General features: G+C 39.5%; 1 protein-coding gene across 2 annotated transcripts; it reads right to left on the bottom strand.

Moving 5' to 3' along the window:
• Positions 1-16,984: 16,984 nt before the first annotated feature.
• On the bottom strand, positions 16,985-54,638 carry LOC135624239 (uncharacterized). Of its 2 annotated transcripts, XM_065127658.1 has the most exons (8): positions 54,420-54,638; positions 54,184-54,269; positions 49,704-49,771; positions 48,410-48,550; positions 33,376-33,417; positions 32,982-33,118; positions 17,366-17,437; positions 16,985-17,292 (listed from the first exon to the last, which is right to left on the bottom strand). In XM_065127658.1, the coding sequence occupies exons 1-8, from the start codon at positions 54,465-54,467 to the stop codon at positions 17,140-17,142; spliced, it is 747 nt and encodes a 248-aa protein (XP_064983730.1). In that variant the 5' UTR covers positions 54,468-54,638; the 3' UTR covers positions 16,985-17,139. The 2 variants fall into 2 exon arrangements, with proteins under 2 accessions (XP_064983730.1, XP_064983736.1); XM_065127664.1 differs by lacking the exon at positions 33,376-33,417.
• Between the last annotated feature and the right edge of the window lie 17,451 nt (positions 54,639-72,089).

Genomic DNA, 72,089 nt, shown 5'->3' on the forward strand with positions numbered 1-72,089 from the left:
TTTGGAGCTCAAAACTGTTAATTCCCGGAATTCCGGGATCAGGCGGTTGCACCTCCTGACTGGGGCGGTTGCACAGCCTGGCAAAGCTCAAAGACTGAGCCTCTAGGCGGTGCCACCTCTGTCAGGGGCGGTTGCACCTCTCTGCCAGAGCTCAAAGATCGAGCTCAAGCGGTTGCACCTCCTGACTGGGGCGGTTGCACCACCTACCAGAGCTCGAAGACCGAGCTCAGGCGGTGCTACCTCCTGTCTGGAGAGGTTGCACCGCCCAGTCTCGCTTGGAGACTGAGCCCAGGCGGTTGCACCTCCTGGCTGGGGCGGTTGCACCGCCCAGTCTCCCTGGGAGACTTAGCCCAGGCGGTGCTACCTCCTGGCTTGGGCGGTTGCACCTCCCACAGCAATCAGGGTCCGAATGGGTAGATCCATTCGGCCCAAATTGGGTCTTTCAGGGGCCCAATTGCCCCAAGATTAAGCTAATGGGATCACCTCCCATTTTCAACTTAATCATTATGCTAACTATGATAAATTCTAAGACAATTTCTGCAGCTTGCTCTGGTGCGTCAATCGCTTCTTCCGGTGAGTTTCCGACGAACTTCCGTCGATCATCCGATGAACCCTCGGTGATTCTCCTGCGGACTTCCGGCAAACTCCTGGACTTGCAACGATCCACTTGGCGAGTTCCGACGAGCTTCTTTGGCAAGCTTATGGACTTCTCGGATTTGTTCCCGCAGAACCTCCGACGACTGTCCTAACTTCCGTCGAGCTCTCGAACTCCCAACGTGATCATTGTCATGACTCCGGCGTAACTCCTGTTGCATGTCTTACTTTCATCGTAGTTAATCCTGCACACTTATCTCAATATATAGGTTAGACAACAAATGACAATTGACTTCATCATCAAAATCCGAGATTCAACATTGATAGCCTTTGAGCTATCCTTATTAAACCTTTTTAACAAATCTAAAGTATATTTCGTTTGACTAAGAAAAATACTTATCCATATCATTACTTAGTTGTTTGATTTGTAAGCCTAAAAAGAAGGTTAATTCCTCCATTAGGCTCATTTCAAATTCAAGACTCATACTTTTAGCAAATGATTCATATAGAGATTTATTCGTGGAACCAAAAATAATATTATCAACATAAATTTGAACAATAAGAAAATTATTTTCAAAATTTTTGATAAATAATGTAGTATCGACATTGCCTTTAGAGAAATTATTTAGAATAAGAAAAGAGTTAAGTCTCTCATACCAAGCCCCTAGGGCTTGTTTTAAACCATAAAGAGCTTCAGTCAATTTAAACACATGATTAGGAGGATTATCATTCTCAAATCCAGGAGATTGTTCAACATAAACTTCTTCAAAAATAAAGCCATTATGAAAAGCACTTTTAACATCCATTTGAAACAACTTAAAATTATTACTACTAGCATAGGCAAGGAGCATCCTTATGGCTTCTAATCGTGCTACAAGAGCGAAGGTCTCTTCATAATCGATACCTTCTTCTTGGTTGAAACCTTTGACCACTAATCTAGCCTGGTTTCTAACTACGATACCAAGTTCATCTTGCTTATTTCTAAAGACCCATTTAGTACCGATAACTAAATGGTCATTTGGCCTCGGAACAAGCTTCCACACCTTATTTCTCTCAAATTAATTTAACTCATTTTGCATTGTGATGACCCATGAATCATCTTCCAAGGCCTCATCAATGCATTTAGGTTCAATTTGAGAGAGAAAAGCTATGTTTGCACAAAAATTCTTAAGAGATGAATGAGTTTGAACCCTTTAGATGTGTCTTCTATAATTAGCTCCTTGGGATGAGCATCTATATACTTTCATTTCTTAGGTAAGGATGTTTCGGAAGAAGATACATCCAAGTTGCTAAGTGGAGAAGGGTATTCATTTAAATTCAAAGTATCAAAATTAAGATCATCATCGAAATCATTTTTTTTAACTTCGAAAACTTCATTAAAAACCACATGAATTGATTCTTCTATAATTAAAGTTCTTTTGTTAAAGATACAAAAAGCTTTAGAAATAAAAGAATAACCAAAAAAAATTCCTTCATCGGATTTTACATCAAACTTTTCTAATGTATCTTTTCCATTCAATATAAAGTATTTACATCCAAAAACTTTTAAATATGAAACATTGGGTTTTTTTATTATTCCACAACTCATAAGGAGTTTTGGAAAGTAATGGTCTTACTAGAACCCTACTCATGACATAGCATACCATATTTACGGCTTCGGCCCAAAAATATTTGGGTAGGCTATGTTCATTTATTATAAGTTTCTATTCTTTCTTTCTACTACTCTATTTTGTTAAGGATTTCTTAGAGTAGAGAAGTTGTGGTTGTATCCATTAGATTCATAAAATTCTTGGAAATCATAGTTTTGAAATTCACTACCATGATCACTTCATATTGATGAAAACATAATGCCCTTTTCATTTTGAACTAGTTTACAAAACATAGAGAAATATTTAAAGCAATCACTTTTGTGTGTCAAAAAGTAAGTCCATATGTATCTACTAAAATCATCCACAATGACGAATGTGTATTTGCTATCTCCTAAGCTTGATGTAGCAATTGGTCCGAACAAGTCCATATGGATCAATTGCAAAGGTCTAGAGGTGCTTATTTGGTTCTTAGGTTTGAAGCTACCTTTTATTTGTTTTCCTAGTTGACATGCATCACACACATTATCTTTGACAAACTTGATATGAGAAATTCCTCTTACAAGTTCTTTAGATAAAATTTGAGAGATTAGTTTTATGCTAGTATGACCTAATCTCCTATGCCAAAGCCAAGCATCGTCATTCAAAATCGAAAAGCACATTTCATTACATAGATCATTAATATCGATAGTGTATACATTATTTTATTTTAAGGCAATCATAGATGTGTTTTTGTGTGATTTTTCAATAATACAAGTATTATATTCATATTTAATGATATATTCTTTATCATATAATTGACTAATGCTTAAGAGATTATACTTTAAGCCATCAACCAATAACACATCTTCAATAAAGAAATTGGATTTGTTACCTATGGTTCCTTTGCCAATGATTTTACCCTTGTTATTGTCTCCGAATGTGACATATCCTTCATCTATGCTAGTGAGCTCAGAGAATTGAGATGGATCTCCGGTCATATGCCTTGAGCATCCACTATCAAGGTACCATCTCCTGCTCCTAGCTTATGATGATATATTTTTTGATAAAAAAGAATGATTTTTAGGTACCCATTTGACCTTGGGTGCCTCAAAAATCGATCTACATAGCTTATCATGTTGCATTTGTTACAATCAAGAGCACTAAGAGGGGGGGGGGGGTGAATTAGTACAGCGTAAAACTTTCGACGATTAAAACTACGATCGTACGTTGAAATTCGATTCCGACGTAAAAGTCATTTCGTGTAGATAATAACTTTGAAAGCTTACGGAAACGTATTTGAAGTAAACTAAGGAAGGCAGTTTGCAGTTAAGATAGAAATTAGAATGTAAGCACAAACTGAAATATGATGTTCGTACGATAAAACTGATTTCCGTCTTAACGCCGATTCGAAAAATACTAAACTAAGAAACACGTTCGTAAATGAGCAGAAGGCAGTAAGCTACTGAGGAGGTTTGCAGTAAAGATAAGATGCTCAAAGTAAATGCAAACCGAGATTTAGAGTGATTCGGTCAATCTTGACCTACATCCACTTTTGGCTTCCTCCACCAACGAGATCACTAACGTCCACTAGAGGCCTTCCTTCAATAGGCGAAGGCCAACAACCCTTTTACAGTTTCACTCCTTTTAACGGGCTTAGGAGACAACCCTTACAAACTTTTCTCTCCTCTCTTGAAAGATCAAAACTTGGAAGGAAAGAGGGAGGAGAACTTCTAGACTTTACAACACTTTTGAGCTCTAAAATCATAGAGTAAGATCAAGCTTTCGGTGCCTTTTCATGCAGGCAAGGGTGGGGTATATATAGGCCCCAAACTAGTTTGAATTTGGTGCTCAAAAATATCTTTTCCCGGATTTCCGGGGTCCTGGCGGTACCACCTCCTGATTGGGGCGGTACAATCGCTTGGCAGCTCAGAGACTGAGCCTCTGGACGGTGCCACCGCCTGACAGGGGCGGTTGCACCGCCTATCAGAGCTCGGAGACCGAGCTTAGGCGGTTCCACCGCTTGTCAGGGGTAGTTGCACCGCCTAGTCTCGCTCAGAGACTGAGCCCAAGCGGTGCCACCGCCTGAATGGGGCGGTTGCACCGCCTAGTTTTCCTGGGAGACCCTCTCCTAGGCGGTGCCACCGCCTAGTAGGAATTCTGGTCCGAATGAGTTGATTCATTCGACTCAATTTGGGTCTATCAAGGGCCCAATTGCCCCCAGATTAAGTTAATGGGATCACCTCACATTCCTAACTTAATCTACATGCTAACTATGACATTTCTTAAGACATTTACTACAACTTGCTCCGATGCGTCAATCGCTTCTTCCGGCGAGCTTCCTGCGAACTTCTGGCGAACATCTGAAGAACCTTCGGTGATGCTCCGACGGACTTCCGGCAAACTCTTGGACTTGTGACGATCCACTTGGCGAGTTCCGACGAGCTTCTTTTGGCAAGCTCCTGGACTTCTCGGATTTGTTCCCGCAGAACCTCCGATGACCGTTCGGACTTCCGTTGAACTCTCGAACTCCTAACGTGATCATAGTCTTGACTCCGGCGTAACTCCTGCTGCATGTCTTACTTTCATCGTAGTTAATCCTGCACACTTATCTCAACATATGGATTAGATAACAAATGACAATTGACTTCATCATCAAAATCCGAGATTCAACAATCTCCCCCTTTTTGATGATGACAATCAATTGATAACGGAGTTAACCTTAACTCCCCCTATCTATATGCCATACTTGAGATAAGTCATTCTTGAATTCAAGGCTTTTGAATTCAATAGACTTATTGATAAGTTAAGAACTCTTAACCTTATCAATTACTCCCATCATGATTCCTATCATGATGTATTTTACTGAAAATGATGTCAAGACTTGATATCCATTCTCAAGTTTTACATTTCAAATATAAATAATGGTAGCAGTTCAACATAAGATATCAACATGTAAAATTTCGAAGTAAGATTTTGATATCTTAACCTGATGCACACATTTCAAGTGTTTTAGCAATCATAGTATTTCATCATATGGTAAGATATCAACACGTAAAATTATGATGCAAGTTCTTGATATCTTAACATGATGCAAACATGGCATGATGCAAATATGGCAATCATAGTTATCATCAATTCATATATTTTCGATGATGCAAGTATGGCATAATCATAGCATCAATACTCATAGCATCAATTCATATATCTCTCCCCCTTTGTCATCAACAAAAAGGAGAACGATATAAGCAAATTTTAAGCATAAGTGCGGTAATTATTCATGCCATAACTGGGTTCATGTCATTTTTCAACAGCGAGTGATAGGATACCAATTATGCAAACATCTCAAGGAAAACATGACATGGAAATAGCTTTGAATACTTCTTCCTTTTTGCATGAAGGAGGAAGGCTATTTGTGATACCAGCTATTTGTGAGTTTACTTTGAATGAAGTTAAAATCGATGAGAGATTAAATCATACTTCATTTTTACAAGGATCAAGATATGTATGTGAAACAAATCCTTGCAAGTAAAAGCACTAACATCCATATTTCAAGAGGGAATTTACAAGCAGGAATCATTTTATCAAATCCATTTCTCAAAAAATATTTTTCACATGATAAGTGTATGAGAGATGTATTTGCTAATTGATTTCATATGTCAAAAATCAATGATGAGAATCAAACTCAATATGACATATGCTTATTAAGTTCGGAAGAGAATAATGTATCAAGAAAATTTGATTGTTAGGATACCACTAGTTAAGAGAATCCGAAAATGAAATTAACACTTTCATTCATTTGGACAAGACTATACTATAGATTTTCAAATACAATCATGAAAACAAAACATGCTCATTGTTATGGAAATTTTTGTATCTAAAACACATAATTTCCAACATGTAATTTTAGGCATGTAATGGTAATCAAGTGATTTGATCATTCAATTAATAAAGTCCGAAAAATGATTTTAACAAGTTTATGCATTCGGACACATTAACATTCCTAATTCTCTTCTAATGAAATCAAATTGTTCTTCGCTTAGAGGTTTTATAAAAATATCAGCTAGTTGATGCTTAGTATCAATGAACTCTATGATTACATCATGATTAGTGACATGATCTCATATGAAGTGATGTCTAATACCAATATGTTTTATTCTTGAATGTTGAATGGGATTCTTTGTTAAACATATTGCACTTGTGTTATCACATTTAATAGGAATGTTTTTAAGATTGACTTTATAATCTTCTAAGGTGTTTTTCATCCACACAACTTGTGCACAGCATGCACTAGTTGCAATATACTCAGCTTCAGTTGTTGATAGTGCAACCAAGTTTTGTTTCTTAGATGAGTAGGAAATAAGGGAATATCCCAAAAATTGACATGATCCTGATATGCTTTTTCTATCTAATCTACACCCAGTAAAATCAGCATCAGCATACGCAATTAACTCAAAATTCTCGAATTTTGGATACCATAATCCTAGATTTGTGGTACCTTTAAGATATCTAAGTATTCTTTTAACTGCTTTAAAATGAGATATCTTAGGGTTCGATTGAAACCTAGCACAAAGTCCTACACTGAACATGATATCTAGTCTAGTTGCAGTCAGGTAAAGTAAACTTCCTATCATACCCCTACAAGTTTTTTGATCGAAGAATTCTCCACTTTCATCAACTTCTAACTTAGTGGAGGTGCTCATAGGAGTATTAATAGCTTTTGAGCTATTCATATTAAATCTTTTTAGCAAATCTAAAGCATATTTAGTTTGACTAATAAAGATGTCATTGCTTAGTTGCTTAATTTGTAAACCTAAGAACAAGGTTAATTCTCCCATCAAACTCATTTCAAATTCGAGACTCATGGTTTCAGCAAAAGATTCAAAAAGAGATTCATTCGTAGAACCAAAGATAATATCATCAACATAAATCTGAACAATAAGAAAATTATTTTCAAAATTTTTGATAAACAATGTAGTATCGACCTTGCCTTTTGTAAAATTATTTTCAATAAGAAAAGTACTAAGTCTATCATACCAAGCCTTTGGGGCTTGTTTTAAACCATAGAGAGCTTTAGTTAATTTAAATACATGATTAGGGAGGCTATTATTTTTAAATCCGGGAGGTTTTTCAACATAAACTTCTTTAGAAATAAGGCCATTAAGAAAAGCGCTTTTAACATCCATTTGAAACAACTTAAAATTATTATTACTAGCATAGGCAAGGAGCATCCTTATGGCTTCTAATCTAGTCACAAGAGCGAAGGTTTCTTCGTAATTGATACATTCTTCTTGGTTGAAACCTTTGGCCACTAATCTAGCCTTGTTTCTAACCACGATACCAGATTCATCTTGCTTATTTCTAAAGACCCGTTTAGTACCAATAACTAAATGGTCATTTGGCCTAGGAACAAGCTTCCACACCTCATTTCTCTCAAATTGATTTAACTCATATTGCATTGCGATAATCCATGAATCTTCTTTCATGGCTTCGTCAATACATTTAGGTTCAATTTGAGAGAGAAAGGCGGCGTTGGCACAAAAATTTTTAAGAGAAGAATGTGTTTGAACCCCCTTAGATGTGTCTCCTAGGATTAGCTCCTTAGGATGAGCATCTACATACTTCCAATCCTTGGGTAAGGGTGTTTCGGAAGTGGATGCATCCAAGTTGCTAGTTGGAGAAGGGGTTTCATTTAAATTCAAAGAATCAAAATTAACATCATCATCAAAATCATTTTTCTTGATTTCGAAAATCTCATTGAAAACAATATGAATGGATTCTTCTATAATTAAAGTTCTTTTATTGAAGATACAAAAAACTTTAGAAACCGAAGAATAACCAAGAAAAATTCCTTCATCGTATTTAGCATCAAATTTTCCTAAGGCATCTTTTTCATTCAAGATAAAACACTTACACTCAAAAACTTTAAAATATAAAACATTGGGTTTCTTATTATTCCACAACTCATAGGGAGTATTGGTGAGTAAGGGTCTTACTAGTACTCTATTCAAAATATAGCATGTAGTGTTTACGGCTTCGGCCCAAAAGTATTTGGGTAGGCTATATTCATTCAACATAGTTCTTGCCATTTCTTGTAAATTTCTATTCTTTCTTTCTACTACTCCATTTTGTTGAGGATTTCTCGGAGTAGAGAAGATGTGGTTGTATCCATTAGATTCATAAAATTCTTGGAAATCACGGTTTTGAAATTCACCACCGTGATCACTTCGAATTGATGAAATCATAAAACCCTTTTCATTTTGAACAAGTTTACAAAACTTGGTGAAATATCTAAAGCATTCATTTTTGTGTTTCAAGAAATAAGTCCATGTGTATCTGCTATAGTCATCTACAATAACGAAGGCATATTTGCTACCTCCTAGGCTTGATGTAGAGATTGGTCCGAACAAGTCCATATGGATTAATTGTAAGGGCCTAGAGGTGCTTATTTGATTCTTAGATTTGAAACTACCCTTAATTTGTTTTCCTAATTGACAAGCATCACACACATTATTTTTGATGAACTTGATATGAGGAATTCCTCATACAAGTTCTTTGGATGATATTTGAGTGATTAGTTTCATGCTAGCATGACCTAATCTCCTATGCCAAAGCCAAGCATCCTCATTCAAAACCGAGAAACACATTTCATTGCAAAGATTATTGATGTCAATGGTGTATATGTTATTTTGTTTTAATCCAATCATAGATGTGTTTTTGTGTGGTTTTTCAATCATGCAAGCATTAGATTCGAATTTGACGATATATCCTTTATCACATAATTGACTAATGCTTAAGAGGTTATGTTTTAAACCATCAACTAACAAAACATCTTCAATAAAGAAGTTGGATTTGTTACCTATGGTTCCTTTGCCAATGATTTTACCCTTGTTGTTGTCTCCGAAGGTGACATAGCCTTCGTCTATACTAGTGAGCTTAGAGAATTGAGATGGATCTCCGGTCATATGCCTTGAGCATCCACTATCAAGATACCATCTCTTGCTCCTAGCTTGTGATGGTGTATATCTCTACAAGAAAGGATAATTTTTAGGTACCCATTTGCTTTTGGGTGCCTCAAAAACTGATCTACATTGTTTATCATATTGCATAGAGTTTATCATGGTTCCTTTAGGAACCCAAATTAATTTGTTCGGACTAATTTTCTTAAATGGACACTGATGCGTTTTGTGTCCATATTTGCAACAAAAGTTGCATTTGCTTTGGTGTCGAACATGTAAGATAGGGCTTTTTATGAAGGTGGTTGGATTTTGGTGAGAACTTCTCACAAATTCGATTCCACTTCTTTTAGGAACGTGACTCTTGTTTGCAAGGATCATGTTCAAAGACTTGCTACCAATCTCAAATTTCTTTAATGTGTCCTTAAGTAGCAAGTTTTCCTTTTGGAGAGTTTCTAGATCATGACATTTTTCACATTGAGCTAAACTATCATGATATTCAGTTTTTAATTTATCAAAATTGCTAACAAGACTATCATGCTTATTTTTCAATAATTTATATTTTCTACTAATTATTTTACATTCATCAAATAAGTCATAGAAGGCATTTAATAATTCATCAAATGATAAATCTACATCAATTAAATTTGTTACCTCTTCTCCGATGGCCATTAAGGCGTAATGAGCAACTTGCTCGGTGTTGGACTCCTCTTCTTCGGACGTGCTTGAGTCATCCCACGTTGCTTTGAGCGCCTTCTTCTTTAATATTCTCTTCTTGGCTTGGGGACAATCACTTTTGTAGTGTCCCGGCTTTTTGCACTCATAGCAAATAACTTGGTCCTTTTTGGGTTCAAGTTTATTTTTTGTGTCACTTTTAAACCTGTTTCTCTTAATGAAATTTTTGAATTTCCTTGTTAGAAATGCCAAGTCATCGTCACAGTCCTCATCACTTGAGTTTTCTCTCAAGTGGTCATCTAAAATTTTAAGTGTCATATTCTTCCTGTTCTTTGGAAGGATGTCTTCTTGCTTTTCATGAGCCTTGCAAGTCATTTTATAGGTCATTATTGACCCGATTAGTTCTTCAAGAGGGAAGTTGTTTAAATCTTTAACCTCTTGACTAGCAGTGACTTTAGGGTCCCAACTCTTAGGAAGGGATCTTAGAATCTTATTTACGAGCTCAAAATCCGAAAAACTTTTGCCGAGTCCTTTTAGACCATTGACGACATCGGTGAAATGGGTGTACATGTCGCCAATAGTCTCGCTCGGTTTTATTCGGAAAAGTTCAAAAGAATGTATCAAAAGATTGATTTTTGACTCTTTCACTCTACTTGTGCCTTCGTGAGTCACTTCGAGTGTATGCCAAATATCAAACGCGGTTTCACAAACCGAAACACGATTGAACTCATTTTTATCAAGCGCACAAAATAAGGCATTCATAGCCTTTGTATTAAGAGTGAAAGTCTTCTTCTCCAATTCATTCCAATCGATCATTGGAAGAGAAGACTTTGAAAATCCATTTTCGACAAGATTCCAAAGTTCAAAATCCATTAAAATAAGGAAGATCCTCATTCGGGTCTTCCAATAGGTGTAGTCCGTCCCATTGAACATGGGTGGACGTATAATAGAGTGGCCCTCTTAGTTTCCGGCGTATGCCATCTCTCTTGGGTTTTAATCCGTTTGAGAGTTAACCCCGCTCTGATACCAATTGTTAAGATCAAGAGCACTAAGAGGGGGGGGGGGGGTTTGCATTAGTGTGGCGGAGAACTTTCGATGATTAAAACTGTGTTCGTACGTTGAATTCCGATTCCGACGTAAAAGTTGTTTTGTGTAGATAATAACTTTGAAAGCTTATGGAAACATATTTGAAGTAAAGTAAGGAAGGCAGTTTTAAGTTAAGATAGAAATCAAAATGTAAGCGCAAACTAAAAAATGATGTTTGTACGATAAAACCGATTTTCGTCTTAACGCCGATTTGGAAAATACTTAACTAAGAAACACGTTCGTAAATGAGCAGAAGGCAATAAGCTACTAAGGAGGTTGTAGTAAAGATAAGATGCTCAAAGTAAATGCAAATCGAGATTTAGAGTGGTTCGGTCAATCTTGACCTATATCCACTTTTGGCTTTCTCCACCAATGAGGTCACTGACGTCCACTAGAGGCCTTCCTTCAATAGGCGAAGGCCAACCACCCTTTTACAGTTTCACTCCTTTTGACGGACTTAGGAGACAACCCTTACAAACTTTTCTCTCCTCTCTTGAAAGATCAAAACTTGGAAGGAAAGAGGGAGCAGAACTTCTAGAGTTTACAACACTTTTGAGCTCTAAAATCATAGAGTAAGATCAAGCTTTCGGTGCCCTTTCATGTAGGAAAGGGTGGGGTATATATAGGCCCCAAACTAGTTTGAATTTGGAGCACAAAAATATCTTTTCCCAGATTTCCAGCGTCCTAGCGGTACCACCTCCTAACTGAGTCTTTGGGCGGTGCCATTGCCTGACAGGGGCGATTGCACCGCCTGGTAGAGCTCGGAGACCAAGCTCAGGCGGTTCCACCGCCTGTTAGGGGCGGTTGCACTACCTAGTCTCGCTCGGAGACTGAGCCCAAGCGGTGCCACCGCCTGGCTAGGGCGGTTGCACCGCCCAGCTTTCCTGGGAGACCCTCTCATGGGCGGTGCCACCACCGACCCTGGTGGTGCCACCGCCTAGCAGGAATTCTGGTCCGAATGAGTTGATTCATTCGACCCAATTTGGGTCTATCAAGGGCCCAATTGCCCCCAGATTAAGTTAATGGGATCACCTCCCATTCCTAACTTAATCTACATGCTAACTATGACATTTCTTAAGACATTTACTACAACTTGCTCCGGTGAGTCAATCGCTTCTTCCGGCGAGTTTCCGGCGAACTTCCGGCAAACATCCGATGAACCTTCGGCGATGCTCCGACAGACTTCCGGCAAACTCCTGGACTTGCGACGATCCACTTGGAGAGTTCCGACGAGCTTCTTTGGCAAGCTTATGGACTTCTCGGATTTGTTCCCGTAGAACCTCCGACGACTGTCCTAACTTCCGTCGAGCTCTCGAACTCCCAACGTCATCATTGTCATGACTCCGACGCAACTCCTGCTGCATGTCTTACTTTCATCGTAGTTAATCCTGCACACTTATCTCAACATATGGATTAGATTACAAATGACAATTGACTTCATCATCAAAATCCGAGATTCAACAGCATTGAGCCATTTGAGGTTCTTTTAAGAACCCAAATCAATTTATGTGGACCACATTTCTTGAATGGACAATGATAAGCTACATGCCCAAATTTATAACAAAAGTTACATTTGTTTCAGGATAAAACATACAAAGTAGGGCCTTTAACAAAGGTGGTTGGATTTTGGTGAGAGCTACTCATAAATCTGATTCCACCTTTTCTATGAACGTGACCCTTGTTGGCAAGGATCATGTTCAAGGACTTGCTACCAACCTCAAATTTTTCTAAAGTTTCTTTGAGTAGCAAGTTTTCCTTTCTAAGTATTTCTAGTTCATCACATTTTGTACATGGAGCTAAACTATCATTATGCTCAACTTTTAATCTATTGTAATCACTAACAAAAGAATCATACTCCTTTTCAAATAATTTATATTTTTTACTAATTGATTTGTATTCATCAAATAAATCATGAAAAGCATTTAATAGTTCATCAAAGGATAAATTTGCATCAAATGAATTTGTTACCTCATCTCCAATGGCCATTAGTGCATAGTGAGAAACTTGCTCGATGATGATAGGCTCCTCTTCTTCGGATGCACTTAAGTCATCGCATGTTGCTTTAAGAGCCTTTTTCTTTGATTACTTCTTCTTGGCTATGGGACATTTGCTCTTGTAATGTCCCGGCTTCTTGCATTCGTAGCATATTACTTGATCGGTTCAAATTTATTTTTAGTATCATTTTTAAATTTATTCCTTTTTATGAATTTTTTAAATATTCTTGTTAAGAGTGTCAAGTCTTCATCAAAGCCCTCATCACCTGAGTTTTCTTTCAAGTGATCTTCTTGGGTTTTTACTATCATATCTTTCTTGTTCTTTGGAAGAGTGTCCTTAAGCTCTTCATGAGCTTTACAAGTCATCTTATAGGTCATTAGTGACCTAATTAGTTCTTCGAGAGAAAAATTATTTAGGTCTTTGGCCTCTTGAATGGTCATGACTTTAGGGTCTCAACTCTTTAGAAGGGATCTTAAAATTTTATTAATAAGTTTAAAATCCGAGAAACCTTTACCAAGTCCTTTTAGACCATTGACGACATCCGTAAATCAAGTGTATATGTCTCCAATGGTCTCACTCGGTTTCATTTGAAACAACACATAAGTATGCACTAAAAGATTAATTTTTGACTCCTTCACTCTACTAGTGCCTTCATGAGTCACTTCGAGTATGTACCAAATATCAAAAGCAGTTTCACAAATGGACACACGATTAAACTTATTTTTATCGAATGCACAAAACAAGGCATTCATAGCCTTTACGTTTAAAACGAAAGTCTTCTTCTCCAACTCATTCCAATCATTCATCGGAAGAGAAGACTTTTGAAAGTTATTTTCTATAAATTTCATAATTTAAAATCTATTGAAATTAGGAAGATCCTTATTCTAGTCTTTTAATATGTGAAATATGTCCCATTGAACATGGATGAACATGTACTTGAATGACCCTCTAGGTTGCCGACAAATGCCATCTCTCTTGTGTAACCAAATGAGAGTGAACTTTGCTCTAATACCAATTGTTAGGATCAAGAGCGGCACTAAGAGGGGGGGTGAATTAGTGCAGTAGAAAAATTTTTCGATTTCAAAAAAATGTTCGTTTCGATTAAAACCGATTCCGACAAAAATGGTTTCGATTCAATCCATTTCATGGTTTCGATTCAATCCGTTTCGATGAGAATATGAACTTGAAAGCTTTCATAAAAGTACAAGAGAGGATTAAGGTGATTTACAGTAATGTAAATTGCATAAATAAAAAGAAAACTAAAATTTAGAGTGGTTTGGTCAATATGACCTACATCCACTTTCGGATTCCTCCTCCGACGTCCACTAAAGGCCTTCCTTCAATAAGCCAAGGCTAACCACCTTTTATAGCTCTTTCTCCTTTTGTCGGGTTTAGGAGACAACCATTACAAGTCTTACTCCTCTTTCTTGGATGAAGGCTAAAAGATGAAGGAGGAGAACTCTTCAATTTTATAATACTTTAAGACTCAAGAACTCAAGATTATGCTAATAGCTTTTGTGTCCTTTCATGCAGAAAAGGGTGGGGTTTTTATAAGCTCCAATGATTTCAAAATTGGAGCCAAAAAGTGTCTCATCCTGTATTTCTGGGGTACTGGCGGTACCACCACCATTACTGGGCAGTACCACCGCTTGACACCTGACATTGGGCGGTATTATCGCTCAGTCTGAGCGGTATCACCGCTTAACAGAGCTTGAAGACTGAGCTCTAGCAGTACCACCACCTAACAGGAGCGCTACCACTACTCAGTTTGGGTGGTACCACCGCCCAGAAATCCTGGGGCACTACTTTCCAAGCGGTGCCACCGCCGGCCATGTTTTCAAGGGCTGAATTGGCTGCTCAATTTAGCCCAATTCAGCCCTATTAAGGGCCAAGTTGGCTCCTAATTAAGTTAGTGGTATTACCTCCCAATCGTAACTTAATTTATGCTCTAACTACAATAATTAAGATATAATTACATCACTTCTTGTTCCGGTGCGTCAATTACTCTTCCAGCGAGCTTCCGACGTACTTCCGGCGAACATCCGACGAATTCTCAGTAATGTTCCAACGGACTCCCAACAAGCTCTTGGACTTTACGACGGTCTTCTTAGCGAGTTTCGATGAGCTTTTTTGGTAAGCTCCTGGACTTCTCGGTTGGTTCCGACAGAACTTCCGACAAACCTCCAGACTTCCGATGAACACTCGAACTCCCAATGAGATCTCGATCTTGACCTTGATGCAATACCTGCTTTATGTCTTACTGTTATCGTAATTAATCCTAGACACTTTTATCAACATATAGATTAGATCAAACAAATTACAATTGACTTTATTATCAAAATCCGAGATTCAACAAGATCGACTAATAATATAAAAAATGTTTCATCACCATAAAAGAATTCATCCATAAGGTGATGTGTAAGCTGATCCTGCTTGACATATGTCAAGTCATCGTTAGGAGCCTCTACTTACAGAATTAAGATGTTTACTTTTGTCAATCCTAAAAATATCAAATCCAAAAGGATGAAAGGAAGTTTCTATCACTCAAGATCCAATTGGTTCTATAAAAGACTTGACATTAGCCGACCAAACAAAAAGGATAGTGAAGGCTTGCTGAAAGCTCGTGACTCTTACTTTGGCATGCAAAGAACTAAAATATACCTTTTAACACTAGAGAAGAGATAGAGAAATAAAAAAGGAACAATAGCAAGTTTGAAGTAACAAAAGTCCAACAAAGCCCACAAGTTAATAGGTTAACAGCAAAAGAGAACCCTCATCAAAACAGCATGATAATACCGATCACATTGACAAACCAAAGCAAAACCTGGAAAGAAAAGAAGTCTCAAAGCAAGATTTAATGGGATGTGAACCTCCCTAACTTGGAGAATCATGATTAGGGATGATCTAGAAGAGTTTGAGCCAAATTCTAATTTGGCCAAATTAGAGTTTCACTAGGACTCCACTTCTATCCTAATCAAACTAAATTAGAATCAAACTAGAATCTCGAGCTCAAAGATCATATTCAAGTCAACTTTAAACATTAAATATATTAGGACTCTCCAAATTCTAAAGACATTAAGACTCTCTAAGTCTTAACGCAGCTATGACCTCACCTCATTCCTCAACTATAAAAAGAGGAAAGCCTCATCTAAAACACTGCAAAGTAATCAAAGTCGTAACCCCCTCTTAGCCAATCTTAAGCTGAGAGGAGAAGAAAGAAGAGAGGAGAGTCCTATCTAAGGTATTGGGTCAATATATCGTTGAACCCGAATCTCGAAGTGGATCATTCACCTTTATATACTATGATACAAAAGACGATTTTTAGGTAGATTGAACTGCGCTGTCACATATTCTAACGTCATCTATGTTTACACCCTTGAATGCAATGTATCATTTGATTATACACTTGATGTGATGAATCATTTGAACCTTTTTGATTTCCTTATCAAGGAATAAAAGGATCCTTGAGAAAGGCAATGGACCTTACTATAACACCACCTCCTATATGGTGGAATGCGGTGTGTTGTTAGCTGGCGTCCAAAAAATTGAATCAAACTTCTTTCGTGAATATCTTGGATGCCCAAAGAAAAGAATTGAATTGCACAAAGCAAAGAATGGATTTCCTGAATATCTTTGATGCCAAGGCATAACATCTATAATTTCTTAGTTTTTACTTTCTCTCGTCTCGGACACCTTACTGGTCAGAGAATTAATGCAAAATTAATGTGGTAGATTTCAAACACATACATAGGGAGCTTAACTTTGTGTTCGGCTTGCTCCTCCCTAGGTTCTTCTTCCTTATTTTTATTTTTCGCATGTCAAATAATTTTTTTAATCTAACACTTAATTAAATAGACTTTCCCTTTCAGTTTAAAGAAAAATCTAAATATTTGGAGTGACATACATGATATGCTAAAATTTATACAGAAATCTTCAAATTTTGAAAGTACATAAATATGTCAAACCCTATTTTCAATTAGACAATATTATGAGATATTTTAGTCCAATTAGCCTTCCACATTGAGCTAGAGAGGTTTTATAGGACAGTAGAGTAATCATGTTAGCCAATCTATCTTATCGGAGAGTGATGATTGATTATTATGCCAAAGAAAGTTGCAAGTACCTTACAAATTTATATTATTATCAATGACATAAAATGACAAAAGAGAGTTCCTTGTCTGTAATAAAGAAAAAAAATAAAACAATAATTAACAAAATATCTTGAAAGACCAAATTCCTTCTCTTTGACTGACCAACGTCACCATTAACTAGTGGCAGAATCTTTGATCTTGAGGTGGTACAAGTCTCCATGCGAGATGCATGACATCATCATTTATGTAAGGGTGCAGATCCCACATCAGACAGTAGCTTTCTAGTTCTGGTGCGGATGTTTTAAGGTTGAGAGCCCGAACAATGTTTTTCTGCAACAATTCCAGCTGTCAGATAAGAATGTCTTAAGTATAACAAATATTACAAACATGTGGATCCATTTACCTGCATATCACAGTCAAGCTTCAGCATGTGACTGATGACCCTCATTATAATGACCTGTGATATTGTTTCCTCCTAGTAAAGTAACAAAGCACAAAACATAATTTTTCTGGCCAAGTATATGGAAGCAAATGCACAAAGCAAAAAATGTTAATTTCATGGGAATATAATAAAAATTATTAATTTGAACACTTGATTACCTTTTTTTTACATCTCTCCTTGGGTTACATGTGATGTCCCACATCACTAGTATAAGGACTTTATTTTCCCTTCATTTTATGATTATATAATTTAAAGACCTCAACAGTGAAAATGATTTCGTTCTCCTTGAAAATATTGAAAATATCTTTTCTAAGCACTAGGAGGAAGGAACTCAAAGTTTTGGCAAAGTTTACTCAGTTTTTTTCTCAAGAATTCTTGCTCCTTTCTTATTGCCCAAGTGGGGTATTCATAGGCCTCAAATGGTTTAAAAAATGGAGTCAAAAATTCAAATTTCCGGCTATTCCATGTACGGGCGGTACCACCGCCTACAACCTGACACTGTGTCACGGACTTAGCTAGTTTTGCCTAAGTCGTGCAACACCTTTGTGTGTCCGTCCGCAAAGGTCAACCTCCCCGAAACCTCCTATGGTCCACAAGCAATCATTTCAGGAAACACTTCATAACCAATGCAAATTACAAAAAAACTTCAAAGGATCCAAAATGGTCCACTACAGACCAAAATCTTCCATAAGTGTCCACATGACACAACCTTTATTTACAAGCCTAAAATGGCCACCAAACTCAACTAAATTGGGATTGTTAAGCATTCGATCGTCCCTCTACATGTTATGTAAAGCATGAACAAACCAAAAGACATGGACATACATGAGCATTACATGAAACACCCTGTTTACAGTTTTGTTTGTGACATTCTCCCCCACTTATTCCTTCGACGTCCTCATCGAAGCCTTTGTCGACTCTACAACTCCCTGCCTTTGTTGAGTCTTCAATCTTCTGCTCCAATTGCAATGCGCCTCTTGGGTCCCAGTTGCTCTCCGCTGCTGTTGTTGAATAGTCGAACTTTTGATCCGCCATGCTATTTCAACTCTCCATTGACTCTGAATCTAATGTGGGGTTGGTTGAGTTGTGTTGATCCCTATTAGTTCCTGCGGATCCTTCAGATGAAGGAAAAGACCATCTTACTATGCGTTAGTCTCTCAAATGTCTCATGCTGCTTGAATTGGGTGGATGCTTGTTGGAGTTTTAACGAGCATCGCCTCGCAAACTTTTGAAGTTTTGGGTTCTTCCTTCACAAAATTTACCCATCGACTCTTCTTTTACTTAATTGTCACTTCTAAGTAGATTTGCATCACTTCCGCTTTCGATTGACATTCTGTTAGGAAATGAAGCGGATAATCTACTCTCAGTAGCACTGATCTCCATTGGTGACGATTTGACAACTATTGTCTTCCATTTGGTTTCTTTAAATATGTGTAGAGCTCCTCTGTTGGATAGATCAGAGAATTTGGGTACTCAGTTTCGCCCATTCTCTTAAGAGTTGAGAAGGCAAAGTTTACTTGACTTCGCCCACCTCCTCGAGTGTTGTACTTCATTCATCGAGCTGGTTACTAGCTTTCGCTTGCTTTTTGCTCATACTTCTGAAGCACTTGAAGTGTTTGCACTCCTTGCGTTGGATTAGTTACTGTGATTCACCTTCCCAATGCCATCGAACTTCTAGAATGCAAGAAGTTCTCATCCCAACTTGGAGTAAGTCTCTAATAGTTTTGATCGTCTCTGGAATTGTACTGTCTTCTTCATCAACCCCACTGCCTACTCCACTGAGTAGCAAAGGTACAGCACCGCGTACGACCTACTTCGTTCCTTGGTCGTGCACTCTTGCATCGACCTGAAGTCCTTCACTTTCGGCTATCTTGATGAGAAGCTCATTGACACCAATCTTACGAAGTTCCCTGGCCTCTGTCCTTCAACCTTATCTCGGTACTTAGAGTTTGCCTCTGTATTCTCCACCTCCTTGGCCCCTTTCACGACCAAGTGCTCTCCCCCCCATGAGAGTAAGGGATCGATGACTTCACGGAAGTCCCGCCTCTGCGGTACTAATCGTCGCTTTCTCGCCCCTTTCGACCCCCTACTTCAATACCTCTATGTCCTCCATGCAGTTCCCCCTTGGTCGATGGAAAGACAGACTACAACTCTCATGCATGGCCTCTGCCATCATATTGTAGGGTTCGCACTGATTCTGTTCTCCTTAGCTTCCTTGATAGCAACATTCGCTTACTCGACCATGTCCTTTAACTTGTCGGGCTCCCTTAAGCGAATATGGGCTTTAGAGCAGTCCAACTCTCCAATCGCTCTGATCATACCTTTGCATGATCAAGTCCCTCCCATGGGACTCACTGGTACTTGCATTCGAACTTTTCTCTCGGTGGTACACAACCCCCATAAGCTGATGACCAAGGCTTTCATTCGATGCACGCATGGAAGACCCGCTTTTGCGATACCATGGCTTTCACTTCTTGAATCCATAGCCTTTCTTGTCGTCGTGTTGTTCACCGAAGTGGAGCTCCCGATCATATACCTCCGTATGATATAGTCCCTCACGGGACTAGATTCGTGTGTAATGCATTGCCACGATCTATTCCACCACAATCTGCTGCACTATGTCGTCTCTTAGTGACGTCTACATTGCATTCTGATCCTTGTGGAATGAACTCGGATTATGAACCCTCTATATGCGATCTCTGCCAACACATCGCAGGGCCTCTTCCACCTTCAATTGTGTTCGCTCCTTTGGCAATCGACCTTCGTCCAACCGCTCTCGGGTTACACCCAGACGAAGCACCACTCTAGGACAGTCTGTTGCCTAGTAGCTCTCAAAGTACACCGACTTCGTTGAAATTGGTGCACCATTGTTTGGATCCTGGGCCTCTACCCCTACCAGCATAATCTCCGCTATGCACCACTCCCTTCATGGCAACTTGAATGGCAGCACTATCGCATATTCTTCAATAGTACCCGCCTTCGCATCCTCTTGCCCCGTGCCAAGGTCTTCTAAACCAAACTTCGTCTCCGTAAGTTGAGTCGTCTCAGTTCCTCTATCAAATGCTTCTTTGAGGTAAGATGCATGTGCCTCGAAGCTACCATCGTCTTTTGCACCATGCAGGATGAGCCCGCTCCATCAGAATGAGGGACCCATGGAACGACATGATCCCGCTCTTTCCGTTGCAAGAGTTTATGTTCTTTATCTCTATCCAAGGAAAACTCTGTGCCTCCACTCCATATTTCATCTTCTATGTCGACTACCTTTATGCAGCTTGGGTACTTCGCCAAGTTACACCCAAGTTGCTCTACTCCTCGATTTGTATTAAGTTGATGATGGTCCTCACGCCCACCATTCCACGGGTCAGCCCTCCATTAAGTCTGATCTTCATATCGACTCTACATGTACCTTTATCTTGTGTTACCTTGGGTCACTCCCCCACTTGATCTCGTAATGCATTATCTCAAGCAAGATCATACGACGACTCTTCATCGCTCGCTCGGTCCGTTGAACTTTGTGAAGTTGTTTTGAGGTACTCCTCAACATGTGCAGTCCGTCGCACATGGTTCTCCCTCTGGAGAGCCAGGACTTATCCCTCCTGGATATCTATCCCGTTGGAGCAACTTCTCTCTTTGCTTCCATCTCTATGAAAGTTTCGAAGACCACCATCCCCTTTGATTACTCCTCCTTGCTGAACAAACTGTGCATTGTTCTGCCTCCCACAAACGCACTTGCTAGATTGTAACTTCACGTCAATACAGTACCCACTACGCCCCTCAAGGCCTAGTAACATGTTGAACTTGCTGCACACTTCAACCTCCTACGAACGTATCCTTCTCATGCTAAAGAGAAAGTTTCAATGCTCCATGGCGTCGAGTTTCAGTCGCCTTGGGATGGCTACGAACATTCCATCATTCGCATACAAGCCCTTGCATGAGTACCGAATTCTTCGAGTTAACAATTCCCCTCACCTCTATGAGCTTTGCATAACTCTTTCGGTCGCTAAACAACCCATTCCACCTTATATGGTCTCATCCTTTACCAAGTGTCTCGCTTGCCTTGAGCACCATCAAGTATGGTTGCCAACGTTGAGCTGTAGCTCAAACTCAGCCATCCCAACCTTTGTGCGTTATGCATTCTTCCCAACTTGCCTGTCCTCATGGTGCCTTTTGCGCGAAGGGTTGGCCATTCCTCTGAATGCTAATCTCAGATGCTTGCTCCTCTATGTTGAATCTCGGATTTTGATGATGAAGTCAATTGTCATTTGTTGTCTAATGTATGTGTTGAGATAAGTGTGCAGGATTAACTACGATGAAAGTAAGACATGCAGCAGGAGTTGCGCCGGAGTCATGACAATGATCACGTTGGGAGTTCGAGAGCTCGACGGAAGTTCGGACAATCGTCGGAGGTTCTACGGGAACAAATCCGAGAAGTCCAGAAGCTTGCCAAAGGAGCTCGTCCGAACTTGCTAAGTGGATCGTCGCAGTCCAGGAGTTTGCCGGAAGTCCGCAGGAGCATCACTGAGGGTTCATCGGATGATTGACGGAAGTATGCCGGAAACTCGCTGGAAGAAGTGAGTGACGTACCGAAGCAAGCTGCAGAATATGTCTTAGGAAATAATCGTAGTTAGCACTTTGATTAAGTTAGAAATGGGAGGTGATCCCATTAGCTTAATCCTAGGGCAATTGGGCCCCTGAAGAACTCAAATTGGGTCGAATGGTTCAGCCCATTCGGACCCAGGTTGCTGTGGGAGGTGCAACCGCCTAGGCAGGGAGGTAGCACCGCCCAGGCTATGTCTCCCAGCGAGACTGGGCGGTGCAACCGCCCCAGCCAAGAGGTGCAACCGCCCAGGGCTCAGTCTCCGAGCGAGACTGGGCGATGCAACCTCCTCTGTCAGGAGGTAGCACCGCTAGAGCTCAAGTTTCGAGCTCTGCCAGGCGGTGCAACCTCTCCAGTCAAGCGGTGCAACCGCCTGAGCTTGGTCTTCGAGCTCTAGCAGAGAGGTGCAACCGCCCCTGACAGAGGTAGCACCGCCCAGAGGCTCAGTCTTCGAGCTCTGCCAGGCGGTGCAACCTCTCCAGTCAGGAGGTGCAACCACCTGATCCCGGAATTCCGGGATTTGATCGTTTTGAGCTCCAAAATTGAACTGGGTTGAGGCCTATAAATACCCCACCCATTCAGCACTGAAAAGATACAGACCTACACCGAATTCTTGATCTTTTCTGTGATTCTAAGAGCTCAAATTTGTGTTAAGTCCAAAAGTTCTCTTTCTGTTCTTCAAGTCTTGAGTTGTAAAGAGAGGAGAGAAAGGTTCTGTAAGGGTTGTCTCCTGAGCCCGTCAAAAGGAGTGAAACTGTAAAAGGGCAGTTGGGCTTCGCCTATTGAAGGAAGGCCTCTAGTTGACGTCGGTAACCTCGTCGGCGGAGGAAGCCAAAAGTGGAGTAGGTCAAGACTGACCGAACCACTCTAAATCTCTAGTTTGCGTTTATTTTGAGCACTTTATCATTACTGCAAACCTCCTACATAGCTACTGCTCTCTGCGCTTTTACGAACAAGTTTCTAAGTTCTGATCTTTCCGAATCTGCATTCAGACGTAAATCGGTATTTTCGTACGATCTTTACATTGCAGTTTACATTTACGTTTTGATTCTATATATAACTGCAAACTGTCTTCTGCGCTTTTACGAACGAGTTTCTTTGCAGTTTACGTTTACGTTTTGATTCCATTTATAACTGCAAACTGCGCTTATACGCAATCTGCGCTTAGACGCAAACTGCGCTTAGACGTAAACTGCGCTTAAACGCAATCTGAGCTTAGACGCAAACTGCGCTTAGATGCAAACTGCGCTTAGACGCAATCTGCATTTAGACGCAAACTGCATTTAGACGCAAACTGCGTAAACTACGCTTAGACGCAAACTGTGTTTAGACGTAAACTGCACTTAATCATAAGTAATCTTAGAATCGGCTTTTGCATCAAAATAGTTTTTATCGAACGAACGCAGCTCTCGTTTTTAATTGCTGAAAGATTTCCGCTGCACTAATTCACCCCCCCCTCTTAGTGCTCTCGATCCTAACAATTGGTATCAGAGCACGGTTAACTCTCAAACGGATTAAAACCCAAGAGAGATGGCTTACGCCGGAAACCAAGAGGGCCATTCCATTACACGTCCACCCATGTTTAATGGGACGGACTACACCTATTGGAAGACCCGAATGAGGATATTTCTTATCTCTATGGACGTTGAACTCTGGAATCTTGTCGAGAATGGTTTTTCAAAGTCTTCTCTTCCAATGATCGATTGGAACGATTCGGAGAAGAAGGCTTTCGCTCTTAATGCAAAGGCTATGAATGCCTTATTTTGCGCACTTGATAAAAACGAGTTTAATCGTGTTTCGATTTGTGAAACTGCATTTGATATTTGGCACACACTCGAAGTGACTCATGAAGGCACAAGTAGAGTGAAAGAGTCAAAAATCAATCTTTTGTTACACTCTTTCGAACTTTTTCGGATGAAACCGAGTGAGACTATTGGCGACATGTTTACCCGTTTCACGGATGTTGTCAACAGTCTAAAAGGACTCGGAAAAAGTTTTTCGGATTTTGAGCTCGTAAATAAGATTCTAAGATCCCTTCCTAAGAGTTGGGATCATAAAGTCACTACTATTCAAGAGGCAAAAGATCTAAACAACTTCCCTCTTGAAGAACTAATTGGGTCATTAATGACCTACGAGATGACTTGCAAAGCTCATGAAGAGCAAGAAGACATCCTTCCAAAGAACAGGAAGGATATGGCACTTAGAACTTTGGAAGATCACTTGAAAGAAAACTCTAAGTGATGAGGACTGTGATGATGACTTGGCACTTCTAACAAGAAAATTTAAAAAATTCATTAAAAGAAACAAGTTTAAGAATGACACTAAAAGTAAACTTGAACCCAAGAAAGACCAAGTTATTTGCTATGAGTGCAAAAAGCCGGGACACTACAAGAGTGATTGTCCCCAAGCCAAAAAGAGAACAACAAAAAGGAAAGCGCTCAAAGCAACATGGGATGATTCGAGCGCGTCTGAAGAAGAGGAGTCCAACACCGAGCAAGTTGCTCATTACGCCTTAATGGCCATCGGAGAGGAGGTAACGAATTTATTAGATGCTGATTTATCTTTTGATGAATTATTAAATGTCTTCCATGACTTATTTGATGAATGCAAGATTATCAATAGAAAATACAAATTGCTGAAAAAGGAGCATGATAGTCTTACTTGTGATTTTGATAAGTTAAAAATTGAATATCATGATAGTTTAAATTCATGTATCAAATGTCATGATCTAGAAACTCTCCAAAAAGAAAACCTGCTACTTAAGGACACCTTGAAGAAATTCGAGGTTGGTAGCAAGTCATTGAACATGATCCTTGCAAACAAGGGTCCCGTTCCAAAAAGAAGTGGAATTAGATTTGCGAGAAGTCCTCACCTAAATCCAACCACCTTTATAAAAGGCCCCATCTTACATGTTCAACACCAAGCAAAATGTAACTTTTGTTGCAAAATTGGACACAAGACGCATTATTGTCCATTCAAGAAAATTAGTCCAAACAAATTGATTTGGGTTCCTAAAGGAACCATGATAAACTCTATGCAACATGATAAACAATGTAGATCTATCTTTGAGGCACCCAAAAGCAAATGGGTACCTAAAAATCATCCTTTCTTGTAGAAACCCACACCATCGCAAGCTAGGAGCAAGAGATGGTACCTTGATAGTGGATGCTCAAGGCATATGACCGGAGATCCATCTCAATTCTCTAAGCTCACTAGCATAGACGAAGGCTATGTCACCTTCGGAGACAACAACAAGGGTAAAATCATTAGCAAAGGAACCATAGGTAACAAATCCAACTTCTTTATTGAAGATGTTTTGTTAGTTGATGGTTTAAAACATAACCTCTTGAGCATTAGTCAATTACGTGATAAAGGATACACTGTCAAATTCGAATCTAATGCTTGCATCGTTGAAAAACCACATAAGAACATGTCTATGATTGCATTAAAACAAAATAACGTATACACTATTGACATCAATGATTTATGTGATGAAATATGTTTTGCGGTTATGAATGAGGATGCTTGGCTATGGCATAGAAGATTAGGTCATGCTAGCATGAAACTAATCACTCAAATATCATCTAGAGAACTTGTAAGAGGAATTCCTCATATCAAGTTCATCAAAGATAATATATGTGATGCTTGCCAATTAGGTAAACAAATTAAGGGTAGTTTCAAAGCTAAGAATCAAATAAGCACCTCTAGGCCCTTACAATTGATCCATATGGACTTATTCGGACCAATCTCTACATCGAGTCTTGGAGGTAGCAAGTACGCCTTTGTCATTGTTGATGACTATAGCAGATATACATGGACCTACTTCTTAAAACAAAAAAATGAATGCTTTAAATATTTTACCAAGTTTTGTAAACTTGTTCAAAATCAGAAGGGTTCTATGATTTCGTCAATTAGAAGTGATCATGGTGGAGAATTTCGAAACCATGACTTCCAAGAATTCTGTGAAATCAATGGATACAACCATAACTTCTCTACTCCAAGAAATCCTCAACAAAATGGGGTAGTAGAAAGAAAAAATCGAAATCTACAAGAAATGGTAAGAACCATGTTGAATGAACATAGCCTACCCAAATATTTTTGGGCCGAAGCCGTAAACACTACATGCTATATTTTGAATAGAGTTATAGTAAGACCCTTACTCACCAAAACTCCTTATGAGTTATGGAATAACAAAAAACCCAATGTCTCATATTTTAAAGTCTTTGGGTGTAAATGTTTTATCTTAAATGAAAAGGATAACTTAGAAAAATTCGATGCTAAATCTGATGAAGGAATCTTTCTTGGTTATTCTTCGGTTTCTAAAGCTTTTCGTATTTTCAATAAAAGAACTTTAATTATTGAAGAATCCATCCATGTTGTTTTCAATGAGATTTCCGAAATTAGGAAAAATGATCTTGACGATGATGTTAATTTTGATTCCTTGAATTTAAACGCAACCCCGTCTCCAACTAGCAACTTGGATGCATCCACTTCCTAGATTTCCTTACCCAAGGATTGGAAGTATGTAGATGCTCATCCTAAGGAGCTAATCTTAGGAGACACATCAAAGGGGGTTCAAACACGATCTTCTTTTAAAAATTTTTGTGCCAACGCCGCCTTTCTCTCCCAAATTGAACCCAAATGTGTTGATGAAGCCATGAAAGATGATTCATGGATTATCGCAATGCAAGATGAATTGAATCAATTTGAGAGAAATGAGGTGTGGACGCTTGTTCCTAGGCCAAATGACCATTTAGTTATTGGTACTAAATGGGTCTTTAGAAACAAGTAAGATGAAAATGGTATCGTGGTTAGAAACAAGGCTAGATTAGTGGCCAAAGGTTTCAACCAAGAAGAAGGTATCAATTATGAAGAAACCTTCGCTCCTGTGGCTCGATTGGAAGCCATAAGAATGCTCCTTGCCTACGCTAGTAGTAATAATTTTAAATTATTTCAAATGGATGTTAAAAGCGCTTTTCTTAATGGTTTTATTTCCGAAGAAGTCTATGTTGAACAACCTCCTGGATTTGAAAATAATAGTCTCCCTAATCATGTGTTTAGATTAACTAAAGCTCTCTATGGTTTAAAACAAGCTCCAAGGGCTTGGTATGAGAGACTTAGTTCTTTTCTTATTGAAAATAATTTCATAAAAGGCAAGGTTGATACTACGAATGAATCTCTTTGTGAATCCTTTGCTAAAACTATGAGTCTTGAATTCGAAATGAGTCTAATGGGAGAGTTAACATTCTTCTTAGGTCTACAAATCAAACAACTAAGCAATGGCATCTTTATTAGTCAAACTAAATATGCTATGAGTTTACTAAAGAAGTTTAATATGAATAACTCAAAAGCTATTAACACTCCTATGAGCACTTCCACTAAGTTAGAAATTGATGAATGTGGAGAAAGCTTCGATCAAAAAACCTATAGGGGTATGATAGGAAGTTTACTTTACCTCACTGCAACTAGACCAGACATAATGTTCAGTGTAGGACTTTGTGCTAGATTTCAATCAAACCCTAAGATATCTCATCTCAAAGCAGTTAAAAGAATACTCAGATATCTTAATGGTACCACAAATCTAGGATTATGGTACCCAAAATCAGAGAAGATTGAGTTAATTGCTTATGCTGATGCGGACTTCGCTGGCTGTAGATTAGATAGAAAAAGCACATCAGGAACATGTCAATTCTTAGGACATGCCCTTGTTTCCTGGTCATCTAAGAAACAAAACTCGGTTGCACTATCAACAACCGAAGCTGAATATATTGCAGCAAGTGCATGCTGTGCACAAGTTGTTTGGATGAAAAATACCTTAGAAGATTATAAAGTTCATCTTAAAAATATTCCCATTAAATGTGATAACACAAGTGCAATATGCCTAACAAAAAACCCTATACAACACTCAAGAACAAAACATATTGACATCAGACATCACTTTATACGAGATCATGTTACGAATCATGATGTAATCATAGAATTTATTGATACGAAACATCAACTAGCTGATATCTTTACAAAACCTCTAAGTGAAGAACAATTTGATTTCATAAGAAGAGAATTAGGAATGTTGATGTGTCTGAATACTTAAACTAGTTAAAATTATTTTTCGGACGTTATTGATTACTATTACATGCCTTGGTATCACTTGATCAAATAACATGTTGGAAATTATGTGACAAATGTTTTTGAAAATCAGTAGCTTACTCATATCCGAATGCATGTAAGAAGTTCATCTTATTTTCGGTTTGAATGCTAAAAATAGGATTTTCCTGTACACTCTTATGAAAACTTTTTGAAAAATGGGTTTCCTCCTTCGAGCAACGAACTATAACATAACAAGGAGAAGAGATATTCAAAGTATTATATGTGTCATGCCTTCCTTTATGTGCTTGATAACCTACTGGAATCACATCTACCATGCTTTTTGATAATGCTACCATGCTTTTTGTTGATGACAAAGGGGGAGAAAAATATGAATTGATATGGTTGCTATTACTGATGTTATGATTAGGCCATACCTGCTATCACTGATAATGATTGCTATTACTGATGTTGATATGGTTGCTATCACTGATGCTATGATTAGGCCATACCTGCTATCACTGATAATGATATGGTTGCTATTACTGATGTTGATATGGCTGCTATCACTGATGCTATGATTAGGCCATACTTGCATCACCAAGAAATATATGATTGCCATATGCCCTGTATCAAGAATTTGCATCGTACGAACTGATATCTTACCATGTGATGCAATGCTACACTTGCTAAAATATTCGAAATGTGTACATCATATAATGATATCAAAATCTTGCTTCACAGCTTTACATGTCGATATCTTACAATTTGATGAATTGCTACAATAACCATCATTCAAACTTGTTATATTTGAAAATGTATGTCAAGCCTTGACATCATCTTCAAAGAGATATATTATGATAGGAATCATGATGGGAATATGTCTCTTGAATTTATAAAGTTTTTAAATTCAAGAAGTATGGCATAAAGACAGGGGGAGTTAAGGTTAACTCCATTATCAATTGATTGTCATCATCAAAAAGGGGGAGATTGTTGAATCTCGGATTTTGATGATGAAGTCAATTGTCATTTGTTGTCTAATGTATGTGTTGAGATAAGTGTGCAGGATTAACTACGATGAAAGTAAGACATGCACCAGGAGTTGCGCCGGAGTCATGACAATGATCACGTTGGGAGTTCGAGAGCTCGATGGAAGTTCGGACAGTCGTCGGAGGTTCTGCGGGAACAAATCCGAGAAGTCCAGAAGCTTGCCAAAGGAGCTCGTCCGAACTTGCCAAGTGGATCGTCGCAGTCCAGGAGTTTGCCGGAAGTCCGCAGGAGCATCACCGAGGGTTCATCGGATGATCGACGGAAGTTCGCCGGAAACTCGCCGGAAGAAGCGAGTGACGTACCGAAGCAAGCTGCAGAATATGTCTTAGGAAATAATCGTAGTTAGCACTTTGATTAAGTTAGAAATGGGAGGTAATCACATTAGCTTAATCCTGGGGCAATTGGGCCCCTGAAGAACTCAAATTGGGTCGAATGGTTCAGCCCATTCGGACCCAGGTTGCTGTGGGAGGTGCAACCGCCCAGGCAGGGAGGTAGCACCGCCCAGGCTATGTCTCCCAGCGAGACTGGGCGGTGCAACCGCCCAGGGCTCAGTCTCCGAGCGAGACTGGGCGGTGCAACCTCCTCTGTCAGGAGGTAGCACCGCCAGAGCTCAAGTTTCGAGCTCTGCAAGGCGGTGCAACCTCTCCAGTCAGGCGGTGCAACCGCCTGAGCTCGGTCTTCGAGCTCTGGCAGAGAGGTGCAACCGCCCCTGACAGAGGTAGCACCGCCCAAAGGCTCAGTCTTCGAGCTCTGCCAGGCGGTGCAACCTCTCCAGTCAGGAGGTGCAACCGCCTGATCCCGGAATTCCGGGATTTGATCGTTTTGAGCTCCAAATTTGAACTGGATTGGGGCCTATAAATACCCCACCCATTCAGCACTGAAAAGATACAGACCTACACCGAATTCTTGATCTTTTCTGTGATTCTAAGAGCTCAAATTTGTGTTAAGTCCAAAAGTTCTCCTCTTTCTGTTCTTCAAGTCTTGAGTTGTAAAGAGAGGAGAGAAAGGTTCTGTAAGGGTTGTCTCCTAAGCCCGTCAAAAGGAGTGAAACTGTAAAAGGGCAGTTGGCCTTCGCCTATTGAAGGAAGGCCTCTAGTTGACGTTGGTAACCTCATCGGTGGAGGAAGCCAAAAGTGGAGTAGGTCAAGACTGACCGAACCACTCTAAATCTCTGGTTTGTGTTTATTTTGAGCACTTTATCATTACTGCAAACCTCCTACATAGCTACTGCTCTCTGCGCTTTTACGAACAAGTTTCTAAGTTATGATCTTTCCGAATCTGCATTCAGACGTAAATCGGTGTTTTCGTACGATCTTTACATTGCAGTTTACATTTACGTTTTGATTCTATTTATAACTGCAAACTGTCTTCTGCGCTTTTACGAACGAGTTTCTTTGCAGTTTACGTTTACGTTTTGATTCCATTTATAACTGCAAACTGCGCTTAGACGCAATCTGCGCTTAGACGCAAACTGCGCTTAGACGTAAACTGTGCTTAGACGCAATCTGAGCTTAGACGCAAACTGCGCTTAGATGCAAACTGCGCTTAGACGCAATCTGCATTTAGACGCAAACTGCATTTAGACGCAAACTGCGTAAACTACGCTTAGACGCAAACTGTGTTTAGACGTAAACTGCACTTAATCATAAGTAATCTTAGAATCGGCTTTTGCATCAAAATAGTTTTTATCGAACGAACACAGCTCTCGTTTTTAATTGCTGAAAGATTTCCGCTGCACTAATTCACCCCCCCACCCCCCTCTTAGTGCTCTCGATCCTAACACTCTAAGCGACTTTTTCCCTACATTTTCATGCTCGTTTTCCCCCCCAAACGGTCGCACGTGCCTGGCTGCCCTCAACGCAACCCTGTTAGGTCCCCACATTTGCATGCCAAGTGTTTCTATGAGTGCTTGTCCCGCTCTGATACCATCTGTCATTAACTTAGCTGGTTTTGCTTAAGTCTTGCAACACCCTTACATGTCCGTCTAGAAAGGTCAACCTCCCCGAAACCTCCTATGGTCCCTTAGGACCTACAAAAGAGAAAATTGGTTAGAGAAAGCGCCTCACTTGGGATCCACAAGCAATTATTTCAAGAAACACTTCATAACCAATGCAAATTACAAAAAGACTTCACAAACTCTGAACGGTCGCACAATAAAGGATCTAAAATGGTCCACTACACACCGAGATCTCCCACAAGTGTCCATATGACAACCTTTATTTACAAGCCTAAAATGGCCACCAAACCCAACTAACTTGGGGCTGTTAAGCCTTCAACCGTCCCTCTACATGTTGTGTAAAACATGAACAAACCAAAAAACACGGACATATATGAGCATTACATTAAACACCTTATTTATAGTTTTGTCCGTGACAACTAGGTGATACCACCACCTAGTCTAGTGGTACCACCGCCTTACAGTCTCGAAGATCGAGTTTTTTGAGTTTTCCAACTCATAAGCGGTTCCACCGCTTGTTTTGGCGATGCCATCGCCTGTTCTGACTGTTCTAACGGTGCCACTGCTTGACCCAACTTTTGGGTCATTGAATGAGCCTCCCAATGAGCTCAAATCGATCCCAATTAAGGCTCAATTGGCCCCCTAATTGAGTTAGCATAATTATACCAAAAGCTAACTCAATTAACCCCCTAAATTACTTCGATCTTAGACAAATGATTATAAAGCATGAATCCTTTGTTCGGCATGTCATTGGTTCATTTGGCACTTCGTCCGATCCTTCGACGCATTGTCCTCTCCTTCAGCGTATTACCCAATCGGCATATTGACTCCCATAACTTCCGATCTTCTTGGTGCAATGTCCGATCCTTTGGTCTGATACCCAAATTCACGACACGAAACCTACTGCTGACAAATCGACCGATCCTTTGGCCCGACGTCCAATCTTCTGATATGTTCACTTTGGCCCAACATTTGATTCCTCTTGCTTGAATCAATTTGCCACTCCTTGATCGAAACTGGTCCTACATCACTCAAAATCCAAATTAGATCATAAACTTATTAATTGATTTCATCATCAAAATCCGAGATTCAACATGATATTTCGAGTACAAATACCAAGCATTGAAGCTTATACATATGTACCAACAAAAGTTAAAACAAATAATAAATGTACAAAATTTTGTTACCTAATAACCTTATAATCAGAGAATCCAATTTTGCCCGATTCAATTCATACCAACCGGTCTACAAGTGCGAGCCCAAAGTAAGACGTGGACTGCCACCATTTCAGGCAATTCCATCCCGTTTTTCTTCTTTTTTTTTTTTTTTTCTTCCTAACATGCGGCCGAGTTTCTTTATTTTAACATGATTAAACCAAACCTGACCAGCCCTTTTCAGGGCTTGCGAAGAGTCATGAACCCTAGATGTCATGCAGTGTTCTCCCTCTCTGCACTATCACATGGTCCACTGTCCACAGTTTACCTCCCATTGTCCGTGGCTACTGCCTCATCTAGGTATTTCCATCTCTCCTTCTCTTCTTTCTTCGCCCTTGTTCCTCTTCCTTCTCCCTTCTTCATTCTTCTCCATTCTTCTTCCTTCCTCGTCCTTGCCTCCTTCCTGTTTTCTCCCCCCCTCCCCGGGCAGAAACAGTACCTTGGTACATGCCAGCATACCATGTGTTGGTATGTTGGCATTAACGGGACCCATACCGGTTTGGCCATTGATCAATAAGTGACCTGGGTACAAAATTACAAACTTCGTTTCTAATCATTATTAGTCCAAAAGAAAAGTAGACAATAGTCATCATCTTCATAATCTTCATCCAAGGTAACCTTCTAAAAATTAATTAAGAGAAAACTGCTTAGCAAGATATCAAGTAACCAGTCTACCTCGAAAGAAAGAACCAGACACAGCATTTCTTCACTAGGAGTGTCATCCAAAAGAGCTGAAATATTTTGATTTGCAGCTTGTGTGACACCATTGGCGTCTTCCATTAGGCAAACAAGTTCATGGAGCAAAGTTTCTACTGCAACAGTGAGTGTTTAAGAAAAAATGAGTCTAAAAATATCCATCATTGTTAAATTAATAGAAAAATAACTCAAAAATATGCTAAAAAATAGATAAACTAAAATAGATCAAATAGATAAAGTTGAGATCCTGGTTCAGTAGCAAATCTAGAAAATTTTAGTATGAAAATAAGATTATGCTTTAAAATGTTATGTTATAGGGATCATATTTGTGGTACATACACAGATTTTATATAATAACGGGACAAGGAATCACCTTTCTTCAAATGGTCTCGAAGCCCCTGTACGCAAATATGCACTGTTGTGAAAATTTTCATGGAAAAATAAGAAGAGAAGAAATTGCAATTAATAAAGAACTTCATAAAATCTAGATAAAAAGAAAACAGCATCAATTTTCAAACTAAATGCAAATTTATTTTTACAGAAACTCCACCATGTCTTCCATAGCCTTGTTATAAATCAATCCCTGACAATCAAGAGGCCCTTCAGTTTCAAAGGTCTCCATAGCAATGGAGAACAAGACCCTTGCACTCACGCTAGGATGTTAATCATCCAATGGAGTTATTAGTCATACATGCAGCACTCCTTGTGCAACACATTCATCAATACATAACCTTGTGAACCCATTCAAAGTTACAGCGAGTCTTTGCAGTTTAAGTAGGTTAGATACAGCAAAAAAATTGGTCAGTCCTGGGATTTACCCCTCTAAGACAACTAAGAGATTCTTATATTACACCAGAACACATAAGTTCTTAACACAAGCAGATTCAATAAAACAAGTTATGGTCTTGAGTCTCTTGACAACATCATAATGACACAGTATTAGAAATCTCAAAGCCCTGAATCCATTCACACCTAAAATCACTCAAAAAAATATCTGATATACAAATTTCAAAATTTATAAATGCACTGCAAGGGATGTGAAATTATGAGCACAAGTAGAAAAGAAAAAAAGATCAAACAAGGGCAATTAAACATTTACTATAAAAGAAGTATGACAAGAGACCATCCATACCCTAGGAAGTCATGTCAGAAGACATCCAGCAAGCAACAAAAGAACTCAGGTACCTTGACAGCAGGATCGAAGGAGAGAGAGGTGCCGAATGCCAAAAGTTCAAGAATGCTAACTATATCTTAATTACTTGAAGATAACTTTAACAAAAGTGATTCATTTTAAATGTTAGAGAGAACAGTGAGATTATACTTATTTCAGATTCCCAAAAGATTGCATAAAGATGGTGAAAGTTTGCATAATGCCTTGACCATAGCATAAAGACTATAGTCAAGACACTTGACCAGAGGCATAAAGGTGGACAGAAACACGCAAGAAACTAAACTACATGTTAAGGTCATAGTAATGCCTTGATTCTCAAGATGGTGAAAGATTATCTTTCAAAGGTAGATTTCAGCTATTAAGGTATCAGATAAAAGGGAAACGAAATCAAATGTGGCCATGTACTCAACTTGTATTTGAGGTTCAACTTGAACACTTGCACAAGCATGGATAACAAGAAGATTAAAATGATCTACTAAAGATATACTACATATGATCTTTCACCAAGGGTTTATCAAAGAAAATAACTTTTTGGTGACCTACGACAACTTATACGGATAAGGTTCAAGATTAGATATAGAAAGAAAATAAAAGAACGAATGGGAGGAATCACCGAAAACCAGTTTGACTTATAGGAAAATAATTTAGAAAAAAATACAATTAAAGTATGTTCAATAAGTATCAGATCCCCTTGTCACCAATGGTTCTGTCGCTCTGGTAACACCATATACTTAGCAATTTGAGTCTCAATGATTTGTGAAGGCAAAAAGAAAGTTATAAGGAAGCAAATTTATTGTATGGTCTAGTCCCTAGGGCTTTATGACCTGTTATAATGGTGAAAGAGAAACGATACGATGGTCGAAGTGGAGAAGCTAGGAATCAAATAATATATTGGATCTACTCAAAATCCATCAAATTTGCCTCAGAGAAAAAAAAAAAAAAGACACGGTCACACATTACTCACACATATTGCGAGAACAAAGAGTTTAAATCATTCAATCTACAATAACCCAGATTACAACCCTCGTCTCTTTTTTACAGGCATCCTAGAAATAAGAAAAATACATAATAATAATGAAAATTACAATAAAAAATTATATCCCTTATATCAAGATTCATCCATCTAATTTCTTTTTTTTAGAGAAGATTACTTTCAATTTTGTTTTGGTAAATAATCTTCTTATTTTACAGAATATTCAATTGATATATAGACTTTATTTTTGCAAATTCATTAATGATTATGGGACAATTCTTTCAATTAAACCCCAAAAAATTCAATTGTCCAAAATTTTTCTTTTCTTTTTTTGGCTTCCTCTTCTCTTTATCCCTGAAAATCTAGATAAATAAAGTAAGGACATAGAAGATGTTGCTCTATAGCAAACTATATAATTAGCAAAATCAGCTATTAAAATTTATGAAAAAGGTAAAGATTGAAAAAAAGGTTCAACCAACCTAAATAAAAGTTCAATTCAAAGGAATCTAATTGCCTTGATTTTTATCATTTTTTCCTCTATGGTGATCAGTATGAGGTTTGGGTTAGACGAACCGTCGACTCGATATCACCTTTTAAATGAAAGTTTTGACAAATGAGAGAACTATCACTAAGAAACAAACATAAAACCAAAAGAAAACAACATCTATTGCTTATAAAGCTAAAGTGCCAACTACAATACTTAATGTAATGAAATAAAAGCGTGATAAAAGACTTATAAATGTGTAAGAACGTAGGTTGTCTTTGGACAGCACCTGGGCACTCTCGATAGTTTGTGTATTGCTATCGGTTTCCGCTATTGGAACCTCCTCCTAAGGTTTGGACAGCAGGCAACAGGCTTTGAGGCTTCTCATAGCAGCTGGGCGGAGCTTGATGCAAAGCCTTGACTATTGAAATGCGAAGAAAAAGGCTACGGTTGGAAGGACTGGCTATACCTTGCCAAATTCCTCCTCTCTCTCTTCTCCTCTCTTCTCTTCTCTCTTCTAAGACTGGAAAAACTAGGGCCAACTAGGCACTTGCTAGAGGATTCTTGGTTTCCCTTGGGATGCCTTAGATGGGTCTCTCCTCCTCCTTCTATAGCTGAGGAAGAGGTGGAGTCCTAACTAGGTTAGGACTTAAGAGAATCCTAAAACAATTAGGACTTAGAGAGTCTTAATGCCATATGTCTTGGAAAGTCCTAGTGCCTTTAGGACTTGTTTTAGGGCTCATGCATGGGATTCCTACTCCTATTAGGAGTTGGCACCAACCTCTCCTTGTGGATGCCCCTATTTGGGTGTGGGCAGTCCTAATCCTAGTCCTAGTAGTATTTGGATTGGGGTAAGTGGACTGCTGTGAAAAGGGCTTTGCTTGGCTAGATAGGGTTTTGAGGCTTCAAAAAGCCCTTCAATAAAGGTTAAACAATTCTGTTGTGTGTTGTTGAGATTGTCCCTGATCATATGGAAAGCATTTATTCTCAATGAGTGGATACTAAAGAAGTGTTCAAAGAGTTCGGGCTGATTCACTATAATTCCTTCTTGGTAGTCCAAGTGCAGTTTGAATATGGTCACACTTTCAACTTGATAAGAATTTTGTTATACCCAACAATCTATTGTCTATCTTCTCCTTGAAAGGTTTCGTAAAGATGGGGAAGCAATAGGTTACAGAGGTGAAGGGGCAAAATAAGGTACCAGGGAAGTAAGTTGAAACATTATCTTACAGTTTTGATTACATGTTAAGTTCTCTGTGTTGATAACATGACCAATGCCAAAATTTGGCAGAATATTAAGTTCATGCATTATATTTGTTTCTTTCTTGTGGACCTATAAGAACCAAAACTTTTGCCATGGGACTCCTCACGAAGATTTCTTGGGTTGAATTTATATCACTTTAACTGAAAATGAACATCTACAAGAAACTTTAATTTCCTTGATGAAATTTTGTTATGAATTTTAGTGTGCAGCACAATCTCCGCTGCGCACTACTCCCTACATGGCAAGTTGAATGGCAACACTGTGGCATATTCTTCAAAAGTACCCGCCTCTACGTCCTCTTGCCCCGTGTCAAGGCTTTCTGAACCCAACTTCGCCTCCGCAAGTTGAGTCGCCTCAGTTCCTCCGTCAAATGCTTCTCTGAGGTAAGGTGCATGCGCCTCGAGGCTCCCTTCGACTTTGGCACCATGCAGGATGAGCTCGCTCCATCAGAATGAGGGACCCATGGAACGACATGAACCCGCTCTTGCCTCTGCAAGAGTTCATGTCCTTAATCTCTGTCCAAGGAAAACTCCGTGCCTCCGCTCCATATTCCATCTTCTATGTCAGCTACCTTTATGCGGCTTGAGTACTTCGCCAAGTTACACCTAAGTTGCTCCGCTCCTCGTTTTGCATTGAGTTAATGGTGGCCCTCGCGCCCACCATTCCACGGGTCAGCCCTTCGTTGAGCATGATCTCCATATCGACTCTATGTGTGTCTTCATTTGTGTTGCCTTGGATCGCTCCCCCACTTGATCTCTCAATGCATTCCTCAATGCATTATCTAAAGTGAGATCATGCGACGACTCCTCGCCGCTCGCTCGATCCGTTGAGCTTTGTGAAGTTATTTTTGAGCTACTCCTCAACATGTGCGGTCCGTTGCACATGGTTCTCCCTCTGGAGAGTCGGGACTTATCCCTCCTGGATATCTATCCCGTTGGAGCAACTTCTCTCTTCGCTTCCATCTCTCTAAAAGTTTCGGAGACCACCATCCCCTTGGACTACTCCGCACTGTTGAACAAACTGTGTATTGTTCTGCCTCCCACAAACACACTTGCTAGATTGCGACTCCACGTCAATACAGTACCCACTGCGCCCCTCAAGGCCTAGTAACATGTTGAACTCGCTGCACACTTCAACCTCCTACAGACGTATCCTTCTCATGCTGAAGAGAAAGTTTCAATGCTCCATAGCACCGAGTTTCGATCGCCTTGGGATGGCCACGAACACTCCATCGTTCGCATACAAGCCTTTGCATGAGTACCGAATTCTTCGAGTTAGCAATTTCCCTCACTTCTATGAGCTTTGCACAACTCTTTCGGTCGCTGAACAACTCATTCCACCTTACATGGGCTCATCCTTTATCAAGTGCCTCACTTGCCTTGAGCACCATCAAGTATGGTTGCCAACATTGAGCCGTAGCTCAAACTCAGCCATCCCAACCTTTGTGCACTAGGTATTCTTCCCAGCTTGCTTGTCCTCGTAATGCCTCTTGCGCGAAGGGTTGGCCATTCCTCTAAATGTCAATCTCAGATGTCTGCTCCTCTAAGCGACTCATTTTCCCTACATCTTCATGCTCGTTTTTCCCTCAAACGGTCGCACGTGCTAGCTGCCCTCAACACAGCCCCGCTAGGTCCCCCACGTTTACATGCCAAGTGTTTCTATAAGTGCTTGTCTCGCTCTAATACCATCTGTCACGGACTTAGTTGGTTTTGCCTAGTCGTGCGGCACCCTTGTATGTCCGTCCGCAAAGGTCAGCCTCCTCGAAACTTCTCATGATCCCTTAGGACCTACAAAAGATAAAACGGGTTAGAGAAAGTGCCTCACTCGGGATCCACAAGCAAACATTTCAGAAAACACTTCATAACCAATGCAAATTACAAACAGACTTCACAAGCTCTGAGCGGTCGCACAGCAAAGGATCCAAAATGTCCACTACAGACTGAGATCTCCCACAAGTGTCAACATGACACAACCTTTATTTACAAGCCTAAAATGGCCACCAAACCCAACTAAATTGGGGTTGTTAAGCCTTTGACCATCTCTCTATATGTTGTGCAAAGCATGAACAAACCAAAAGACATAGACATACATGAGCATTACACTAAACACCTTGTTTACAGTTTTGTCCGTGATAGTGTGATGGTGGACACAAGTGCCACCCACAATTTCATTATCGATAGAGAACCAAGGCAACTTGGGCTAAACTTGGAGAAAAACCTAAGGCAGTGAACTCGGAGGCTAAGCGAATCTCTGAGTTGGCAAAAGCAATGCCCATCAAGATTGGGACATAGAGCGGAAGCACAAACATGATGGCGGTGCCACTGGACAACTTCCAAGTGATTCTCGGAATGGAATTCATGCATGCGGCAAAGTTTGTGCCAATGTCGTTCCTAAACTCCCTATGTTTAATGAGAGGCAATAACCCTTGCGTGGTTCCTGTTTCTCAAGGAGGGACCAAGGACCCACAATATCTATCAGTATTACAACTGAAGAAGCGGGTACGAAAAGGTGAATTTAACTTTCGTGGCCATTGTTAAGCTGGCGACATTTGATGAGAATGTCATTCATGAACCTACTGTGGTGGCAAAAACTCTACCACCACGCAGAGGCGTGGATCATCGTATCGAGCTAGAGCAGGAACTGAAGCATCTAGTGAAACCACCATACTACATGGCCCCTCCAAAGTTGGCAGAGCTCAGGAAGCAATTAGATGAACTGCTAAGCAGTGGTCTCATCCGTAGTTCCAAAGCACCATTTGGAGCTCTAATTCTCTTCCAAAAGAAACAAGATGGGAGCCTCCAATTATGAGTCGACTACTGAGCCCTCAACAAGGTAACGGTAAAGAACAAGTACCCCATCGCGCTCATCGTAACTTGTTCGACCAACGGGGTAAAACAAAGTATTTCTCAAAACTCGACCTTCGGTCAGGGTATTAGCAAATACGCATTGTTTAAGGCAATGAAGTGAAGACTACCTACGTGACCAGGTATGGAGCATTCAAGTTCTTAATTATGCCTTTCAGCTTAACCAACGCTCCAACCACATTCTGCACTCTCATGAACTAACTATTCAAGGAGTATTTGGACGAGTTTGTGGTTGTCTACTTGGACGACATCGTCGTTTACAGTAAAACGCTCGAGGAGCATATTGAGCACCTTCAAACAATTTTCAAGGTTCTCAGGAAGAACACTTTGTTCGTGAAAAGGAAGAAGTGCTACTTTACTCAGACGGAGATTTTGTTCTTGGGGCACCGAATTGGCGATGGTTCTATTTAGATGGATAAATCAAAGGTGCAAGCTATGGCGAAATGGCAAACACCAAAGAAGTTGCCGGAGCTGAGATCCTTCCTTGGTTTCGTTAACTATTATCGACGCTTTATCAGCTGGATATTCGAAGCGCACAGCTCCACTGACGAAATTGCTAAAGGAGCAGCCTTGGCGATGGTCCGACAAATGCAAAGTAGCATTCCAAGATCTACAAACTGTTATGTTGGAATAATTGATACTCAAATTGCCGAACTATAGGAAGCCTTTTGAAGTCCCTACAAATGCTTCAGACTTCGCTATTGGGGGAGTACTCATGCATGAGGGTCACCTGGTGGCCTACGAGAGCTGCAAGCTCAACGAGATCGAGCGGTGGTATCCAGTGCACGAGAAGGAGATGACAGTGGTGATCTATTGTCTATGAGTTTAGCGGCACTGCCTTCTCGGATCACGATTTATGCTAAGGACGGACAACATCGCTTTGAGTTACATACTCAAAAGAAACTCTCCCCAAAGCAAGCACGATGGTATGACTTCCTGGCTGAGTCTGATATGGCAATGAAGTACAAGCCCGGAAGAGCAAATATCGTGGTCGATACGTTGAGTCGGAAAGTGGAGCTGGGGAATGCCATGCAATTGGAAGGCGGAGGCCAAGTAAGTCAGTTGCACTCCAACTTCCTTTCCAAGATTAGGAATGGACTGCACAATAATCCCCAAGCAATAACCCTGATGCAACTAATCAAAGAAGGCAAGGCACGATGATTTTGAGTCCAGGAGGAATTCATCTACACCAAAGGAAATAGGGTTTATGTTCCTCGAGCAAACAATTTGAGGCGTGAACTCTTGAGAGTGTCATAATTCCATTTGGGCTAGACATCCAAGCATTCACCGAACATTGGCTCTCGTGGAGAGGGCCTTCTATTAGCCGAAGATGGGGATTTATGTGGAGGAATATGTTCGAATGTGCCTTACTTGCCAACAAGATAAGGTAGAGCAGCGGAAGCCGATGGGACTTTTGGAGTCGTTGCCCATACCAAAAAGGTCGTAGGAGAGCATTTTCTTAGACTTCATATCAAACTTGCCGGTAGTAAGGGGACTCAGATCGATACTCGAGGTGGTTTATCGATTTTCAAAGAATGCAACATTCATTGCTGCACCCCTACACTGTTTAGCAGATAAGGCGGCCAAGTTGATAATGAAGAATGTGGTGAAGTATTGGAGGGTCCCGCACAAAATCATCAGTGATCAAGATGCTTAGTTATTAGGGCAATTCTGGACCGAGCTATTCAAATTGCTAGGGTCCAAGTTATACTTCTCCACAAGCCTCCACCCCCAAACAAATGGCCAAACTAAAAGACTAAATTTGCTCCTTGAGCAATATCTTCAGCACTACATAATGTTAACCAACAGGATTGGGTGAAACTGTTGGACATTGTCCAATTCTCCTACAACTTGCAGCAGAGCTTTCTATCCAACAAGAGCCCCGTCGAGATCATTACGGGACAGTAGTCATCGACTCCTCACGCCTTGGCGATCGGTTATACTGGGAGTAGTCCGTCAGCATATTACTTTGCGAAGGAATGGCACCGAAATGCAGATATTACATGGGCTTACTTGGAGAATGCGGCCAAAAAGATGAAGTGGGTAGACTTAGGAAGGCAACCACAGGAGTTTAAAGTTGACGACTTAGTGTTGGTAAAGCTCCAACCAACATCACTCCAGTTCTTTAGGCAAAAAGTGCGCAAGGGATTTGTGCGCAAATACGAAGGACCCTTCTCAATTATCAGTAGGGTAGGCAAAGTCTCCTATAAGTTGCAAATGTCGACGTGGTTTAAAATTCACAATGTCTTCCAAGCAAACAACTTGAAAGCCTACCACTCAGATCCGCAAGATGCTTCCCGAAGTGTTCCAACTCGGCTACCCCACACTAGAGCCTCGTACTAGAAGTGAGTTGAAACCATTTTAGCAGATCGCAAGACAAAGCTACCCAACGAAGCGGAGCAAACCAAATACCTGGTGAAGTGGCGAAAGCTTCCTTGAACAGAAGCTAGTTGAGAGCCTGAAGATGCCCTACGACATTAAAAAGCAATCATCAAAGCCTACCAGCAAGCGTCGACAAGGGTGTCGATAGTTTAAGTGGAGGAGAATGTCACGAACGGTCATCGATTACTCGCAACATCTTCGCTCAATGAACTGTTCATCGCTTTTGCATGCTTGTACAGATGCTTGGCAGCATATTTTGCCTTGGTTTTGTGTGTTTTTCTAGAAAAATGTAAGCAAGAATAGTTTGTAGCATTGCAGTGCGACCGCTCACCATGCTAAGCAAAACTGTCCTAAAATGGCTCCATTTTCGTGTGCCACGGTTTGTTTTTTACAGATCGCAACCGCGTGCAATGTCAACCATCTCAAACCCCTAGAACCCCCCCAAGTGGCATAGGGGTGGATGGGGCTTCGAGATAGTGTTGGGCGTTGATCGGTATACACAAGTTCGCACGTTAACTTGACGGGAAATTTGCCATCACGCCCGACACCCGATGAGCAGTCATTTGTAGACTTGCAACTATTTGTTTTGCCTTATAAAGTCCTTGTTTTCTCCTTCCTCTCTTTTCTCTCTTGCACTCAAAGTGTTTGCTAAATTACTTGTAACGCTTCCTTCTTTACGAGATGTTAGGACTTCTCTATGCTTTCAAATTAATCAACTTACTCTTTTTATAGAGGAAGGCTCAGTCCGTTGCGTCTACGACGAAGCCAATGGAAAAAAGCATCGGCGACGGAGGCAAAAGCAGCACGAGGGTTGGCTCGGGGTTGCACAGGGGGTAAGTAACCGCGTTATTGAACCGAACGTAACTTATTTGAATCGGTTAAAAGTCTGGTTCAATTGGCTTATTTGAACCGAGTGCTCACCCAAAGCGCCTGACGCTTGGGTTTGGGCGAGCGCCTAGGTCGCGCCTCGTTAAGGCACATTGCCTGGTCCACACACGAGTCGCTCAGGCCTTGCGTCACAGAGCGCCTAGCCAAGCGCCCAAGCGCCTATTTAAATTCAGATTATCTTGTAAGCAAATTTGGAGTACATCTTTACCCAATAAATGATTAGCTATAATTTTTATAAGTTTTTCAAGTGGAGAGAAAAAATGACTAAAACAAATCTAAAATTTATTTCTAATATTTACTTAGTTTATTTCATCTAAAGTAAAAACAATTATATATTCTATAAATATAGTTAGTCTCTTCTCTTTTTCTCATGTTACGTTATGATGTTTGAAGTTATGAACATAATAAGAAATCTTCTTCCTTGAAACTAATTTAATCGACCATGTGCAAGACATACAAAGGTGAGGTCTTATCCTGGAGAGTCAATCTTTAAGTTAGAGGGAGTCAAGTATTTATCATTTTCTATTAATAAATTATTTAATAGATTTTTATCCCTCTTTTCTCAATCATCATTATTACCCTCAAAAAAAGTATATATATCTTCTTTGCTCTATGAGCTTCACCTTGCATCATATCCTACATTAAACTTTGTACCAAGACATCATGTCCTATGTTATTTTAGGTCTCATCTGTGAGTTGCTAAGACTTGCTCATCTTGTTTTATAAATTTATTAAATATACTACAGCTAGACTTGAGGTTCAATGACCCATTTAGCCAATGCTACACTTTCTTTCGCTCAATCTCCAAGAGAAACCTGACAGCAACCACACTTCTTATGGGTAGCAAATGGGAAAACACTTCATTGTGCTCGTATAACATTAGTTCTCTTTATAACAAAAACTAATGGCAACAAGCTCTAATCGACTAAAATTTGTCTGAAAGCATCATCTCATAGCATACATCACAATTTCAGACAAGTAGTGATTCTGCTCTAGCATATTTAGTTTTCTTGCTCAAGTATTTTGTAGGCTTGTTTGCGAACCACACTATGTTTGCTTCTTGGCAAACTAAATGAGCAGAGTCGAAGTCACAAAACCATCTACTTGCAAGCATGGTTCGTATTACCGGTCCATTCCGATGTACCGACCGGCTGTCGATACAATACTTACCGAGCTTATCAGCATACGGTGGTACACTGGGGTGTACCAATGTACCACTGATAAGACCCCTAGGGTTTTATCGTAAAAGAAGAGGAAGAAAATGGATGATTGTTTTGAGGAGATCGACCTCCTTGATCACTTCGAGGGGATCGACCTTCTAGGGTTTGTCAAAAGAATAGATAATATTTTATTGATAGGTTAAAAGAAACAGATACATCTCTATTTATAGAGTTCCACCTAGAGTCCACCAGGACTTGGACTCTTAATAATAAATAAAATATTAAATAAACCCCTATCCGATTCTTACCGAACTAAATAAACTCAACAAAACATTATTCAAAAGCTTAGAAAATAAAGGGATCCTAACAATTCCTCCCTCTTCAAATCAATTTTGTCCTCAAGGCTGAGCAACATCAAACTCGGGGAGTTTCTCTTTCAGCACTTCAATCACAGGGTATTTGCAGCGCATCACAACCCATTGATCAAGTAAGTGCGGTCTCCATTCCTTGATAGTGTAAGCAATAGGTCGACCTTTCGGTGTAGTAGTCATTGTAGTCTCCTGAAGAACTCTCTCCATCCGATAGCTAGTGGTAGTTGTGACCTTACTTCCACGTCTTCCCTTTAAGATCACCTGCTTTCCATTAATAAAAAACTTCATGATTAGTCTAGAAAAATTCCAAGAAACATCACCCAAGGTTGATAGTCATTCAATTCCAAGCACCACTTCGAAGTCTTCCAAGGGTAGCAAAAAGAAGTCCACAAGCAACTCTTGGCCCTGTATAATCAACTTTATCTTCGAACATTTGCTATCACAAGTTAAAATTTGTCTATCAGCGACCTTTACTTCGAATTTGTTACAACCTTCAATATGGTAAGCCAATCGGTCAACAACTTTACTGTCCATAAAATTGTTAGTGCTGCCAGTATTAATTAAAACTATAACATGCTGATGTTTCAAAGTTCCTCCAACTTTCATAGTTTGCGGGTTAGAGTAGCCGACTAATGCATGCACTGTATGTATGATAGGTCCAACATCTTCATCAGAATCCATACCTTCATGATCCGAGTCCACATTGTTAGCTTCTGATTCCTCCCCAGTTGGTTCAATCATCAGAAGTTGCCCTTGTTTCCCCAATTGGTTCAATCATCAGAAGTTGCCCTTGTTTACATCGGTGCTCCCTACTCCACTTTTCATCACAATGTCAGCACAAACTCTTTGCTAATCTTTCCTTAAGTTATTCTCGGGTTTGTCTTCGGGTGTTAGGGTTCCGATTGGGAATAGATGGGGCGAGTGGCTTGTTGATCATCTGTTTGTTGTCACTTATGTTTCGACGATTTTCCCTGTTGATTTTTTTCTCATGTAAACGTGCATATGATATTGCAGCTGTCATAGTGTAGGGTTGGCGAGCTTTAACTTCACACCGGATATCTGGATTATGTCCTTCGATAAATGTACCCACTAGTTGTCGTTCGGACCAATCTTTGACTTGATTTAACAATCGTTCAAATCTGCTCTGATATTCTAACACTATGGAAGTCTGACGAATTTTGACGAGCTGCCTATCAATATTTTCGTATTCGGATGGCCCAAAACGAATAAGAAGTCCTCTCTTGAATTGCTCCCACGAGGGAACCCCATGGCAAGTTTTGTACTAATCAGACTATTGGATTGCATCTCCATCTAGCTGGATTAAGGTTATTTCCATCGTAGATTTTTCTAGGGTTCTGTGAAAACGAAAAAAATTTTCTGCCGTAGAGATCCAACAAGTCGGATCTCCATCTTCCCATCTTGGAAATTCCAACTTCATGCGTGGGTAGCTTGTGTCCTGTTCTTGGTTCCTTTTTCCTGTGTCTCCAGATCGATTCAATGTAAGACTTGAACTTTCATGTTGTTGAAACTTGTTGAAGCTCTCCAATAAACTCTTTTTGAAATTGTTAAGGGTTTCTTGTAGTCGATTCTCAATTCTGGTTTCCAAGGCTTTTAATTGGGCTTTCACTGAGTTGTCGATAGCCATTACGTAAGACTGCAGATCTGTAATCCCCAGTTCTTATTTCTAATGTCTGGTCAAGGGCATCAGCACTGCCTATTCAGTGCAATTTTCAGTGACGTCGGCCCGAGGCAGTGTTAAGGGCGTGGTTGGGAGACAATGATGGCGACACGGTTGGGAGTAGCTGTCAGGGCTACAACCGAGGCTGGGAGGCTGGAAGGCTGCTGTTGCCGAGGTTGGGAGGCTGCCGCTACCGAGGCTAGGAGGCTATTGCTACCGAGGCTGGGAGGCACCGCGGGATGAGACGCTAGGAGCAGCGTTGGCGGCACGATTGGAAATAATTCTTTGTTTCAGGTTGTGGCAGCTACTGCCGATGACGATATCGAAGGGAGAAGGAAGCAACGATGATCGATGGTTATGACAGAAGGTGTGAGGATGCGGGGGGGTGGGGGTGGGTGGTTTCCTTGTTTCGGTTGTTGCGAGGAGGGAAGGTTGCTACCGAGGTTGAGAGGCAACAGTGACGGTGCGACTAGGAGCAGTGTCGCCGAGGACGAGAAGTAGCAAAGGGTCGTAGAGGCTAAGCGTGGCGAGGGGGGTGGTTCGTTGGCCGGGAACAACGGCAACGGCCCTTTCTCGCTCAAGCGGGCTGGGAGGTGCACTGCCCTCACGCTGCTCTCGGCTAGGAGGCGCAGCAACTGCTAAGGGCTGGAAGGCGCACTGCTGGAAGGAGATGCTGGTAGTGCTGTCTCCGATGGAGGCGTGGCTGAGGCGATTGTAGAGATGTCGAGGACCGCGGTTAGGAAACAAAGGCTGCTGAGGACCCCGACTTCTTCTTTTCTCTGTTTTTTTTTTTTTTATGATGATGGCTACGACGAAGTATTGTGAGAAATTACAATAAGAACACCGAGGATCGTTGCTCTGATACCAAATGATAAGACCCCTGGGGTTTTATCGTAGAAGAAGAGGGAAAAAATGGATGATTGCTTCGAGGGGATCGACCTCCTTGATCACTTCGAGGGGATCGGCCTCCTAGGGTTTGTCAAAAGACTAGATAATATTTCATTGATAGGTTAAAAGAAACAAATACATCCCTATTTATAGAATTCCACACAAAATCCACCAGGACTTGGACTCTTGATAATAAATAAATATTAAATAAACCCCTATCCGACTCTTACCAAACTAAAAAAACTCAACAAAACATTATTCAAAAGCTTAGAAAATAAAGGGATCCTAACAACCACTCGTATAGGTCCTCTGTCAGACTAGTGCATACCGCCCATACCGAGTGGTACGCTTTGGTTTATCAATCCTTGCTTGCAAGGATAAAGTTTTGTACATTAATTAACCTTCCCCAAACCCCATATTGCTTGGAACCTCTTGGATCGGATCACCGTCTTGTTCCACTTTTGGAAACTGAAACATCCCTAGATTTTGTTTCAATAATTGGAATAAGCAAATAACCACAGTGTTGACAAAGGGAAGGAATGACAGTAGCATTTTTGACCTGTGGTTACTGGTTACTAGAGCCACATATTATTATCATGTGTTCAAGCTTTTTTGCTGAAATTATATGTTTGAATTTACATGAACAAGTTAATATCCATCTCCGTAAGAGAAATATCTCAATTCTCAGTCTCTAAATTGTTATGCATTTGGATATGAATCTGATGGATCTTCTGCGAAAGGATATAGTTTCCAAGGTCATGATTAAGTTATTTGTACAAATAATCCAAGATGTCTAGTCTTTGCATCATTTGATATAGTTATGTATGTAATAAGAAACACTGAAATATCTATGATTCACTTTTGTGGTTGCATCAAACAAGGAATTGTTTTCCGATTGGCATGGTTGGAATATACCATTCTACAAAGACGTAGTCATGTATCAAGGCAACCATGCCAAACGCTTGGCTAACACATCAACATGGCTGATCAGATATGTTTGATAATTTTTGTGCCAATGACACCAAGTGTTGCCGATTATCTTCAGTTATGATGCACCATTAAAGCAACTTCAACATGGCTGATCAGATATGTTTGATAATTTTTGTGCCAATTACGCCATGTGTTGCTGATTATCTTCAGTTATGATGCACCATTAAAGCAACTTCATATGGAAAAATATATTCAGTTCTTGATTTATACTGAAACATACAGTAATTGTATACCTTCAGTAGTTATTGAAACAACTTTGGCCCTGTTTAGTTTATGTGGCAAGTAGCAACTTACAGTTAGATATATTTTGTACACTTTGTTGGTGATGTCTGTACCCAGCTTCAACATAAGCCTTCATTCGCTCATTCCAAGTGGCACCAATTGTGACAGCAACATTCTCTGATGTCTTCTGAAATTCTGAACTCCTAAACTTTTCTGTACAAAAGAAGAAAAACATAAAAAATATGAACTTCATCTGTAAGATAGAATTGTAACTGCAGAATAGGGCAAATTTCTAAGCATATTATTCATGTTTTATCAAAAAAAGGCAGGGACTAGCATTTTCAGAAGATATGAAATCAAAAGAGAAATAAAACAAAGATTAAGCAAGTAAAAATACCAAAAAAAGAGGAACAAGTTAATTAAGCCAGAAAACCTGCACCTAAGTAAAGAGCAACAAGCAATTTTAACATTTCGCCTGAACTGGTACATGCCATGTGGTACATATAAATCTGGGCCTCAACTGAAATGCGCAGTTGCAGACTGCTCAACTTCAGACAATCCACATTTGGTGCAACAAGCAATTTTAACATTTCCCCTGAACTGGTACATGTCATGTGGTACATATAAATCTGGGCCTCAACTGAAATGCGCAGTTGCAGACTGCTCAACTTCAGACAATCCACATTCAGTGTAGACCTCTGCTGGTTTGGGCCTGATAACGGGCTTGAACCATGTGATAAGCCTAGTTCAGTTTTTGCTTTAATCAACTCTGATCTCATAACCCACCCTATTCCATCTCCCTTGTGCTCACCTCCATGACACCGCCCACAGTCTACAACCTAATGCCGTCAATAAGCCTGGAACTACTGTCCTCCTCTGCCACAGACTCCTCCTCCCCTTTCTTTCCACCTCCTCTTGTCCTGTCTTTCCTCCTCATCTTCTCCTCCGCCCTCCCCCTCCTCCCACCCCCATCTTTTCTTGGGACCACAGTGCATGTCGGCATATCGTTTGCCGGCACATGAACACAGACCAGAACAGAGCAAGTCGGTGGTCTGTGCCAGAGCTGAAATATAGAACCTTGGCACCATGGGTATATATATCATGACAAAAAAGCATTTAGAATAAGAAAGGAAGACAAGCAAATAGTAATTTGTCAGCATACTATATAGATATAAAGCATGGCTAGTAAACAGTGACAATAATCTTTTTCAAGCTTTGAGGTGTTTCTAAATACCAGTAATCTGAGACTCTAAATTATAACCCCATCAGGATTTAGAACCCCGAAATTGTACAGGATCAAAACCTCACCCTTCCACAGATCTACTAAATGGTATGCATCTATAAAGATATAAAAGAGTAGGCATACCTATCGATCCATGAAATCCAATAAGAAACCTCTTTCCCACATCAACCAGCTCCTCATATTTTGCAGTTCTGCAAGATTATCTCCTCTTGATCTCATGATTATGTTACAATAAGAAGCACTCATCAAATAAATATAATAAGTTGACACAACGCACTGATCCGAGATTGCTAGTTTTGGAATGAGAACTGAGAAAGACATAAAATTTGTACCAATGGAAGTACTTGCAATGAATTATACAGCATAAAGGCATCCAAATAGATGTACTTATTATGGCAGTTGCAGAAGATGTAAATTCTTTGTGTTCCTATTAATTCTTTCTCAAAGTACTTAACAAAGGCTTTTGATGCATAAGAAACATCATCATCAAATGGTAACTTTTATTTTATCACATGGTAACTGAAAATTTGCAACATTTCACGTTGATTGTTGCACCAAAACTTAATAAGAAGTAAGAACAATAAATAAAATGACAGTTTACTTGAGATTCCACCAAGTGATATAACAGTAAAAGAACAATCACAATGTCACACCTACTGATTTTATCCATATTATTGAAGTAGGCACCAAAAAAGTGCATGTAAACAAGCAAAATTCCAAAATCAAGCACTTCAGAAGTTAAGGGGGTCTTGAAATGTCAAAAGAATTAAGGGGCATGTGAATCATCACTATCATTATCATTTGACAAATTGATATGAAACATTATCCCCCGTTCAACTTCAAAATAATACACTTTAGTAAATAGATACATTTTGTTTTTAAGAGAATGTTACTCAATCTGATAATAAGTTAGGTATTAATATAGACTAGTATATCAAACAAAGTCAAGAATTCCAGTTTGACAACCAAAGCTTGTTCCCTCTTGTTGTAAATACAATGATTACTCTCTAAATCCAGTGATTTCAAAAGCGTTAGGCGCCAATAGGCGCTAAGGTCCAAAAATGCCTGAGGCATTAGGCGCTCGCCCAGGCGCTCGCCCGAGCGAAGCGAGGCACTAAAATATAAAAATATATAATATAATTAATAAATATAATTATTTAAATAAAAATATGCTATTAAATTAAGAAAATTAGGTACAAAATCACAATAAATAAATAAATTATAATAGTATATTTTTATTTTTTAAATAAAAATACTATTAAATAAATTAAAATTACTAATATTAAAATAAAAATAATATATTAGTAATCTAATAAATAAAAATACTATTATTAGTATACAATTAGTAGTATACTGTTAATATACTGTCGACAGTATAGTAAGAAGAGTGTGAGAAGACCGAGGCTGTCGAGGCAACGGTAGCAAGCGACAGCCATAGTTGGAGCGGGAGCAGGAGCGGAAGCGGCGAGCGACGGCGACAGCGGGAGTGGGAGCGGGAGCTGCGAGCGGTAGTAGCAACAACAGCAGGGAGCGACGACAGCAGCGACGAGCAGCGATTGTGGCAGCGGCGAGCAGTCGGCGAGCAATGATTGTGGCAGCGGCGAGTAGCGACGAGCAGCGACAATTGCAGCGGCAGCAGAGAGCAGCGACAACGGAGAAGAAATCTCGACGGTAAAATCGCGAGTGTTAGGGTTGGGGAAGTCGGGTAAATCACGAAAGGGAGCATGATATCGGTGATTTAGTTGATTCGATTGAACCAACAAAGACACCGGAGACCAACCAGACCTAAAAATCTGGTTTGGTCCCTGGTTTAACCCAAGCGCTCGCCCGAAGCGCTCGACGCCTGGGCTCGGGCGAGCGCCTAGGCGGCGCCTCTTTGAAGTGAGGCGCCTAGACATGAAGCGAATAGACTGTCAAGATAAACATGAGTTGCTTATTTAGCTAAACATTTGTCTTATGAAAAAGTAACTCATTACAGTCATGGAATGCTCTATTATTGGTAGTCTTTTCAATGTCTCATTAGGAAAATGCATCAGCTTCTGCTAGAAAATGTATATGATGCTCATTGTACTAGAAAAATAAATTTAGCCACAAATGGTCTTAGAACAGATACAGATATGCTTTAAGGTCAGTTTAATTCTTACATGTGTGAAATGAGGAACTCAAAAGTACATTTTTCAACTAAAGGCGAATAAGAAAAGGCATGGATGTTTTTGGTAATGCATATTGCTTAGGAACCAACTTTTCATGAATTTCTTTGACAAGTCATTTGGATATGATGATGAGAAATAGTTTTATTTTTATTTTCTTTGGTAGATATATGGTTTTTTTTCTTTGGCATAAGCATGAAACTAGAAACAAAGTCCAATTAGAATATTGTTTTGCTCCCTAATCTTGTTATCAAGATTATAGAATCTGAGCTTTCATGTCAGTCATTCATTGTTGTGATATAAACTCTCTTACTCATGATTACATTAAACTGATAGATTTATGCAAATGTTGAAAAACTGTCAGACACTAAGAATTCCTATCTTTCTACTATTAAAATCCTATTCTTTTTTGTTAAAACAGGAAATAAAAAACTTATAAAATTGATGTATATCGTCCTAATTGTATCTACTAACTAGAATTTTGAAGAATTTGTTGTTAATTCAACAATATGGAACATAAAATATATCTTGTTGCTAATAACAAACAAATAGACACAAAAACATAGAGAAACAGAAAGCATCAGGAGAAATATATTGGTTATTAGGATTCCATTTTTAATGAACATCCTTTTTCTTGAGAATTTTTTGCAAAAGAACAAAATTGATGACGAATTAACAAAAAATTGCAATCTCGTAACAGGTACTGTACCAGTCCCTGGTCGGATTGGTTCTGTACCAGTCCCTTGTTGGACTGGTACTGTATCAGTCCTTGGAAGGACGGGTACATTGTGTCTATACCAAAGAGGAAGAAGCTGTGACACGGAAGGAAGAAGAGGAGGTGGAGAAAGAGATGGAAGAAGGAAGGAGGAAGAGGAAGGAAGAAGAGAACATGGGGGAAGAGGAGGAGGAGGAACAGGAAGAAGAGGAGGCAATCGAGGAAACGGAGTAAGGAGGAAGAGGATGGAAGAAGAGGTCGCAATCGAGGAAGAAGAGGACGCGGTGGGGCAAGAGGAGAAGGAAGAGGAAGAAGAGAATGCGAGCCTAATTGAATCAGATGTACACTTAAAGTTTTTCTTCTTTTAATAGAACAGATCAGACCGCCTGAAATGGAGGCAGTCCACGTCTCGATTCAGGCTCGGATTGGTAAATACCAGTCAGAATGAGCCACATCGGGCGTAGCTGCAATAACTGGAATTAACAAAGGAAACATATGCAGTTGCTAGAAGAAAAGATTCATGATGGTTGATGTGTCCTCACCACCCATAAATGCATGAAATTCTCATGCCACCTTCATTAGTGAATACATTAATGACTGCAATCCCATGCTAAGATACTGACACAAAGGAATGGATCAGAAACTTTTATGGACAAAATGGAGTTAATCTTCAAGCATAGCTCTTGCACTTGAATTTAGGCATTTAATTCATATAATAATATGGTCATCACATACCTCACGAATGGAGGAAGATCATTTTAGTACTAATTTATAAGAATAAGGGTGAAATCCTAGGTTGTTCTAGTTATAGAGCAATTAAGATTATGAGTCACACTATGAAAATTTGGGACAATCATTGGAAGTTGGATAAGATGTGAAACAAATATTTCCAAAAAAACAATTTGATTTTAGGCTTGGAAGATCAATAATTGAAGTTATTTATTTATTAAAACAATTTATGAAAAAGTATAGAGAGAAAGGGAAAGATATGAGTATGGTCTTTATTAATTTAGAGAAGGTTTATGAAAGAGTTCATAGAGATTTATAATTGTGGATTGTACAAAAGAAGGATGTATCTACTAATTATATTGATGTTATAAAAGATATATAAGATAGTAATAAAATCACTAGTAGACCTAATGATATAGTGTTAAAAGATACATAGACAAGTTGATTAGTATATACAGAAAAGTTGACAAATAAGAAATTTCCTTAAGTAAAGGGCTTAGGTGTCTTGGATCAATTATTCAACAAGCTGAAGACATCGATTAATATATTATCCATAAGATAAAAACTAAATGGTCCAACTGGAGATGGACATCAGGAGATTTCTGTGATACATACCTTTTAGATTAAAAAATTCTATAAGACTATTGTTAGACCAATGATATTATGGATCTGAATGTTGGGTAGTTAACAAACCATATATATTGGGGTGGATATGTAGAATTTGTAGGAAAGATAGGAAAAAAATGTTATCTTCGTAAATTGTTAGGTGTGCCTTCGAAGATAAAATGAGGAAGAAGAATCATTTAACATGGTTCAGACATGTGCTAAAGAGACCTATACATACTGTAGTGAGACTGCAGTTAGACGGTGTGAAATAATTACTATTAGTGGAACAACGAGGTATAGAGGCAGGGGAAAGCTGCCACATCTCATGGACAGTTGCAATGGAAAATGATAATATTATTGCAAACAATACTGTGTCTAAGTAAAAGCTATTTTTTGTGCTTACTTTGTCATGAAGTCTAAAAAGATTCTGGTTATATTTCCACCCAATTCACAGTGAAATTTCTCCAGCTCATACTTCCTTTTCAAAACCTGCAAAGGAGAGATTTTGGAGGTACAAAGTCATTAGGGTTTTGTTCTTTCCTTTTTTCTTGTCAGAAACGCGTTGAAGTTGGCAGGTGAACAATAGCATCAAGATCCGCGCGAGGGGCGGAAAACGAATAGAGTGAGATCAAGACGAACCGGATCGTCGGTGGCGCCGCTGACGGCGATGGTGCCAGTCGAGGCCATCGGCAGGACGATCGCAGGACGATCGCACGAGGGCTCCAGCGTCGGCCACCGTCTCTGCGAGGTGCGGCAGAGAGCAGAAGTAGGCGGCGGTTTGTGAAGCGCCCCTTCCCTCCTCTTTCGCCACGGGCAAATCGTACGGGATCGATGAGCAGGGCGTTTATAGTATCGGAGAATCAGGGTCCGTTTCCCCTTCGCGACGAATACGGGTAATTTATCGAAAAAAATAATTACTAATGAACGTTTTATCAGTTTGCATATTACCATTTACCATCCCTTTTATATTATTTATAACTTTTATTTTAAATTTTTAATGTTTTTAAATTATCTTTTTATAAATAGATAAAAATATACTTATCTTTTTTTTCTCCACATATTTGTAACTGAAACATATAGGTCAATTTACTCTAATATCGTCGATTATACCAATTGAAATATAAAAATAAAAATTAAAAAGATAATTTTAATATTCAAATTGGTGGTGGTGTACTCAACATCGAATTGTATAACTCATATTTTTCTACCATTGCTAGATACGTCCATTGGGAGCTCGGTAGTTGCTCGTCTACCAGCCTTCTAGAGCCTCCCTCTCCAGTCGACGATAATTGTGGCAAATATAACTCCTTTAACAATGAGCTCCTAATCTCTTCTTTTTCATGTCCATGCTAGAACTAATTGTTAGTCATAGGTGTCCTATAAGCTAATCACATGAGTGATAACATGTGTGACTTGACATATAGTATTTTTGCTTATTATTATTATTTGCTATTTTATCACTTTATATTGCATGTTGCATGAATATATTATGATGTCCGTGGATCTATGCAATGGGAATCGAATCGTGATGAGATTACGATAATGAGACAGATTCACCTTTAAACACGGATCCTAAATAATCCTAGTCATAGGTTACTCGAGAGGGACATCAAGATAAATGGACAAATTGGTGTGCTATATACCCGTCCATATGATAAATGCAGCTGGTCTCATAGATGCTCGTCTAGAGACACTAGGGATATAGTGCTGGTGTTTATTGGAGAATGAGTTCACTGATTAATCCACTCACGAAATGTTGGATGGTTTATGATGCCTTATTGTCAAACAACGATTCCGTCTTCCAAATAGTGTATATGGTCCTTAGACTTAAGACACCAAGGATGTCCTGTATGAGTACTCTACTCTTTGATACCGAACTTATAGGTCTAAAGATTCCAGATCTAGTACAACCGATCATCGAAAGTAGTAGCAAATTTTACGAGGGCTATTAAGTGTCAATAGATGATCATCCGCTCTCATGTCATGAGAGGAATATCTTATGTGTTCTTGCTCAGATAAATCCCTAACCAGGGTCATTCAGATTGAGAGAGAAAGAGTTCTCTAAGAGAATCCAATTAGAGCGAGACTCAAGTAGAAACTATATGGGCCTAACAATACCATGCCCGGTATACAGTTTCTAGGGTATTAGATGGATAGGGGACTATAGATACATAGTAATTGAGGATAGATAGGTCCAAAGGATTAGATTTTCTTATATCATTTGGGGACTGTGGCATAGTAGCCTAGTACATCTGTAGTTGATAAGTCGAGTGAATTATTATAGAGATAATAATTCATTGAGCCAGAAGGAGTTATGACAGGTATGACTCATAGCTAGCTCAATATTGGGCCTAGAGGGTCACATATATATGACAGGTATTGCTATAAGTAGAGGTTCGGATATGAGATATCCATGAGACCCCTAATCTTATTGGATATCCAATAAGCTCTAAAATTATTGGATCCTATGGATTAGATCCAATAAGAGCCAATGAGAGATTATTGGATAGAGATCCACTAATCTAAGCTTGGATGGTTGGATAGAGATCCAATACCTAATAGGGCAGGATCCATTATGGTTAAGTCGAAAGGGAGCCTCTATAAATAGGAGAGAGCTAAACACCCATAGGCTAGAGGTTTTCTTGGTTGCCACCTATTCTCCTCTCCCCTTCTCCCCCTCAGATAGTAGGCTTAGAGATTTTAGGAGCGTTTGTTGAATCTTAGATTTTGATGATGAAACCAATTGATAGTATTTATGATTTAATCTGTGTTTTGAGTGACGCAGGATGCTTTAATCAAAGAGAGAATTAAAGCAAGAAGAATCATGTTAGCTCGGAGAAAAACATGTCAGAAGATTGGACGTCGCATTGGAGGATCGGTCGATGTATCGACAAAAGGCTTTGGGCTATGGTTTCGGGCATTTAGCCAAGAAGAGCGGATATTGCGCAAGGATATCAGAGTTGTGGAGGTCAATTGGCTGATTGGGCAATAGGTCGTAAGAGAGGACGATGCGCCGAAGAATCGGACGAAGCGTCGATGGATCAGTAACATACCAGACAACATGATTTATGCTTAGTAATAATTGTCTAGATCGAAGTGTGTTTTATGTATGCAGGATTAACTACGATAGCAAAGCATAAAGCAAAATGAAGTCCGGAGTCAAGAACACGATTTTGTTGGGAGTTCGAGAGTTCGTTGGAAGTCTCGACGTTCATTAAAAGTTCTACAGGAACCAACCGAGAAGTCCAAGAGTTTGCCAAAGAAGCTCATTGGAACTCACCAAGAAGATCGTCGTGAAGTCCAGGAGCATGCCGGGAGTCCGCTGGAACATTACCGAGAGATTATCGGAAGTTCACTAGAAGATCGTCGGAAGCTCACCAGAAAGAAACCTAGACTTACAGACTTCTTTATCCTCTCCTACAGATCTACAGGGATTCAGGGATATATGATCTCCCTAGATAACACAACTATCTCACATGTGGTTTTCAGTTTTGCAAATTTTATGCACCAATCTTCGCATGATGACGAACATAATTTATAGAAAATTTAGGGATTTTTATTTTCTATTCTTCCACTACGCATGTAATGTTGCCCCCCAAGATTTTCCTATACTAATTGCTAGTCATAGGTGTCATACAAGCTAATCATATGAGTGATGACACGTGTGATATGATACATATCTAGTAGGTGCATAAGCAATCACACATCACATGAGTAATCACACTAAATGATAATGGACCACTATCTAATATGATAAGGCCCGAGCTAGTGGGCCTAATCAATCACATCAAGATCTATGTATGCAGCGGTGTATCTCCATGCCCTGTGATCGTTCATCTCGTCCTCGTTAGTAAGTGTCGCTCTTGCGGGGGTAGTGCCCGTAGCGAGCCGGTGGTCCCTTTGCGGGCAAGCACTACTGTGGGCACCGTTTGACCTTGCAGGCGCCACTGCAAGTGGCGATCAACCCTACGGGCTGCTCGTCCGCGAGCGATGCCACCCTTATGAGCGCTATGCCCGCAGGTAGCACATGTCGGTCGTAAGCCTGCTACAAGTAGGCCGTCAACTTGCTGTTGTAGGCACAGTGCCTGCACACAACAATAGTTGCTGTGCTTGTGTTGGCATTGTGTCGCTTGCCTATGGCCACTACCCTTGTGGCTACTACTGCAAGCAACTACACGAACGTGTATTGTGTTTTACAAAAGCCTTTGACATCAAAATTGTTGACGCAATAGCGAGAAGGGCAGTAACTATTGTCGACCGATCCACCAGCCCGACGTCCAATCTTTTGACATGTTCCTCCGGCACAACATGATTTTCCTGCTTTAATTATCTCATCCTGATCGAGGCATCCTGCGTCACTCAAAACGCAGATTAAATCTTAAACATATATCAAGTAGTTTCATCATCAAAATACGAGATTCAACAATCTCCCCCTTTTTGATGATGACAACCACATGATGACGGAGTTAAACTTAACTCCCGGAGTTTAAACAAACTCCTCCTATCAATATGCCATATTGATAAAACCTTGAATTCAAACTGAATTCAAGTCATTGCAATATTCATCATGAATACTTGCAACACGTCATCATGAACTGATGCATAAACTTATGCATAACATCATACTTCTCCCCCTTTGTCATCAACAAAAAGGAGAAGTACCACAATCAAGCGTTTGTGATATTGGTTCAACTCATTGCATGAAAAACATAATATCTATTGTTATCATCATGCAAGTTTGTTATCATCAAATGGTAAGATATCAACATGTAAAATTGCGATTCAAGTTCTTGATATCTTAACATGATATGACATTCATAGCACCTATTCATATGAATGCTGCTTTTGATATCTCATCATAATATGGCATTCATAACATCTATTCATATTCTTCAAATATGGCACTCATAGTATCAATTATATATTTCTCCCCCTTTGTCATCAACAACAAGGAGAACGATATAAGCAAATTTTAAATATAAGTGCGAAGCCATAAGTTGGTTCATGTCATTTTCCAACAGTGAGTGATAGGATACCAATTTTGCAAACATCTCGAGGAAAACATGACATGGAGATAGCTTTTATTGCTTCTTCCTTTTTATTTGTTATCTTTTTACATGAAGGAGGAAAGCCATATGTGAAGTTCAAATCGATAAGATATTAAAGCACACTTCATTTTTGCAAGGATTAAGATATGTAAGTGAGTCAAATCCTTGTATGTAAAAATATCTTCTTTTTATAAGAGGGAATCATCAAATATGTTTCTCGAAAAATATTTTTCACATGATAAGTGCATTTGCTAGATGATTCCATATGTCAAAAATCAATTATGTGAATTAAACTTGATATGACATATGCTTGTTAAGTTCGGAAGAGGATAATGTATCAAGAAAATCCAATTGTTAGGATCAAGAAAATCCGAAAATGAAATTTGACACTTTCATACATTCGGACAGGGTTTTACTAGAGATATTCAATTATAATCATGAAGGTAAAACATGCTTATTATCATGGAAATTTTTGTATACAAGCACATAATTTCCAACATGTAATCATGACAAGTAATTGTGTAAAATCATTATGGTAATCAAGTGATTTGATCATTCAATCAAAAAAGTCCGAAAAATAATTTTAACTCGTTTAATCATTCGGACATATTTTTACCATAGTTTTTCAAATATAATCATGAAGATAAGGCATGCTCATCATCATGGTAGTATGATAGCAAGTTTACCATATACAAGCTAGCAAAAAATTTCTACATTTTAAGGCCCGCAAGCTAGCAATTTTGAGATGTTCAAGAAAGCAACTCTTGCTTCTTGAAATATAAGTTTTGCTAGATGTGCAAGTTAACTTTTTGCTTCTTGAGATAGGCAAGATAGCATTCCTTGGTGATGTTCAATATAGCTAAGTTCTACATCATGCAAGCTAGTGAATTTTATAACATTTTAGAACATGCATAATCACCAAAGCATCATAAATTTTAATGATGTGCAAAATTACAAATTTTGCATGATTGCATTTGTGTGTCTTGAGATTTGCAAGATAGCACTTCTTGGTGATGTTCAAGATAGCAATTTCTTCTCTTTTGAGAAGTGCAATTTTTGCTTTCTTCTTGAATTGTGCAAGCTAGCTATCTCCCCTTTTGCCATTGTCAAAAAGAAGGGAAAAACCCTTTACATCAATTTTTAAATCATAACAAAGGTTAGTATCAATCTCATTTGTGCATCATTATATTTTCAAATTAAAGCATGCACATTTTCAAAACATATAAACTCATTATTATATGCATGATTCCAAATCATCATTCATATTATTTCAATCATTGTTTCACTCATCACTATAGCTTATCATGCATAATATGTAAAACCATCTAACATGATATAAACATTTATTTATTTAATTTTTTAAGCATTCATGATACATCATACATTATCATAATAAAAAGCATATGCATCATTCCAAATCATAAATATTTCAAATCATCATGGTATTAATTTGTCACATTACATCCTACCATGCATGATCGAAACTTCTCATTTGCATACATCAAAAAAAATTCATGAATATCTCATGCATTCATATCATCACTTGAGGAATATTGAAAAGAAATAATTGGGTGATGAGATAAATATTTCATGAATACAAAGAATTGCATAAAAATCATATCATGAATACAAGGAATACAAATCACAATCATTCAAGAGAAAAATCATCATTCATTTTCAATTCATTCAATTTGATAAATCAAGATCATGATTTTGATAAAACTCATTTCAAATTTAAATCATCAAAATAATTTTTATGGCTCACAAAATTTATAACATAAACAAATTCATGATTTCATTGATAATATGTTTTCCCCCTTTTTAAGTGTTTCATTTTAAGTGGTCGATTTCATGTTAGCATGCCTTTTCATTTATGAAAACATGCATCAATTTTTTTTTTTAAAGCCACTGTTAGTATCATGAAAATCGATAATCCATAAATATCAATAATCATCATACATAATTTCAAAAATATATACTCATTAATCATAACTTCAAATTAAACATGATTTCATATACTTAAAATCGAGAAATAATAATGGAAATCAACATGATACGCATTATTACTTCTCAACCACATATAGCATGATTTCATAAGGTATTTTTAATCAAAATCATTTTGTTTATCATAAACATGCAATTTTCATGATTATTTTCAAAATTACTAGAATGATAAGCATGATTCCTAATTGTTTGTATTTTCATTATAAAATTATTAAACATGCAATTTTCAAGAAAATTAAATAAAAAAGAAAAATGCTTTATGAAAAGCATCATGTAATTTCAAAGTAAATTAAAGGCATTTTGATTACCTCAGCGTCGAAAGGCGTAAAGGCGTAGTTTGCCCCCTCACCTTTGTTGATTTTCTCCTCATCTTCAGCGGAGCTCGATTCATCCCAATTTTTGTTCTTCTTCTTGCGTTCAAAACAAGTAGTTTCGTTCTTTTTACTTTTTAATTTTTGTTTCATTTGTAGTTTAAGTTTACCATCACTTGAGCTTATGCTCGAGTGGTCTTCAAATGTTCTATGTCCCAAATCCTTCCTGTTCTTTGGAAGGTGGTTCTCAAGTTCTTCACGTGCATTGCACGTCATTTCATATGTGATCAATAAACCAATTAGTTCTTCAAGTGGAAAAATATTTAAATCTTTTATTTCTTGTAAAGCCGTTACTTTTGAATCCCACTTCTTAGAAAGAGAACACAAAATCTTGTTCACAAGTTCAGAATTCAAAAAACATTTGCCAAGAGCTCTTAAACCATTGACGACATCCGTAAAACGGGTGTACATGTCACCAATGGTTTCGCTTGGCTTCATTTGAAAAAGCTCGAAATCATGCAGTAAAATTTTAACTTTCGAGTCTTTGACTCTACTAGTTCCCTCGTGCGAGATTTCAAGAGTGCGCCAAATATCGAAAGCCGTTTCGTACAAAGAAACCCGATTGAACTCATTTTTGTCCAAAGCGCAAAATAAGACATTCATAGCCTTTCCGTTTAAAGAAAAATGCTTCTTCTCTAAATCCGACCATTCGATCATTGGAAGAGAAGACTTCGAAAAACCGTTTTCGACAAGATTCCAAAGTTCAACATCCATAGAAATAAGAAAGATCCTCATTCAGGTCTTCCAATATGTGTAGTCCAATCCGTTAAACAACGGTGGACGAAAAACCGAAAAGCCCTCTTAAAAGCCACGAAGAGCCATTTCTCTCGGGTGTAAGTCCGAAATGAGAAATACCGGGCTCTGATACCAATTGTTAGGATCGAGAGCACTAAGAGGGGGGGGGGGTGAATTAGTGCAGCGGAAAACTTTCTACGATTAAAATCGAAAGCTGCGTTCGAACGATAAAAACAACTTCTGTATGAAAGTTGATACTAAGCAAGGTTAAAGTCAAACTATGCAGGCAGTTTGCAGCTATGATGAAAACCAGAATATCGGCGCAAACTGAAATCCGACGTTCGTACGAAGAAACTGATTTACGTCTAAATGCTGATTCGTAAATCACTTGATTAGATAAGACGCAGTTTAAGCAGGAGTATAAAGCTCAAAACGTAAACACAATCTGCAATATGATGATCATACGAAAAAGCAGATTTATGTCTAAATGCAGATTTACATCTAAATGCAGATTTACGTCTAAACGCAGATTTATGTCTCAACCTTGAAACTCGTTCGTAAAATCGCAGAGGGCAGTAAGCTATTGAGAAGTTTGCAGTGAAGGTAAAATGCTCAAAGGAAATGCAAACCGAGATTTAGAGTGGTTCGGTCAATCTTGACCTACTCCACTTTTGGCTTCCTCCACCGACGTCAACTAGAGGCCTTCCTTCAATAGGCGAAGGCCAACCACCCTCTTACAGATTCACTCTTTTTGACGGGCTTAGGAGACAACCCTTACAGAAGTTTTCTCTCCTCTCTTTACAACTCAAACTTTGAAGAACAAAAAGAGGAGAACTAGCAGTTTTGAGATCTAAGAACCACATAAAGACAACAAGATTTCGAGTGTGTGTTTTGTGCTTTTAGTGCTGAATGGGTGGGGTATTTATAGGCCCCAACCCAATTCAAATTTGGAGCTCAAATCTATCAATTCCCGGAATTCCGGGATTAGGCGGTTGCACCTCCTGACTGGGGCGGTTGCACTGCCTGGCAGAGCTCGAAGACTGAGCCTCTAGGCAGTACCACCTCTGTCAGGGGCGGTTGCACCTCTCTGCCAGAGCTCGAAGACCGAGCTCAGGCGGTTGCACCGCCTGACTGGGGAGGTTGCACCGCCTGGCAGAGCTCGAAACTTGAGCTCTAGCGGTGCTACCTCTTGACAGAAGAGGTTGCACCGCCCAGTCTCGCTTGGAGACTGAGCCCGGGGTGGTGCCACCTCTTGGCTGGGGCGGTTGCACCGCCCAGTCTCGCTGGGAGACATAGCCTGGTTGGTGCTACCTCCTGGCTTGGGCGGTTGCACCTCCCACAGCAATCAGGGTTCGAATGGGTTAATCCATTCGGCCCAATTTGATTCTTTCAGGGGCCCAATTGCCCCAAGATTAAGCTAATGGGATCACCTCCCATTTCTAACTTAATTAATGTGCTAACTATGATTATTTCCTAAGACATTCTGCAGCTTCCTCCGGTGCGTCAATCGCTTCTTCCGGCGAGTTTCCGGCGAACTTCCGTCGATCATCCGACGAACCCTCGGTGATCCTCCTGCTGACTTCCGGCAAACTCCTGGACTTGCGACGATCCACTTGGCAAGTTCCGATGAGCTCCTTTGGCAAGCTTCTGGACTTCTCAGATTTGTTCCCGCAGAACCTCCGACGACTGTCCGAACTTCCGTCGAGCTCTTGAACTCCCAACGTGATCATTGTCATGACTCCGGCGCAACTCCTGCTGCATGTCTTACTTTCATCGTAGTTAATCCTGCACATGTAAACAAAACTTCGATCGAGACAATTAATCCTAAGCGATTAACCAAGTTGTCCGGCATGTCATTGGTCCCTCGACGCTTCGTCCGATTCTTCGGCGCATCGTCGTTTCCTGCGGCCTATTGCCCAATCGGCCAGTTGGCTCCGCAACTCCGATATCCTTGGCACAATACCCGCTCTTCTTGGCCCGATGCCCGAGTCCACGGCCCGATGCCTTCTGTCGATACGTCGACCGATCCACCAGCCCGACGTCCAATCTTCTGACATGTTCCTCCGGCACAACATGATTTTCCTGCTTTAATTGTCTCATCCTGATCAAGGCATCCTGCGTTACTCAAAACACAGATTAAATCATAAACATATATCAAGTAGTTTCATCATCAAAATACGAGATTCAACAGTCAGGATATTGGACGGCAGAAGGCTTCAGACGTCGGGCATCAGGCCAAGTAGAACGGAATTGCACCAAGGATATCGGGGTTGCGGAGGTCAACCGCCGATTGGGCAACAAGCCGCAAGAGAGGACGATGCGCTGAAGAATCGGACGAAGCGCCAACCAATGACGTGCCGGGCAACAGAATATCAATTCGCGTTATAATAATTGTCTAGATCGGAGTAGAGTTTTGGCTTGTGTGTGCAGGATTAACTACGATGAAAGTAAGACATGCAGCAGGAGTTGAGTCGGAGTCAAAGACTATGATCACGTTGGGAGTTCGAGAGCTCGACGGAAGTTCGGACGGTCGTCGGAGGTTCTACGGTAACAAATCCGAGAAGTCTAGGAGCTTGCTAAAAGAAGCTCGTCAGAACTCACTAAGTGGATCGTCGCAAGTCCAGGAGTTTGTCGGAAGTCCATCGGAGCATCGCCAGAGGTTCATCGGATGTTCGCCGGAAGAAGCGATTGACGTACCAGAGCAAGCTATAGTAAATGTCTTAAGAATTGTCGTAGTTAGTATGTAGATTAAGTTAGGAATGGGAGGTGATCGCATTAACTTAATCTAGGGGCAATTGGGCCCTTGACAGACCCAAATTGGGCCGAATGGATTAACCCATTCGGACCAGAATTCCTACTAGGCGGTGGCACCGCTAGGGTCGACGGTGGCACCGCCCAGGAGAGGGTCTCCCAGGAAAGCTGGGTGGTGCAACCGCCCCAGGCAGGTGGTGGCACCGCTTGGGCTCAGTCTCCGAGCGAGACTGGGCGATGCAACCGCCCCTGATAGGTGGTGGCACCGCTTGGGCTCAGTCTCCGAGCGAGACTGGGCGGTGCAACCGCCCCTGTCAAGCGGTGGCACCGCCCAGAGGCTTAGTCTCCAAGCTCTACCAAGTGGTGCAACCGCCCCTGACAAGCGGTGGCACTGCCTAGAGGCTCAATCTCCGAGCTCTACCAGGCGGTGCAACCGCCCCAATCAGGCGGTGCAATCGCCAGACCCCGGAATTCCGGGAGATGACAGTTTTGAGCTCGAAATTCAAATTGGTTTGGAGCCTATAAATACCCCTCCCATCCCTGGGTAAAATACACAAGCACAGAGAGATTAAAAGAGAGAAAACACTTTTGCAATCTCTAGAATTTCCCTCCTCTAGCTTAAGTGTTAAAATTCTGTTTAAGAGAGGAGAGTGAGTACTTGTAAGGGTTGTCTCCTAAACCTAGTAAAAGGAGAAGAGGGGTGTAAGAAGGAGATTGATTTTTTCCTAGTAAAGGAAGATCGTTAGTGGATCCCGGTGGCCTCGATGGAAGAGGAATCGGAGGAGTGGATGTAGGTCACGATTGATCGAACCACTATAAACTCTCGTCTTCTCTGGTTTGCATTTACTTTGAGCATCTTATCTTTACTACAAACCTCCTCAGTAGCTTACTGCCTTCTGCTCATTTACAAATGTGTTTCTTAGTTAAGTATTTTTCGAATCGGCGTTAAGACGAAAATCGATTTTATCGTACGAACATCATATTTCAGTTTGCGCTTACATTTTGATTTCTATCTTAACTGCAAACTGCCTTCCTTACTTTACTTCAAATATATTTCCGTAAGCTTTCAAAGTTATTATCTGCACGAAATGACTTTTACGTCGGAATCGGATTTCAACGTACGAACGCAGTTTTAATCGTCGAAAGTTTTCCGCTGCACTAATTCACCCCCCCCCCCCCCCCCCCCCCCCTCTTAGTGCTCTTGATCTTAACAATTGGTATCAGAGCCTGGTATTTCTCATTTCGGATTTACACCCAAGAGTAATGACTTTTCATGGCTTTAAAGAGGGTTTTTTTGGTTGTTTGTCCACCGTTATTTAACGGATTGGACTACACTTATTGGAAAACTCGAATGAGAGTTTTCTTGATTTCTATGATTTGGATTTATGGAATATTATTGAAAATGGTTTTCAACTTCCCTCTAAACCGATGAACGAATGGTCGGATTTGGAGAAGAAATATTTTTCTTTAAACGCAAAGGCTATGACTGCCTTATTTTGTGCTTTGGACAAAAATGAGTTCAATCGAGTTATTTTATGCAAAACGGTTTTTGACATATGGCACACTCTTGAAATCACACATGAAGGCACTTCTAAAGTTAAAAATTCGAAAATCAACTTTTTGATGCATGATTTCGAGCTTTTTCAAATGAAGCCAAGCGAAACCATTGGTGACATGTCATCAATGGTTTAAGAGCTCTTGGCAAATGTTTTTCGGATTTTGAACTCGTAAACAAGATTTTGCGTTCTCTTTCTAAGAAGTGGGATTCAAAAGTAACTGCAATACAAGAAGCTAAAAACCTAAACAACTTATCACTTGAAGAACTAATTGGTTCGTTGATGACATATGAAATGGTGCATAATGCACATGATGAACAAAACAACATTCCAAAAAACAGGAAGGATTTGGAACCCCGGATAAATGAATACCACTTGAGCGATGACTCAAGTGATGAGGACAATGATGAACTTGAACTTCGAATGTTAAATCTTAATAAGTTTATTAAACAAAAATCTAAAATAAACAATGAACTTGAACGGAGGAAGAGGCCAAAGAAGAGGAAGGCAACCAATGATGAATCAAGAACTTCCAAAGGTGAAACGGTGAATTGGGCTTTGACGGGCTTCGACTATAAGGTAAGTAACTCAACTTTCTTAAATTATTTTGAAATTACTTGAAGTCCTTCATGAGTGCTTAATTTAGATAGTAGAAATAGGAAATAAATAAATTGTTTTTCAAAAATTATATCATGTTTTTCTTTTTAGCATCTTTGAAAAATTAAAAATTTGATCATGAAAAGTATATTGCTAAGGTTTCATGCATGTTATGTTTGGAAATGTTGAATGATGTATTTAACATTAGGGATGATAATATGATATGTGTTAATGCTTAGGATTAATCCATGCACGTGTATCTTGATGATTTTATGTCATGCATGTGTTTTTGAAGTAAATGTTGATTTGAAACTCTCTTTTTAGATTAATATGTTTTTGGTCTAATCGTTTCTACGACAAATTAAGATGATATTCTCATGACATATTAAAATGACATAGTGCATGTACATCTATGTAAGAATTTCTTGATAGTCTTTTGATGATAGATGTGATATCATGATTTGTTTGGTCTTGATGGCTTCATGACGAAACTAATGTTTCGATTTTAAATGATGATACATGTTTTCACAAAAGACTTGAATACCCTCACATGAAATCAATTGTATGAAATGGAAATAATTTTCTATCCTATTGAGATTAATGAATTTATTTTACCAATCTTGTGAATCTCATGAAAATAAACATGATGAATATTTTGAAAATAAATGAGTGTATCATGCATTTGGTCTTAATGATTTCTCTTTAACATACTTTTTGAAATCATACTTGATGATGAATATCAAGATATTAAAAGGATGTTATCATGGAATCATGCTTGATGATTTGTTTTTTTTTTACCTTTCCATCTTAAATGTTGACACTTGTTTTATTAAAGATAAAGGCATGCTTATAAGAAGCAAATCACATGAATAGAAATTTATAAAAACGAAATGTGATCCTCTATCTTTTCATCTTTTCAATAAATCTATGCTTGTCATGTATGAATTTATTGAATGTGACTTCGAGGATGATTTCGGATTTTACAAATGCTTGATTCATACTTATAACATGAGACAAATTTTAAATATGAATCATGTTCAATGCTTCAATCATGTTACATCTCCTTAATTCATTTTGTTCTCCTACATTTATTTAACAAAGAGGAGAATCTTCCGAATGAATAAAATGATACAAATGAATCACTTATTGATATATCTTTTTGAAATATCTTTTTAATGTGATGTTGATATTTTGATATGCCTATTGGAATTCATGACATGAGATAATTGAATCCTTGACTTACTCTTTATATGGCTTGAAAATGGATGTTTAAAATCTTGCTTGATGAATTTTTTTATAAGATTTTGCTTTTACGTCTTGAACTTTCATGCTTATCTTGATTTGACATATAAAGACTAAGACATGCTTAGATGAAAAAGAATCACTTAAAAAATACTCTTCCCATCTGATCGAGATTAATAATTTCATGATATTTTGTGAATCTTGAAATTGATTTTGATGACTATCTTTTGGTATTCATGAATTGATACTCACAATATGAAAGTATTGGTATTCATGACTTGAATTTGATTGAAACATTGCATGCTTAAATTAATCATTCTCCTATGTTTCAAAAATTCTTTAAATGCTTTATGTGATGACTGAAAATTAATTTGCTTTATGATGAATCACAAATCATGACTTGATCTATGATATTGATATATTTTAATCATGATCCTTGGTTGTATAATTCTTTTGCTCTATTAAAAGGATTTGTCGAATAAATCATGTCCTTCTTGAATTTTCTTGATATCATGACATGATTTTATAATATGGCCTATATAATGATTAAAATTTTTTGGCCATTGATTTCTCCCTTCTTTTCGGTAATGACATAGGGGGAGAAAGATTGCTAGCTCAAGGCAAATGCTGGCTAGCTTGTACTCTTCCCTTCTTTTCGACAAAAACAAAGGGGAGAAAGCTTTTGCTAGTTAGAACATGCAAAGAAAAGCAAAGTGCAATCTTGCACAAGAAGTAAGTGTTGAATTGCCATGATTGAACTTAAGAATCTTGCTATGCTTTTGTGCTTATATGTTGTGATGAAAATCTAGCTTCATGTTACAAAAACTTGCATATCTTTTAAAATAGCTAGAGCTACTTCTCCTTTTGTTGATAACAAAGGGGGAGAAATATATGAATTATGAGTGCCATATTTGAATGAGAAATATATGAATTAATGCTATGATTGCCATATGCCATGTTTGCATCATGTTAAGATATCAAGAACTTGCATCGTAATTTTACTTGATGATATCTTGCCATGTGATGAAATGCTATGATTTGTTGCTAAAATGATTCATGCAATACTTATGCTTTTTATGTGATGTATTGCATATGATATGAATCATGATTAAAATTGCCTTAATTTGAATTCAAGGTTTATCTCAATTATGGAATTTTGAAATAAGAATGATCACTCACCTTTATGATGATTTAGAAATTGACATAAAGGGTCTTCCCTTCTTTAGAAAGGGTCTTCCGTTCTTTTTGACAATGACTAAGAGGGAGATAACTAGTGTGCACAATTCAAGAAGAAAGCAAAAATTGCACTTCTCAAAAGAGAAGAAATTGCTCTCTTGAACATCATCGAAAATTGCTAGCTTGAAACATCAAGAAAATGCAAAAATGTGCTATCGTGCCTATCTCAAGAAAAGCAAATATGCCAACTTGCATATCATTGAATTTGCTAGCTTGTAAAACTTGCATATTTCAAGAAGCAAGAGTTGCTTTCTTGAACATCTCTAAATTGCTAGCTTAAAATGTTGTAAAATTGTTAGATTGCAAGATGATAAAAATTTAATATTATGTTTTTCATGCAATGAGTTGAACTTATAATACAAACACAAAGAATAGTTGTACTTCTCCTTTTTGGTGATGACAAAGGGGGAGAAGTATGTTGATGACATGACATGTTAATGCATATGTCGATGCATAAGTTTATGATGACGTGTTGCAAGTATTCATGATGAATATTGCAATGACTTGAATTCAGTTTGAATTCAAGGTTCTATCAATATGGCATATTGATAGGGGGAGTTTGTTTAAACTCTGGGAGTTAAGTTTAACTCCGTCATCAATTGGTTGTCATCATCAAAAAGGGGGAGATTGTTGAATCTCATATTTTGATGATGAAACCAATTGATAATTGTGTTTATGTTTTAATCTGCGTTTTGAGTGACGTAGGATGCTGCGATCAGGATGAGACAATTAAAGTAGGAAAAATCATGTTGTGCCGGAGGAACATGTCAGAAGATTGGACGTCGGGCCGATGGATCAGTCGACGTATCGACAGAAGGCTTTGGGCCGTGAACTTGGGCATCGGGCCAAGAAGAGCGGGTATTGCGCCAAGGATATCAGAGTTGCGGAGTCAACTGGCCGACTGGGCAATAGGCCGTAGGAGAGGATGATGCGCCAAAGAATCGGACGAAGCGTCAAGGGACCAATGACATGCCGGACAACTTAGTTAATTGCTTAGGATTAATTGTCTCAATCGAAGTTTTGTTTTAAGTGTGCAGGATTGCACCAAGTAGATCACGTCAGGATATTGGACGGTAGAAGGCTTCGGACGTCGGGCATCGGGCCAAGTAGAGCGGAATTGCACCAAGGATATCGGGGTTGCGGAGGTCAACTGCCGATTGGGCAACAAGCCGCAAGAGAGGACGATGCACTGAAGAATCGGACGAAGCGCCAACCAATGACGTGCCGGGCAATAGAATGTCAATTCGCGTTGTAATAATTGTCTAGATCGGAGTAGAGTTTTGGCTTATGTGTGCAGGATTAACTACGATGAAAGTAAGACATGCAGCAGGAGTTGAGCCGGAGTCAAAGATTATGATCACGTTGGGAGTTCGAGAGTTCGATGGAAGTCTGGACGGTCATCGGAGGTTCTGTAGGAACAAATCCGAGAAGTCTAGGAGCTTGCCAAAAGAAGTTCGTCAGAACTCACCAAGTGGATCGTCGCAAGTCCAAGAGTTTGCCGGAAGTCCGTCGGAGCATCGCCGAAGGTTCGTCGGATGTTCGTCGGAAGTTTACCGGAAGCTCGCTGGAAGAAGCGATTGACGCACCGGAGCAAGCTGTAGTAAATGTCTTAAGAATTGTCATAGTTAGCATGTAGATTAAGTTAGGAATGGGAGGTGATCCCATTAACTTAATCTAGGGGCAATTGGGCCCTTGATATACCCAAATTGGGTCGAATGGATTAACCCATTCGGACTAGAATTCCTACTAGGCAGTGGCACCACCAGGGTCGGCGGTGGCACCGCCTAGGAGAGGGTCTCCCAGGAAAGCTGGGTGGTGGCACTGCCTGGGCTCAGTCTCCGAGCAAGACTGGGCGGTGGCACCGTGACGGCTTAGTCTCCGAGCGAGACTAGGTGATGCAACCGCCCCTATCAGGCGGTGGCACCGCCTAGAGGCTCAGTCTCTGAGCTCTGCCAAGCGGTGCAATCGCCCCTGACAAGCAGTGGCACTGCCTAGAGGCTCAGTCTCCGAGCTCTGCCAGGCAGTGCAACCGCCCCAGTCAGGCGGTGCAACCGCTAGACCCCGGAATTCCGGGAGATGACAATTTTGAGCTCGGAATTCAAACTGGTTTGGAGCCTATAAATACCCCTCCCATCCCTGGGTAAAATACACAAGTATAAAGAGATTAAAAGAGAGAAAACGCTGCTGCAATCTCTAGAATTTCCCTTCTCTAGCTTAAGTGTTAAAATTCTGTTTAAGAGAGGAGAGTGAGTGCTTGTAAGGGTTGTCTCCTAAAACCAGTAAAAGGAGAAGAGGGGTGTAAGAAGGAGATTGATCTTCGCCTAGTAAAGGAAGATCGTTAGTGGATGCCGGTGGCCTCGACGGAAGAGGAATCGGAGGAGTGGATGTAGGTCATGATTGACCATACCACTATAAACTCTCGTCTTCTCTGGTTTGCATTTACTTTGAGCATCTTATCTTTACTGTAAACCTCCTCAGTAGCTTACTGCCTTATGCTCATTTACAAATGTGTTTCTTAGTTATGTATTTTTCGAATCGGTGTTAAGACAGAAATCGGTTTTATCGTACGAACATCATATTTCAGTTTGCGCTTACATTCTGATTTCTATCTTAACTGCAAACTGCCTTCCTTACTTTACTTCAAATATGTTTCCATAAGCTTTCAAAGTTATTATCTGCACGAAATGACTTTTGATTCCAACGTACGAACGTAGTTTTAATCGTCGAATGTTTTCCGCTGCACTAATTCACCACCCCCCCCTCTTAGTG

The sequence above is a fragment of the Musa acuminata genome, chromosome BXJ1-3 (genome assembly GCF_036884655.1).
Source record: "Musa acuminata AAA Group cultivar baxijiao chromosome BXJ1-3, Cavendish_Baxijiao_AAA, whole genome shotgun sequence".
Lineage (NCBI taxonomy): Eukaryota > Viridiplantae > Streptophyta > Magnoliopsida > Zingiberales > Musaceae > Musa > Musa acuminata.

Coding starts and splice junctions, on each gene's coding strand:
- LOC135624239 (XM_065127658.1), bottom strand. CDS start 54,467: ATGGCCTCGACTGGCACCATCGCCGTCAGCGGCGCCACCGACGATCCG. Junction 54,270..54,419: donor GCGGCGCCACCGACGATCCG/GTTCGTCTTGAT, acceptor TCTCCTTTGCAG/GTTTTGAAAAGGAAGTATGA. Junction 33,119..33,375: donor TCGAGACCATTTGAAGAAAG/GTGATTCCTTGT, acceptor TCACTGTTGCAG/TAGAAACTTTGCTCCATGAA.